At 44.4% G+C, this 72,089-nt stretch overlaps 2 protein-coding genes and 1 pseudogene across 2 annotated transcripts; all 3 read left to right on the forward strand.

The window, feature by feature from the left end:
* Positions 1-11,622: 11,622 nt before the first annotated feature.
* LOC139416893 (keratin, type I cytoskeletal 18) lies at positions 11,623-18,658 on the forward strand. Its single transcript, XM_071166053.1, has 7 exons — positions 11,623-12,156; positions 15,550-15,632; positions 16,341-16,497; positions 16,869-17,033; positions 17,158-17,283; positions 17,645-17,865; positions 18,150-18,658. Exons 1-7 carry the CDS (start codon positions 11,713-11,715, stop codon positions 18,268-18,270), a joined length of 1,317 nt encoding a protein of 438 aa, XP_071022154.1. The 5' UTR covers positions 11,623-11,712; the 3' UTR covers positions 18,271-18,658.
* Positions 18,659-20,035: 1,377 nt separating this feature from the next.
* LOC139417388 (keratin, type I cytoskeletal 18-like) lies at positions 20,036-22,919 on the forward strand. The gene is made up of 7 exons (XM_071166659.1): positions 20,036-20,523; positions 21,265-21,347; positions 21,472-21,628; positions 21,742-21,906; positions 21,989-22,114; positions 22,216-22,433; positions 22,747-22,919. The coding sequence occupies exons 1-7, from the start codon at positions 20,110-20,112 to the stop codon at positions 22,895-22,897; spliced, it is 1,314 nt and encodes a 437-aa protein (XP_071022760.1). The 5' UTR covers positions 20,036-20,109; the 3' UTR covers positions 22,898-22,919.
* Positions 22,920-28,556: 5,637 nt separating this feature from the next.
* Positions 28,557-60,689, forward strand: LOC139417612 (eukaryotic translation initiation factor 4B-like; annotated as a pseudogene).
* The last annotated feature ends 11,400 nt before the right edge of the window (positions 60,690-72,089 follow it).

Here is a 72,089-nt window from a genome sequence, read left to right on the forward strand (position 1 = left end):
GAGGATTCGTGGTGGTAATTACTAAGAGGGAGAATGTGTGTGGTGTGGAAGAGGGGGAGACAGAGAGACGGAGTGGGAATGAGCATGCAAGAAGGAGAGAAAGACAGAGAAGGAGAAATCATTTCTGCGTGAATAAAAAGAGTCAGGAAAACAAGGAGAAAGACAGAGAGGGGATTGTATGTTTGTATGTGTCCTTGTCCTTTAAGTTTGTCCTTTAGGGCTTTCACTCTCCATCATCACCCTAACCCTATCACAGAGAGCTAACTCTATAGCCCTCACCCAATCCCTTATTACCTCCCTTCTACAGCTTCCCTCCACCTTACAGAACTCACACCACCCCATACCAGAGACCCACCCTCCAGACCAGAACAATAGCTGCTGTAAAATGACTTACAGGAATCCAGGAGTCATCTTTAGAGTCAGCCAGCAAGCTGATGTATTGAACACACCACCAGGAAACCGGAAAGAAGAACAACACCCCCACCCCCACCCCCCCGCACACACACACACACACACACACACACACACACACACACACACACACACACACACACACACACACACACACACACACACACACACTCCCCTGTGATGTCAGGTGGGTCAGACTAGATGGCTGATGTGATGTCTGTGGTGCACCACTCACCCTGTTAGGAATGCTGAGAACACCTGATAATTGTTTGCACCTGACTGGTACATTACTGGTGACAGGCACTTATGTTTTCAGCTTTTCAAAAAAGACATCAACATGAGACAGCCTGCTGTAGCCAGTTTATCTGAGACAGCCTATTTTAGCTAGTCAATTTGAGACAGCCTGTTGTAGCTAATAGATCTAAGGGGCCTGTTGTAGCTAGGTTTCACCGAATTGTGGCTGAACGACAACACGGATACAGCGGGATATATGCTGCATCGGTAAGATAGAACAGCACACTCCGGTAAGACGAGGGGGGGGGGGGGGGGGGGGGGGGGGTCTGTGCATATTTGTAAACAACAGCTGGTGCACGAAATCTAAGGAAGTCTCTATATTTTGCTCGCCTGAAGTTGAGTATATTGTGATAAATTACAGGCCACACTACTTGCCTAGAGAGTTTTCAGCTATACTTTTCGTGGCTGCTTATTGTGCTCCTAGTGGCCCGGAGACTTTAATGCAGGGAAACTTAAATCAGTTCTACCAAATTTCCATCAACATCTTAAATGTGCAACCAGAGGGAAAAAAATTCTAGATCACCTGTACTCCACCAACAGAAACGCATACAAAGCTCTTCCTCGCCCTCCATTTGGTAAATCCGACCACAACTATCCTCCTGATTGCTGCATACAAGCAAAAATTGAAGCAGGAAGCACCTGCTCGGTCTATAAACAAGTGGTCAGATGAAGCAGATGCTAAACTACAGGACTGTTTTGCTATCATAGACTGGAACATGTTCCGGGATTCTTCCGAATGCATTGAGGAGTACACCACATCAGTCACTGGCTTTATCAATAAGTGCATTGAGGACGTCGTCCCCACAGTGACTGTACGTACATACCCCAACCAGAAGCAATGGATTGCAGGCAACATTCGCACTGAGCTAAAGGGTAGAGCTGCCGCTTTCAAAGTGCGGGACTCTAACCCGGAAGCTTACAAGAAATCCCACTATGCCCTGTGACAAACCATCAAACAGGCAAAGCGTCAATACAGGACTAAGATTGAATCATACTACACCTTCTCCGACGCTCGTCTTATGTGGCAGGGATTGCAAACTATTACAGACTACAAAGGGAATCACAGCTGCGAGCTGCCCAGTGACACGAGCCTACCAGACGAGCTAAATCACTTCTATGCTCGCTTTGAGGCAAGCAACACTGAGACATGCATGAGAGCATCAGCTCTTCCGGACGACTGTGATCAAGCTCTCTGTAGCCGACGTGAGTAAGACCTTTAAACAGGTCAACATACACAAGGCTGCGGGCCCAGACAGATTACCAGGACGAGTGCCCTGGGCATGTGCTGACCAACTGGCAGGTGTTTTCACTGACATTCTCAACAATTCCCTGATTGAGTTTGTAAAACCAATATGTTTCAAGCAGATCCCCATAGTCCCTGTGCCCAAGAACACAAAGGCAACCTGACTAAATGACTACAGACCCGTAGCACTCACGTCCGTGGCAATGAAGTGCTTTGAAAGGTTGGTAATGGCTCCCATCAACACCTTCATCCCAGAAACCCCAGACCCACTCCAATTTGCATACCACCCAAACAGATCCACAGATGATGCAATCTCTGTTGCACTCCACACTGCCCTTTCCCACCTGGACAAAAGGAACACTTATGTGAGAACGCTATTCATTGACTACAGCTCAGCATTCAACACCATAGTACCCTCAAAGCTCATCACTAAGCTAAGGATCCTGGGACTAAACATCTCCCTCTGCAACTGGATCCTGGACTTCCTGAGGGGCCTGTTTTAGCTAGTCGATCTGAGTGGCCTTTTGTAGCTAGTGGAGCTGAGACAGCCTGTTGTAGCTAGTCGATTTGAGAAAGCCTGTTGAACATAGTCAATCTAAGGGGCCTGTTGTAGCTAGTCATTCTGAAGTGCCTGTTGTAGATAGTCGATCTGAGACAGCCTGTTGTATTTAGTCGATCTGAGACAACCTATTGTAGCTAGTCGATCTGAGACAGCTTATTGTAGCTTGTCAATCTAAGGGGCCTGTTGAAGCTAGTCATTCTAAAGTGCCTGTTGTATCAAGTCGATCTGAGACAGCCTGTTGTATCTAGTAGAGCTGAGACAGCCTGTTGTTGCTAGTTAACCTGAGACAGCCTATTGTAGCTAGTCGATCTGAGACATCCTGTTGTAGCCAGTTGATCTGAGACAGCATGCCTGTTGTACCTAAACGATCCGAAATATTATGCCTGTTGTAGCTAGTCGATCTGAGACAGCCTGTTGCAGCTAGTCGATCTGACACAGCCTGTTGTGGCTAGTCAATCTGAGCGGCCTGTTTTAGCTAGTCGAGCTGAGTAGCCTTTCGTAGATAGTAGATTTGAGACAGCCTGTTGTAGCTAGTCGATCTGAGACAGCCTGTTGTATCTAGTAGAGCTGAGACAGCCTGTTGTAGCTTGTCAATCTCAGACACCCTGTTGTAACTAGTCGAGCTGAGACAGCCCGTTGTTATTAATAGTTCATCTGAGACAGTCTATTGTATTTTGTCAATCAGAGACAGCCCGTGGTAGCTTGTCGATCTGAGACAGCCTGTTGTTGATAGTCTATCTGAGGGGCCTGTTGCATTTAGTCGATCTGAGACAACCTGTTGTAGCTAGTCGATCTGAGACAGCCTGTTGTAGCTAGTCGATCTGAGACAGCCTTTTGTATCTAGTAGAGCTGAGACAGCCTATTGTAGCTAGTCGATCTGATCAGTGGCCGGGTTTAGATACAAGGCCCTCTGTGGGTGTTCCTTGACACTGGGGGTGGACATAAATCGGACGGGCATGGCTGGAACAAGAGCCTTACGTCTAACAGACCTCATGCGTCTAACAGACCTGTGCAGTCAGATCCCTGGCTAAGAGGAAAATCATTATTACTCTAGTGAAAAGGGTATCTTCTGAAGATGGGCCAAGTCCAGAGGTCAAAAGTCAATGGAGCCAACCCAGGCCAGAGTTCAATGGGGTCAACCCAGTCAGAGGCCCATCTGAGGACAATCCAAATAACTCTTCCAAAGGCTTTAAATGTTAAAGTGTAACCCGGTAAACCCACTCCTCCCTTTAATGTAACAATGACTCAATCACATTGTGATTCCTAGAGCCAGGGTGAATGATCAATCTATGGAGTCAGTATTATCTCAGAGTGCTGATAAGGCTGGGCAAAGTAAACATACCTACTGAGACCAGGCTACAGGCTCACACCTGTTTCATTGGTTTGTGTTTGATACCTAGCTTTCTACATCATGTCATGCTGAACGGTCCCGTCTGATTAGTGGGTGATGTAGAGCTTTGAGACTAGGCCAACACTTGTGAGGCGTGTGATGTCATTGCAACCTACTATACACCTGCTTGCCAAAAGCTTTGCCACAGGTATGATTCATTCATAATGTGAAACCTCTCGATATGATGCCATAGTACAGTCAAGTTATCCTACATTTATATCACGTATTATTGATCATTTAGCAGGCACACTTATCCAGAGTGACTTACAGTCACTTACAGTTACCCTTTAGGCTTCCCAGGAACCATTAAGTCACACTCTTGTACAACCTGTTCATGAAGGACCACATAGTATCATTTATTTGCTGATACCAGGTACGTAATAGTGAGTTATACATACCTTTGAGGAACATCTTTCCGATTGAGAATGGCAATAACACTAGGCTTGCGTTACCTTTCTCCCAAGTCTACATCAATCAAAACAGAGGCCTGGATTTCATCTGGACTGCATTAGATCCACGAAATAGCGTGCTTCACATTTAAAGGTAATATCCAATTGAGAAGAAATCTGCAGCATTTACCTTGCACGCGATCTCAGCAAACGTGGTCACATTGCCTTTAAAAACTGCACTGTCTACAAGGGTGATCGGATTGAATCCTGGCCTAAGATAACATCCAGGATTGTAAAAAATTGGACTCATTTCAAGGGTTACGGGGGTGAATTGCTTATGAGATGGAACACAGCAGACAAGACAGACAAGCTCCAACAGGATGGGCCATGAAGCCAGTTATCCCCTATCTGCATCAGTCTTCTACCCCCCATCAATATCTCTGTTTCCCAAGCAGGTGTGGCACCAGGGAGGATCAGGCGAGACTCGGCAGGCCTTTCAACTTGATGAGCCTAGAATATTAACATTAGCCATAAAAAAATATCATATGAGGTCTGGTGGGCTATGCCTTTGGTAAATATAGCCCACATTATGTCTCTTACCATTTGGATGAACATTCTATTATGTTATATCCACCACAGCATAAGGGAATATCTACTGTACATAGAGTAGCACACTTTCTCTCAGACTGTCTAAGACAGAGTTTCTCATGGTTCTAACCAGAGATATATACAGTACTAGTCAAACGTTTGGACACACCTACCCATACAAGGGTTTTAAGTCATTTTTACTATTTTCTACATTGAAATATAAAGTGAAGACATCAAAAAAGGAAATTACACATATGGAATCTTTTAGTAGTAACCCAAAAAGTGTTAAACAAATCAACATGTGTTTTATATTTTAGCCATCCTTTGCCTTGATGACAGCTTTGCAAACTCTTGGCATTCTCTCAACCAGCTTCATGAGGTAGTCACCTGGAATGCATTTCAATTAAGATGTTGTGCCTTAAAAGTACATTTGTGGAATTTCTTTCCTTCTTAATGTGTTTGAGCCAATCAATTGTGTAGTGACAAGGTAGGAGTGGTATACAGAAGATAGCCCTATTTGGTAAAAGACCAAGTCCATATTATGGCTAGAACAGCTCAATTAAGCAAAGAGAAACGACAGTCCATCATTACTTTAAGACATGAAGGTCAGTCAAAACTTCTTCAAGTGCAGTCGCAAAACCATCAAGCGCTAGGATGAACTGGTTCTCATGAAGACTACCACAGGAAAGGAATACCCAGAGTTACCTCTGCTGCAGAGGATACATTCTTTAAAGTTGACTGCACCTCATATTGCAACCCTAAGAAATTAACAAGCACATCTCAACATCAATTGTTCAGAGGAGAATGGTTGAATCAGGCCTTCAAGGTCAAATTGCTGCAAAGAAACCATTATTAAAGAACACCAATCAGAAGAATAGACTTGCTTCGGGCCAAGAAACACAAGCAATGGACATTAGACCAGTGGAAATTTGTCCTTTGGTCTGATGAGTCCAAAATGTGAGATTTATGGTTAAAACAGCCGTGTCTATGTAAGATGCAGAGTAGATGAACTGATGATCTCTGCATGTGTGGTTCCCACCGTGAAGCATGGAGGAGGAGGTGTGATGGTGTGGGCGTGCTTTGCTAATGTCAGGGATTTATTTAGAATTCAAGGAACACTTAATCAGCATGGCTACCACAGCATTCTGCAGCGAAACGCTATCTCATCTGGTAAGTGCTTAGTGGGACTATCATTTGTTTTTCAACAGGACAATGACCCAAAACACGCCTCCAGGCTGTATAAGGGATTTTTGACCAAGCAGGAGAGTGATGGAGTGCTGCATCAGATGACCTGGCCTCCACAATCACCTGACCTCAACCAAATTGAGATGGTTTAGGATGAGTTGGACCACAGAGTGAAGGAAAAGCAGCCAACAAGTGCTCAACATATGTGGGAACTCCTTCAAGACTGTTGGAAAAGCATTCCAGGTGAAGCTGGTTGAGAGAATGCCAAGAGTTTGCAAAGCTGTCATCAAGGCAAAGGGTGGCTACTTTGAAGAATTGTATTTGTTTAACACTTTTTCGGTTACTACATGGTTCCATATGTGTTATTTCATAGTTTTGATGTCTTCACTATTATTCTACAATGTAGAAAATTTTCAAAATAAACAAAAACCCTTGAATGAGTAGGTGTGTCCAAACTTTTGACTGGTAATGTATATCGGAACTGTTAAACAGAAACCACATTAGCCCAACTCTATATAGTCTATAACTCTGGTATATCTATGGCCTCCAAGAGAGGCTAAGTTAGTTGTTTTAAATTTGTACAGAATTCTTTCTTGACTTAATTTCCTGCCTCATGCTCCTTCCTGATTCCCTGGGACACATAAACCTTCTACAGCATTAGAGGAGACAATAATACTGCCGGCAGAAATGAGACAGTGATCTTTATTTTATTGGCTTTGTAGGACAGGCTTGTTAGTTCATGGCCTCTTATATTAGGTCTATCCAAACACTGGTGGTACAAATTGTAACTAGGTGACTGTGTGTATACTGCTAACACTAACATTGCTTTATCAGTGTAATACTGTGAGTTGGGTGGACTTCAGAAGGACAAGAAATTGAACCATTGTTCACTCAACAAACTCGTCTCACAGTGGGATTAATGTATAAAAACTTGTTGAGTCGAGGTACAAATTCATATTTGCCTTTTGAATGCAACACTGTATGTAGGTTCAGCTATATTCCCAAATGTTGAGCAAACTCACAATCCTATTGCAGCTGGCTGCCTCACAATTGTATGTTGAATCACTTTCTTTTTACAGTGCATTTACTAGATTCATAGAGAAAGAGAGAGGGAGAGAGGGAGAGAGGGAAAGATAGAGGGAGGGAGAGATAAAGATAGGGATAGAGGGAGAAGGAGGGAGAGAGAGGGGGAGGGAGAAATAGAGAGAGAGAGAGAGTGTGAGAGAGAGAGGACGAGAGGGAGAGGGAGGGAGAGATATAGAGAGAGGGAGAGATGGAGAGGGAGAGAGAGAGAGAGGGAGAGGGAGAGAAAGATATAGGGAGAGAGAGAGGGAGAGAGGGAGGGAGAGAGAGCAGGAAAGATAGAGGGAGGGAGAGGAAGATTGCTAGGTGGATGACCCTTAACTACTTTTCTCCTTCCCCCTTCTGACAACCAGCTGGTGACTCGCATCTCTGCATGACTGGCAGACATCTCAGCTTAGATGTCGGCCCCCCACCTCGACAAGACGGAGCTGCTCCACCGTGTCCCTCTCCCAGAGTGCAAAGAACCTTGGAGGGACCCTGGACAACACCCTGTCATTCTCTGCAAACATCAAAGCAGTGACTTGCTTCTGCAGGTTCATGCTCTACAACATCTGTAGAGTACGATCCTCCCTCACACAGAATGTGGTGCAGGTCGTAATCCAGGCACTTGTCATATGCCGTCTGGACTACTGCAACTCGCTGTTGGCCGTTGCCATCAAAACCCTGCAACTTATTCAGAACGCTGCAGCACGCCTGGTGTTCAACCGTCCTAAGTTCTCCCATGTCACCCCATTCTTCCGCACACTCCACCTGCTTCCAGTCTAAAAAAAAAGCATGGTGCTTGCCTACGGAGCAGCAAGAGGCACTGCCCCTCGCTACCTTCAGGCTATGCTCAAAACCTACACCCCAATTTGAACACTCCGTTTTGCCACCTCTGGTCTCTTGGCCCTCCCACCCCTATGGGAGGGCAGCTCCCGCTCAGCCCAGTCAAAGCTCTTCTCTGTCCTGGCACCCCAATGGTGGAACCTAGATTCCCCCTGAAACTAGTACAGCAGAATCCCTGCTCATCTTCGGAAAACATCTGAAAACCTTCCTCTTCAAAGATTCTTAAATAATCTCGCAGCACCCCCCTCACACCCCTTCCTCACCCCATGGAAAGAGATAGAGCGAGACAGAGAGAGTAATGTTTACTGTTCAATTTATATTGTTTATTTCACCTTTGTTTATTGTCTTTTTCACTTGCTTTGGCAATGTAAAGATATGTTTCCCACACCATTAAAGCCCTTTGAATTTGAGAGAGAGAGAGAGAGAGAGAGAGAGAGAGATAGAGAGAGAGAGAGAGAGAGAGCGAGAGAGAGAGAGAGAGAGAGAGAGAGAAAATAAGAAAATCAATTAACTGCCAAGAGAATGACATCTGAGAAAACAGCCTGTAAGAATTTTCCCTTGTTGGGAGCCAGCAGCTTTATTGTACATATCTCATTGGGTGAAATTCCAGGGTTTTTTCCCATTGATATATTTACAAGATTAGAGTTGTCTTTGTTCCTGCATGTCTACCCAGGGGCTAGGCTAATTTTTATTTTGTTTAGCTTGTCTGAAACTCAGATCCTCAGATAGGTGGAGGACAATCAAATCAAATGAAAAATGTAATCAAATGTTATTTGTCACATGCTTGGTAAACAACATGTGTAGACTTGCAGTGAAATGCTTACTTAAGGGGCATTCCCAACAACACCGAGAGAAAGACAACAGAGAAATAATAGAAAATTAATGACACATAATAATAAAAGTCATAATAAATACACAATGAGTAACGATAACTTGGCTATTTAACAGGGTACCAGTACTGAGTCGATGTGCAGGGGTACAAAGTCATTGAGGTAGATATGTACATATAACTAGGAATAAAGTGACTAGGCACCAGGATAGATAATAAACAATAGCAGCAGCGTATGTGATGAGTCCAAAAAAGTTAGTGCAGAAAGGGTGGATACAGGTAGTCCGGGTAGCTATTTGGTTAACTATTTCACTAACTATTTAGCAGTCTTATGGCTTGGGGAAGAAACTGTTCAGGTTCCTGTTGGTTCCAGACTTGGTGCATTGGTATCGCTTGCCGTGTGGTAGAAGAGAGAAGTATGACTTGGGTGGCTGAAGTCTGACAATTTGTATGGCATTCCTCTGACACCGCCTGGTATAGAGGTCCTGGATGGCAGAGAGCTCAGCCCCAGTGATGTCTTGCAGACAGATGCCAAGCAGTTGCCAAACCAAGTGGGAATGCAGCCAGTCAAGATGCTCTCAATGGTTCAGCTATTGAACATTTTGAGGATCTGAGCGACCATGCCACATCTTTTCAGCCTGCTGAGGGGAAAGAGGAGTTGTTGTGCCTTCTTCAAGAGTCTGTTGGTGTATTTGGACCATGTTAATTCCTTTGTGATGTGGAGAACGAGGAACTTGAAGCTCTCAACCCACTCCACTACAGCCCCATCGATGTGGATGGGGGCGTGCTCAACCCTCCGTTTCCTGTTGTCCACGATCAGCTCCTTTGTATTGCTGACGTTAAGGGGGAGGTTGTTGTCCTGGCACCACACTGCCAGGTCACTCACCTCCTCCCTATAGGCTGTCTCATTGTCGCCGCGTCGCAACGGTTTGTGTTAAGAACTGCAACACTGCTGGATTTTTCATACTCAACAGTTTCCCGTGTGTATCAAGAATGGTCCACCACCCAAAGGTAATCCAGCCAATTTGACACAACTATGCGAAGCACTGGAGTCAACATGGGCCAGCATACCTGTGGAATTCTTTCTCCACTTAGTAAAGTCCATGCCCAGATGAATTGAGGTTGTTCTGAGGGCAAAAGAGGTGGGGTGTGCAACTTAATGTTAGGAATGTGTTCCTAATGTTTGGTATACTCAGTGTATATTATGATGACATTTTATGACATTTTGTCAGTTTTTCTTCTTTTTAAGTTTTTAACCTCTACAGGATTGGTGTGTCCCCCACGAGATGGTTGAGCTTATCGTAGGCTAATGTGATTAGCATGAGGTTTTAAGTAACAAAAAACATTTTCCAGGGCATAGACCTATCTGATATGGGCAGAAATCTTAAATTCTTGTTAATATAACTGCGCTGTCCAACTTACAGTAGCGATTACAGTGAAAGAATACCATGCTATTGTTTGAGAGTGCACAGTTATGAACTTGAAAATGTATCAATAAACCAATTAGGCACGTTTGGGCAGTCTTGATACAAAATTTTGAACAGAAATACAATGGTTCATTGGATCAGCCTAAAACCTTGCACATACACACTGGAGTTGTCACAACTTGAAATAAAAAGTTTTATGTGATTTCAGGTGTTCTCAGGAACATGACTAACCCCTGCTCACTATCCGTCATTTCTCAAGAAGAATGTATGCCGGTCAGGAAATTGAGAAACACCTTGTCTAAGGAGTGGAACACAATCGGAATTGCGCCTATCCTGGAATAATACAGTGTGGCCTTTCTCTTGCATTTCAAAGATGATTTAAAAAAATTAAAAAAACAAGTTTCTTTCTTTGTATTATCTCTTACCAGATCTAATGTGTTATATTCTCCTTCATTCATTTCACATTTCCACAAACTTCAAAGTGTTTCCTTTCAAATGGTATCAAGAATATGGATATCCTTGCTTCAGGTGCTGAGCTGCAGGCAGTTAGATTTGGTTATGTCATTTTAGGTGAACATTTTAAAAAAGGGCCCGATCCTTAAGAGGTTTTAAGAAGCTTATATTTTGGGATTCTGATAGGGTACGACAGTTGATCTAAACTCATGAGACATTTATGAGATACATTCTTCAAGATTCCATGGCATTAGCCTATATAATTTAATCTATATAAGTCCAAAAATGCGTTTACCAATTCTGGATTGCGCCTTTTTACACCTGTGTGATTTGCGATGCAAACTGGCAGGGACATGAGTTGTCACAACTTGAAATAAAAAGTTTTATGTGATTTCAGGTGTTCTCAGGAACATGACTAACCCCTGCTCACTATCCGTCATTTCTCAGGAAGAATGTATACCGGTCAGGAAATTGAGAAACACCTTGTCTAGGTGTCTAGGGAGTGGAACACAAATACATTAATAACACATTACAGTTCACACATGTGGTTCATATAAAAAATGACCATATTTGGGTCCAGAATTAATAGTATATACAATCAGAAAATATTTCTGATTACCATCACTCTGTTGTACCAGTCCATAATTAATATACATTGATTACTTACTTTGTGACATTATAACTAAAGAGATGAAAATCTCAAATTACCGATGGACTTTGACATGGAATAGTTACAAACTGAGGCAAACAAAAATTCACATTTTAAATTACAGTATATTGTAGAGTTTCAAGTTTGAGAGTGCAAAGCCAAACAAAGGATTCTATAAAAAAAAGTGCTTTTGGTGCACAGAGGAGAGAGGGAGGGAACCTGGAAAGAGAGGAGTGTTTAGGGGGAGGGACTGTGGGGGCCAGCAGGGTTATAAAGTTTGAGCGGCTTCCTCTCTTCCCATGCTCTGTGTGTCTGTGTGCTCCTGTTTCTGCCGGCCCACTCTCAACTCTCTGTGCCTTTCTCAATCTCACTCCATCTAACAAAATGAGTGTCAAACGAAGCAGCGTCAGGGGACCTGGCAGTGGGTACGGCTACTCCATCACTCACAACTCTACTGCTCCCACCTACCGGGCCGCCAGCACCTATGGTGGTGCTGGGGGTCAGGGGACCCGAATCTCTTCTGTGTCCTATTCGGGTGTGCGAAGCGGGATGGGAGGGATGGGGGTTGGGATGGGAGGCTCCGGGGGCTCCATGTCCAGCAGCATCCAGGTGAGCGCCAGCGGGGACACTGCTCACATCATGGGCAATGAGAAGTTTGCCATGCAGAACCTCAACGACCGTCTGGCATCCTACCTAGAGATGGTGAGGAACCTGGAGCAGGCCAACGGCAAACTGGAGCTGAAGATCAGGGAGGCCATGGAGAAGAGAGGCCCAGACGTCAACGACTACAGCCGCTACAACGCCATCTTGGATGACCTGAGGAAGAAGGTGAGAGGCCAGGGGGAGGAAGGAGTACTGGCTAGTATGAGATGCTGGACAAACCCTACACCATTGAGCTTTAGGGAAGTAATATATATTTCAAATGCAAGTTCACTGTCCTAGAATGGCTGACCCGACAGAAGAGAGTAACAGAGTGACAGAGGAAACACAGTGGCCCTACTATATCCTTGTCAGGTTATTGACCTGGGTAGTAAAGACCCAGTGTAGCTGGTTCGTTCGTTAGAACCCTGCTGATTAGTGATGGCAAGGTGCCGGCATCCCCAGGCAGAAGGTCAAGGGGCAGACAGAAAGCAATAAGAAGGGGAATTCCAAGGGGTTCTGCTAGCTGACCTTCGACATGGCCAGAGTTCCAGGTCCAGCTAGCATTTTCAGGGGTCATGGATGTGTTTATTTAACTTCCTGCTATCAGTTAACTGTCTAGCACAAAGATTGTTAGCAATGAAACCACGATACTGTAGCATTTCAAATGATTATCTGCATTATAACCAGCAAGAGTTTTGCACAAATTTAACCATGCAAACTGGGAGAGTCGTTACAGCTGTAGGTAAAGTTAAAAAGGTTATTTTGATATTTTCTCTCAGCTGTGGTAAGTGTGTAGCAGTAAATTAAATGAGAAAACTCCACCATAGACTATAGATGAGAGAAAGTTGAACTCCTTACACAAGGCTACTACCCACTGGGCACAGACGTCAATTCAACGTCTATTCCACGTTGGTTAAATGTAATTTCATTGAAATTAAGTTGGTTAACAACGTGGATTCAACCAGTGTGTGGTCTGTGGATCTTTTATGGTGTGGTTCTTACTCACAACTTACACAAGGCTACTATTTCATGGTGTGGTCCTTACTTTGATGGTGGAGCATGGTAAATGAGTTTGGGAGTCAATGTACTGTGTCATTAAGAAGTAGTCCGTCTAACCACGTCATTCCATTCTCATTTCTCTGATAGTGTTCCATGTATATATATATAACAGTACTGAATGATTGACATATGGGTTTATAATGCTTTATGTGTGTATACTGTTGGGCGAACAAGGATATTCTGAGTCATTCAACTGGAAATGTTCAGAGCTGCTGATACTTCGGAAAAATACTGTTAGACATCTAGTAAACAGTCATTAATATAGGTCTCTTGCATCTGCAACAAGTTACTCGTGTACTTTAAAGCATGCAGTAAATACTGCCTGATACTATATTATATTATTTATTAAAATATAAAAAAACATATCCGAAAAGCTCTTTCCATTGGATTCTGGAACATTCCAGTCATGCTTCTGTGGTTTTGCTGTGTAGACCTTGCTGGAGCAACGTGCCAAAGTCAAACCACCCAAAGTGACAAGAATAATAACTATGCAAAATATGGAGATTAGATGCAAGATACCAATAGCGAGAGACAAAATGCAAATATATCACAAGACTATCATTACAGAATTTATATTGCTAGCTAACTGAGCTCCGCTCCATTGTGAATTAAGTTCCTGATGAACTCCACCAACAGAGTGGAGCAGAGACCAGGCTTTGTGGAATTCAGCTCCGACTACATCGATTCGCCCATGGTCAATACTTTAACAACATTGTATTATAAAATGCTTACCTTGTACCTATGTCCGTCCTCTGTAAATGTGTGCCTTTCTTGGTTTGCTGAAATCCATACTTTTTCAATAATGCACATGTGCCAATTGAATCTCAACAAGGAAACAGTCAGTGGTTGTATTTGATTAGCTTTTAGTGAAAAAGTATGGATTTCAGCAAACAAAGAAAAAGAGGACAAACATAGATACAAGGTAAGCGTTTCATAATTATAATTTTTTTAAGTATTGACCTTGGGCGAATCGATGTAGTCGGAGCTGAATTCCACAAAACCTGGTCTCTGATCCACTCAGTTGGTGGAGTTCATCAGAAACTTCCTTCACCGTGGAGTGGAGTTCAGTCCGCTTCCTTCACTGCAGAGTGGTTTAGTCGCTTCCTTCACTGCAGAGTGGAGTTTAGTCTGCTTCCTTCACTGCAGAGTGGAGTTCAGTCCGCTTCCTTCACTGCAGAGTGGAGTTTAGTCGCTTCCTTCACTGCAGAGTGGAGTTCAGTCCGCTTCCTTCACTGCAGAGTGGAGTTCAGTCCGCTTCCTTCACTGCAGAGTGGAGTTTAGTCGCTTCCTTCACTGCAGAGTGGAGTTCAGTCACTTCCTTCACCGTGGAGTGGAGTTCAGTCACTTCCTTCACTGCAGAGTGGAGTTCAGTCACTTCCTTCACCGTGGAGGGGAGTTCAGTCACTTCCTTCACTGCAGAGTGGAGTTCAGTCACTTCCTTCACTGCAGAGTGGAGTTTAGTCGCTTCCTTCACTGCAGAGTGGAGTTCAGTCACTTCCTTCACCGTGGAGTGGAGTTCAGTCACTTCCTTCACTGCAGAGTGGAGTTCAGTCACTTCCTTCACCGTGGAGTGGAGTTTAGTCACTTCCTTCACCGTGGAGTGTTCAGTCCGCTATCTTATTTCTTCTCTTTGTCCCTTTGAAAAAAATTCCAAACAAGGACATTGAACTTAACCTTGAAAATTAGAAAAACCAATGGTAAACTGAACATGAGCTGTGTAAATATGTGTTAAAATATTTGCTTAGTCTGCTGCTCTTGTTATGGTTGTCATTATGAAGCCTTACATAAAAGGTCAGGGGGGGAATGCCTAGGGAGTTAAGCTGGTGTTTGCCAACATGGATGTGGTGGCTTTACCAACTGCCCATGGCACGTAATCAACCCCCAACGCATAGATCACAATGGGTTTATTTTTCTTTGTCGTGATACCAGGATGTGACCGCTAGTTCAAATATTCCTCCTTTACAAAAACAAGGCTTCTCACGACAGGAACAACAGGAAACCCAACCCAGTAACCACCCCCTCCCCATCACACACACCAACCTCCCACACACACACACACACACACCAACCTCACACACACACACACACACACACACACACACACACACACACACACACACACACACACACACACACACACACACACACACACACACACACACACACACACACACACACACACACACACACACACACACACACACCAACCTCCCGCCTGATGCAAATCACCTGCCTCCATCCTGACATGTATTCCACTGCACTTTCAGCTTGGCTGTTTGTTAATGATTGCCTCCCGAACTTTGTAACCTGCATCCATCCATCGCCAGCCTTATCTACTATACCATGGAGAGCAAACACTGCGGCTGTGGGGCAGCTGGCCTCCGCTGCTCCTGGCTGCCACTGTCATCAGCCTTGTCACTTTCATACTCGTTACACAATAGTACAGCATTGAAACTGCTGTGAAAGAAATGAAATGAAAAGTATGTTGACGTTAACTTATTTTCTCCTTGTCAATGGCAGGTGTTTGATGCCACAACAGACAACGCCCGTATGTGTCTTCAGATCGACAATGCCCGCTTAGCTGCTGATGACTTCAGGGTGAAGTAAGTCAAGCTAGGCAAAGCAGACAGTTGCACACGCACCTTAATTAACGGTGTAAAATAAGCAGACATTTGCTGACACGCCTTAATTAACGGTGACTAAACAAGCAGACGGTTGCTGACACACCTTAATTAACAGTAACTTGTGACACATTAACTGCATACCCTCCATACTCTACAGTCTATGCTTTAACTGTCCAACGCAGCCGTTTTTTATCGCAATATCCAAATATTTAAATACCTTACTGTGATTGTTTTCAATTAAAATGGTCAAACTGACACAGAAATGGCTTCTTAGCAAAGACACATTTCTCAATAAATAATTTAGCTAGGATTTTCTGGAAGTGTTCTTCGTGGGGAGTGGAAAACTGAAAACTAGGTGTTATTGGCAGAGAGGTTTGGAACTCTCTTTCTAATTGGTCTACTAACCAAATGATCGCCTGGTGATGTCATCAGGCAGGCCAAAACTCCTTCCCACCAAAACAGGCTGAAATTTCAGGATGTCTTTTCAAACAGCTCTTACACTAATTGGGCATTATCATAATTTTAACACTTTCACAGTATTATTCAAATCTCATATTATGGAAGTATATACAAAACACAGGAAAATTATGTTTTGACCTCACTGGGCCTTTAAACGGACACTTTTGAGAATATTTCACCGTAGCGCTCCAGGGCATTGTATCTGATGCTGTTTGCTGTGTGTTGCAGGTTTGAGTCTGAGCTGTCCATACGCCAGTCTGTGGAGGCTGACATCGTTGGCCTGAGGAAGGTCATAGATGACACCAACATGGGCCGCATGAACCTGGAGAGTGAGATCGAAGCTCTGAAGGAGGAGCTCATCTTCCTGAAGAAGAACCACGACAACGTAAGTTCACCATGGCCCAACCCCAACCCCCCCCCCCTTTCAACCACCAAACCAATATGGTACACAACCCCACCCCTCTTGCACCACCAAACAAATGTTTACCATCTCCCTTGTCATCACAATGGCTTAAATAGAGCAAGACCTAGCATGCCACCATCGGAGACAGTCAACCATACTGTAAAAACAGGGGTTGTTTCGTGTGAGATCTTTGGGATTTAGCGGGGGTGTGGTGGGTGCGGCACACACATAGGACGCACCCAGGGGGGGCACGTTGAGTACCCAAACGAACAGCCTAAATACGGACGCTGACTTCACTCTTGAAAACATATTGCTTAATGAATTTTAACGTTGTTGTCCTTCTACCCCAACAGGAAGTGATGGAGATGCGTAACATGATCTCCCAGTCTGGAGTGCAGGTGGACGTGGATGCTCCTAAGGGCCAGGACCTGGCCGCCATCATGGCTGAGGTCCGGGCCAAGTACGAGAAAGAGGCCCTGAAGAACCAAGAGGAGCTCAAAGCATGGCATGAAACACGGGTAACACCTACCAGCTTATTAATTTACCACACACTGATGACTTCACAGTGAAACCGTCACAGAAACTCCTACTTAACCAATGATTTTTAAACTGACATCTGTATCACCTCTATGTCCCTTCCAGATCACAGAGGTGCAGTCTGTGGTGTCACAGAACACAGAGGCCCTCCAAGGCGCACACACAGAGATCAACGACCTCCGTAGACAGCTACAGACACTGGAGATCGAGCTGGACTCACAAAAGAGCTTGGTAAGATCCCTCAACAATACTATATTCACACAGCCAGTGTGTACAAAAGTCATCATGGCATCAATGCTATTGGTTAAAGGAAAACTCAATCTTTTGGTATTTCTTTAATTAGTCTATTGTTGATATTGTCCCAGGTTTTACATGTCAGCCACATTTCTATATTTTAAAAGTTATATATCTTGAAAACTGGATTGCTGACATGCACCACATTTTGGGACTATATCAACAATGGACTTATGAAACAAACACCAAATGATAGTTTTTTGGGGTGGAGTTTTTCTTTTAAGTTTTATGCTAATTTACAAGTTACAATCACCTGTACTGACTGTCTTTACTCTTCCTCTCTCTCTCTGTCTAACAGAAAGGATCTCTGGAGGGGACGTTGCGAGACACGGAGATGCGCTACAACATGGAGATGGAATCCTTGAACAAGATCCTCGTGGGTCTGGAGTCTGAGCTGACTAACCTCCGCTCCAACATCCAGCAGCAGACGCAGGAGTACGAGCACCTGCTCAACATCAAGATGAAGCTGGAGGCGGAGATCGCCACATACAGGAGACTGCTGGACGGAGGAGACTTCAAGTGAGTAAGACAGAGGGAGAGAAATCCTTAATTGGTGTTGCATGCATAATTCCTATAATTAAGCAGACTTGAGAAAGGGAATGAACATTAAGTTTGTTGCCGGCCAAGAGCCTACTGTGGTAAATAGTCATCCAATGGCCATTTTCTGTCTTGGAGGCAAAAATAACCATTGCATAAATATTTTTATGTTGACTGATAGTTGTGAATGTCTCTCTCTCTCTCTCTCTCTCTCTCTCTCTCTCTCTCTCTCTCTCCCTCTCTCTCTCTCTCCCTCTCTCTCTCAGGCTCCAGGATGCTCTGGAGGACCAGCGGACAGTGAAGACCAAGGTGATGACCGTCACACAGACCCTGGTGGACGGGAAGGTTGTCTCCTCCAGCACAGAGACAAAGGAGAGGAACCTGTGAGACTACATCCATCATTCCACATCGTCCTGATTGTACAACACCATCCAACACACCATAGACATAAGATAACATCTAGCTGGATAAGAAGAAAATGATCTCCACTTTATTTATTTCATCATGTTTCTTTTGCTTTTGAGTCTTAAGTGTTTTTTAACTTACGCATTTAGGCGTATATACATTTACAGTACAAGTTCAGAACTGAGTAATTTGGGATGAAATTGGCTTTAACCAATATGATTTTACCTTTAAAACTAGCAATTGGATTAAGTAAAATATCTGTAAATCTGTCAAATGTATTTTTCTACCCTTGTCATCTTAGTTTTCTTTCTGTCCAGTTGAATTTGCCTGGTGTGATGTACTTTCATTGTCCAATAAAACATTGGTCAGACTCTTGGCTCTTCTCTTTTAATGGCTATGCACTTGCTGTGTAACTCAACAATCAGGTTTTATAGGTTATCACTTCTCATAGATTGTGGTAAATGTCATCATGGCAACTTTAATACAACAAATTGACACAAATAATTAACACACATTGAACAGAGAAGTTAATAATTTGCACAGATCTGAAATATGGAAATCGTTTTTTTTTAAACCTTTTTATTTAACTAGACAAGTCAGTTAAGAACTAATTCTTATTTTGAATGATAGCCTAGGAACAGTGGGTTTACTGCCTTGTTCAGGGACAGAATGACAGATTTGTACCTAGTCAGCACACAGGGATTTGATCTTGCAACCTTTCGGTTACTAGTCCAACACTCTAACCACTAGGCTACCCTGCCACACCAGTATGTTTTATAGTTAGTGTTATGTTACCTACTAATAGTGCTTTACAAATGATCAAACATGATATTTTAGTCATTTAACAGACGCTCTAATCCAGAGCAATTTACAGCAGTGAGTCCATACAGTTTCATGCTTTTTCGATACAGGTCCCCTGTGGGAATTGAACCAAAAACCCTGCCATTGCAAGCGCCATGCTCTACCAGCTGAGCCACATGATGAAATAAATGTTTGCTTTATTGGTTAGCTTTGATTCAGAGGGGTTGGGTTATCTACGGAAGACACATTTCAAATCAAATGATATTTGTATTTGTCACATGTGCCGAATACAACACAATACTGTACACATGTGCCGAATACAACACAATACTGTACACATGTGCCGAATACAACACAATACTGTACACATGTGCCGTGTATGTGTACAGTAGAGCCCTTAAACCCTTAACCAACAATGCTTTAAGAAGTTAAGAAAATAAATAAAAATAAGTGTTAAGCAAAAAAATAGAATAGTCAAAAATGTAAAATAAAAGTAACAAATAATTAAACAGCAGCAGTAAAACAACACTGTGAGGCTATCTCCTACGGCTATCTCTTCGGTTGAAGACATTCAGTTGTGCAACTGACTTGGTATTCCCTTTCCTGTTCCTTCCTTAGCTATTGATATTAGATTACAATAGAACAGCAGTTGGCTTTCAATATTGATTCTGAATGACTTCCGAATAAGAGTCAATAACTGCTATTTTAAATTCAGTACATTTGCTATCTACGGTTCAATCTTACATAAGTGGCATAGACTACACTTTCCCCTTCCTCATTGACCATAATTACCAAACCACAGTCACAATGGGGGGTGGAGAGGTGGAGAGGACAGAGTCTATGTAGGAGACTAAAGGTTAGAAAGTGATAGTGATCGTAGGGAGTGGCGCGTCAGAATTTACACTGGTATATAAAAACTTTAACATCCATCCTCCTCGCGCTCGGTAGAATCAATCTGTGCCAGTGTCAGGTGGTTCTCTGTTTCTCCTTCTCTTCTTCTTGGATTTCCTCTCTGAAGACATGGAGTCTGTACGTATCAGTACGCATCCTGGATTTACTTGTCATCGTGCTGAAAGTGGCAGTGGAGGCCTACACGCAAAGCCATGGAGCTCACAGAGTGCCCATGGCGGTGGCGGGGTACACGGGACCAGAATCTCCTCCGTCCACACCAGCAGGCTCGGGGGCTTCAGAGGAGGGGCAGAGCACCAGGTGTACACAGGTGTTACAGCTGATGGTGGCTTCACTATGGGTAATGAGAAGCTCAACATGCAGCTCCTGAATGACCGTCTGGCCACCTACCTGGAGTCAGTAAAGAACCTGGAGCAGGTCAACGACAAGCTGGAGCTACAGATCAGGGAGGTACTGGAGAAGAAAGGGCCTGCTGGGGCAGACTACAGCCGCTACGAAGCCACGCTGGAGGACCTGAGGAAGAAGGTGAGGCCCTCAAATAATGACATTAAATTCAAGTGTGATTCATACAAAGTATTATGTGTGTGGAACCATATCCTGTTCAGGGTAAATTCTATTTCAAATCAAGTCAATTCAGAAAGTAAACCAAATTCCAATTCCATTTTTTTTTCTTTGAAGATCACTGTTTTTTGGGGTACTTCCAGAATTGACTGGAATTTAAATGGAATTGACCCCAACCCTGATCCTGACTGCTCCAAACCACCCCTACTGTATGGTTAATTAAGTCTCCCCACTCATTAATTTCACAATATTTAAAGCCAATATTTGCAGTTCTTAAATACCCCCAAAAGTACACATTTTTACTGTAACCCCGGACAAGCACTCCTGATTCAACTCGTCAACTAATCATCAAGCCATTGATGAGTTAAATGAGGTGTGTTTGTCTGGGGCTACAACAAAATAATCTATACTGCTGGGAGTACTGGAGGAAAAGAGTTGGGAAATACTGTCTCAAGCCTTTTATTATGCGAGGTTTCACAGAACCACCCCGCAGTAAACTGATGTGATTTACAGCACATCTTATCAGAGGTGGCTAAACCATGTTGACGCTGTATAGATATTTAAGTGAGTGTCACTTTGTTTCTACCTGCACAAAGATGGAGTGACGGGTTTCACCCAGGGACATGTTTATGTTGCTCCACCCTGTAGAACAGATCCACAGATATACCCAGAATCATCCCTCTCCTACCTCTAATATTCCCTCAGATATTGGAGATGACAGTGGGCAATGCACAGATTGCTATCCGAGTTGAGGGTGCCGGCCTAGCCGCAGAGGACTTCAAGGTCAAGTGAGTGCTTATAAACAAAGAAACGTGTCACTTGCTATCATCTGTTGGCATGAATCTATAGGGCCAACATTCTTTCATTATGGCTATGTCCACGTCTTTACATTCTTAATGTTGTTGTCAATAGGCATGAAAGTGAGATTGGGACGCGCCAGACTGTCGAGAGTGATGTCGCAAATCTGAGGAGAACACTTGATGACACCATCGTGCTCCAGCTGCATCTGGAGAACGATATCGAGTTTCTGACAGAGGAACTGATCAACCTGAAGAAGAACCATGCAGAGGTAAGGAACGGTTCCTGTCAACTGACAAATTTTCAAATAGGTTACATAGCTAGGTTACTACCATAAACGCCATGTCATTAATTTAATGGATTTCCTTGTTTCCTTTGTGTCAGGATGTGCTGGAGCTACGCACCCAGATTTCCATGGCTGGCGTGCAGGTGGAGGTGGATGCTTCTAAGGGACACGACCTGGGAAAGATCATGGAGGAGATGAGGGCCAAGTACGAGAAGATGGCCTTGAAGAGCCAGGAGGAGCTCAAAGAGTGGCATGAATCCAAAGTACGACTCCTTCCTAACACTTTTCAATGTTCTGCACTGTATTACTGTGGGTTAACATGTTGGTGTGTGTGTGTGTGTCCAGATCACAGAGGTGCAGGTCCAGGTGACTGAGAATACAGAGGCCCTGAAGGAGGCACACACCACATTCAGTGAAAGCAGGAGGAGCATTCAGTCCCTGCAGATTGAGCTTCAGTCCCAGATCAGCCTGGTAAGAACGATTATTTTATACAATAGCTACCAAACCATTTCAAAATGAACTCAATCTTGGTGGATCCATCCTACGACCGCGTACTTGCCACCCAACCACAGAATGCGTCTCTGGAGGGGAACCTTCATGACATTGAGATGCGCTACAACATGGAGTTGCAGAAATACAACGCCGTCCTCCTGAGGCTGGAGGCTGAGCTGACCCACATCCGCTCCGACATCCAACATCAGACACAGGACTACCATATCCTGTTCAACATCAAGATACAGTTGGAGGCTGAGATCGCCGAGTACAGGAGGCTGCTGGACGGAGACTTGAAGTGAGTAAAACAAGGAGAGATGACAGCTGGAGCTACATGTCCTGCTTGGTATGGGTGGTGTAACAACTACAATACCTGAAGTATGTTGAGATGATAAAACTATCAAGTTACTGGAGCGATACAGCTGTACTAGTAGCTTATCATTAAACGGCTGGCCTTGTTCTATTGTTTGCTTGTTATTCTATGAGGCATGGGAATATTTGCAAATTAGATTCAAACTAGCTTCATGCGACTATGCACAAGGGCTCAGGTCTGATATGGAAATGACTGTGTTGTAGTTATGGTATCTGTCTTTTCATCTGTGTCTCTCTAGAGTTGAGGTTGCTGTCGAGAAGAAACCAACTAAAGCTTTCCGAACAAAGACGCTGGTTGTCACCCAGACACTAGTGGATGGCAAAGTAGTGTCTGAAGGAGTGACTGAGGATGTCAAATCTGAAGGAGGGATTGAAGCTGTCCAAGGATAACCACCCAGTCAAGAAACATCTTCTCTCTCATCATCATCATCACCATTTTCATCATCACCAACATCATCATCATCACCATTATGACACACCACAACACTGCCAGAATAACAGTTCATTGTTCACAAAATGACGAATGAAACAATCACAATAAATGAAGTCAAACACTTAATGTAATGGTTGTATGTGTATGTCTCTGTTTTCATCTACTGTAACCAATCAGGACAAATCAGTTGGTTTCCTCTCTAAATGCATACAGGAAATAAATGCTAAATTGGGGCTCTATTGAATCTGTATTACTGATAGTAATGTCTTATTGAGCCGACATCTGCAGCATTTATCAAGTCAAGTCAAGCTTTATTTATATAGCACATTTCAGACATGAATGCAACGCAAAGCGCTTCACAGGAAAAAACATAAATAAAAATGTAAATATATAAATATTTACTACACAACAAACATAAGATAAAAACAAAAGAATAACAATACAAACTAAGAGATTAAAAAGCACCCTAAGGAAAAGCAAAGCTAAAAGAAGGTTTGCTTTAGGATCTGTTTTAAATATGTACACAGTTTAGGCCCCCCTCAGGTTCTCTGGCAGGCTATTCCAGAGGCCTCTGCTAACACAGAGACATTTCCTTTACATTTAAATCACACTGTAACTCTGAATTTCCATGATACGGATAAAATAGAGCTCTTGATGTGACGTGGAAAGCAACATCACTCAAGCAACAACAACGTAAAACCCAGACACAGATATACAGCTTTAAAGAATTGGCACACCCCATCCAGCTCTGTTCCCAGTCTAGTCAGATACGTACATGTCTATGAAGTTCTCTGGAATTCTGGGTTCATTCTGCATTTTGACCCAACATTCCCTCTCTACCCCCTTACTGATGGACTGGGCCTCCATTCCAATGCTATTTCATTACTCACAGTCCACTCTTTTCCTGCACATTAGCTAGTCTGCACTTTATTTGATGCACTTTTTTGGTCTCTATGGTGATCCACTTGCATCCTTTATGACGATCAGACATCCGGTTCAATACGTTAATATCAACAGGTTGTTATTGGTTAGTTCAAAGTTAAAAACTAGACCACACACAGATATATGTTGTTAGAGCCAGAGATCCCCAGCCGCCTTGCATTAGAGGGATGGAAGCAGAGCAGCGAGTGTATCGGGGAGACTGAGCATGCCAGGCTAATTCCAGAGACAGTGTGCATAATCTCTATACTGCATACCTGCCATTCCTCTGCATCACTGGGCTCCACTGGACTCTCCTGCCAAGAGATTACTATTCAAAGGAATACACAGGAATGTCCATGTGGATGGAATGGAGTTTTTCCATGGAGGAAGTGCTGTCAGCCTATTATAATAATTTAATTGTGCCATATAGTAATATATTATTAGACAGTCGGAGGGAGGTGTCATACAGTCATATATTACAGTAGGAGGGAGGTGTCATACAGTAATATATTACAGTAGAAGGGAGGTGTCATACAGTCATATATTACAGTAGGAGGGAGGTGTCATACAGTAATATATTACAGTAGGAGGGAGGATTCATACAGTAATATATTACAGTGGGAGGGAGGTGTCATACAGTCATATATTACAGTAGGAAGGAGGTGTCATACAGTAATATATTACAGTAGGAGGGAGGATTCATACAGTAATATATTACAGTAGGAGGGAGGTGTCGTACAGTAATATATTACAGTAGGAGGGAGGTGTCATACAGTCATATATTAGACAGTATGAGGGAGGTGTCGTACAGTAATATATTACAGTAGGAGGGAGGTGTCATACAGTAATATGTTACAGTAGGAGGGAGGTGTCATACAGTAATATATTACAGTAGGAGGGAGGTGTCGTACAGTAATATATTACAGTAGGAGGGAGGTGTCATACAGTAATATATTACAGTAGGAGGGAGGTGTCATACAGTAATATATTACAGTAGGAGGGAGGTGTCGTACAGTAATATATTACAGTAGGAGGGAGGTGTCATACAGTAATATATTACAGTAGAAGGGAGGTGTCATACAGTAATATATTACAGTAGGAGAGAGGTGTCATACAGTAATATATTACAGTAGGAGGGAGGTGTCATACAGTCATATACTGTATTAGACAGTATGAGGGAGGTAGTGCCGTCTCGTCTACTGTCTTTTCTTAGTCGTATATTTGACTTTGCTCTGGGCTGTTTGAGGCCATTCATGGTCAGTGTTTCAACAAGACTGGAATGAGATTTAGAACCAGTAAAGTGCTCTAAAATGGAATGGAATTAAATAGATTATGTGCAATGAAGAGACAGCCAAAGACAGCACAGTAAAGCACTTAGTAGAAAGCATATCCGCCAGTTCAAAGGTTATCTCAGCCTTATTTCAAACCTCATTCAAAAGTAAAGAAAAACCCTGCAGCACTAGATAATGAACTTCAAAATAACTGACTTGTAGCAGGCAGGGGGTTGTGTGGGAGGAGTGAGAAGGCCGGGGGAGGCAAGGGGAAGGAGAGGGGTGGATTAAGTAAGAATATAAGTGTGAAAGAGGCCACTGTTCACCTAGCTTTCGGGCTCTCCCTCCTTTTCATTTTCCATTTCTGGTGCCTGGGTAGAAGGTTGGACATTTCAGGCGAACCGCACAAAAGACGTATTTTGGCTGTTCCGGTGGTGCATGAGTCACTGGTCTGGTCCCAGTGGTCTGGTACAGTGGTCTAGTCCCATTGGTCTGTCCAAGTGGTCTGGTCCCATTGGTCTGTCCCAGTGGAAACTCTAACCAGAGAACTGAACAACCAGTCACAGAGAGCCACACAGTATAGTATGACTACTTTCGGCTAAAAATACAGCTCCCTGGTGTGCAGAAGTAAGCAAACGTCTACTTCTTGATGTAAGATTTCACAGTGTGCCATTAATTCTTACAGTATATCTGTGAGGAGTTACCATGAAAACACATTTGGGAGTAAAATGAGTTTTAAAATAATTCACCCACTATTATGAAATCAAACTAAAGGAACAGGAACTTATTATTCTATGCCTGTACCAAACGTAAGCTCATCTAAAACCTAACCTTGGCATTCTTGGAATGAGTAACTAACTCAAACTCCACAATTGAAGTTAAATGATTAGAACAAGTAGTAATGGTGTCTGACTAGAGAAACTCAGGATCTTTTAGTTCATTGTGTACAAAGACCACTGTACTTTGCTATGTGAATACTGTGTAGAGAAAGGAATGTTATAGCAGGAAGGGAGAGTCAACATTTATAGTGAACAAAGGATGAAATGACCCCCCCCCCCCAATTAAAACAACCCACCCACAAACCTGCTGAGTTCATCAACAGGTCTTTCCTCCAACATGAAACGCCAATAGACACGTCAGGTTCACTTTGTCAACCTGTTCTGGACAAGACCTTGGAAAACAAGATCCAGATAGTTTTCTGTTTACCGTTATGAGTGGAAAATATGGTCAGGGTAGTCCTGTCCACCCCATTCACATTCCTTTGTATCTGGGCACTGATACAAAGGGCAAGACAGGCGTATCTGACCAGAGGAATGTAGGGAGTGGAGAGTGGAGGAGAAGGCATGGGATTAAATGTTAAGTCCCCTAAATGGGAGAGTTTGAGCAGTTCTGGACCGGCTCCAAAGGACATTTCTGTGAGCTTCTTTATAGCGCCAGAAAGACCGATCTGTCTGCTCTCTGTTTCCACTCTTTCAGCAGAGCTGACTTGAAGTGTCAGATTTCAGACCCCACATTTGTATAGGGAGACCCATGTCACATTTTCTGGCCTATTCAGAAAAATAATCAATGTTCTTCTTTCTCTGAGTGACGGAGTTGCATTCATTAACCAGTCTGCACACATTTAAATGGTGTCTCTGTGCCGCTCAGTGGACGTTTAGAGATAAATGATCTGTCGTCAGTTATATGAAATGGTGCACTAATTATGATGATAATTATCTTACAGTTATAAAAAAGGTGAAATCTTATAGTAAGTCATTTATATTTGATTGTTACTAAATTTAGAAAAATCATTTCAGTCATTTCAAGCCTTATTTGTTGAATAGGGAAAATATCATACCACATTTTTCAGATTTTCATTGTATGTTTACTTGAGCTTGTGTCCTTTGCAATTTTGAACTATTTTTTTTCCAGACCTTTGTAAAACAATGCAACATTACCAGTTATTGTTTATGGCCATCTCATGAAAAATAATAACGTTTGGGTAAGTCTATTTGGGCTGAAATATACATGTTGCCCTATCATTCCAGTTAACAATGCTGCCATTTGATGATTAGATCAGACATTCCCTCAGAGCCCCATCCACAGCCCTGTCCAAGTGTTAATGATCTGGGAATCCATTTTAGGGTGCGTTCGTAAGTTCACTCCGGCTATCTACTATGATTTCAGAGCACTCTCGTCTGAGCGTGCCAGAGAGCAGAATAACTGATGAATTTACGAACGCTCAACACCCGTTGAATAAACGTTGGCAAAAAAGCGTAATTAAATTGTTGCCAGCAGCACAGTTACAGGTCACCAAAGCTCTGGATAACATGAAAACAGCCTAACCAGCTCTGCTAGGGTGAGTAAAATGTGAGGTGTTCTCTCATTTGTGTCTGGAAGTAGCTAGCCAACGTTAGCCAGTTAGCTTGGGTGCTTGACTGCCGTTGTGAGGTCAGAACGCTTGGATCAACACTACTCCTCGGCACTCCAGTGTGCACTCTGAGCGCTCCGAGAGTAAAACGCTCTGAACTCACGAATGGACAATCTGACAACACTCTGAGCGCACTCTGCCACTCCAGATAGAATTTATGAACACACCCTGAGAGACATCTCTCCCACCCTATACTGGAGGGTGTCCACCTTGGTCTATTTGTTGTGAAGGTCCTTCGTTGCCAAGGTCCAAAGTCTTCAGGACATTGTGTCAATCCTCTGACTTAACTTGGCATCTCTTTAGTCACACATTGGATGTTTTGTGTAAAGCCCTTCTTTCATGACATTTGTTTCCTAGACTATGTTGAGAGGAGAGGTTTGTGTAATTCATGCAAGCAGCATACCACCCTGCATCCCACTACAGTCTTGCTACAGAAGCTAAGCAGGGTTGGTCCTGGTTGGTCCCTGGATGGGAGACCAGGTGGTGTTGGAGTGCCAGTAGGAGGCATTCTTTTTCTCTGGTCTTAAAAATATTCCAATTCCCCAGGGCAGTGATTGGGGACACTGCTCTGTGTAGGGTGCTGTCTTTTGGACAGGATTTTAAACGGGTGTCCTGACTCTCTGAGGTCATTAAAGATCCCATGGCACTTATTGTAAGAGTAGCAGTGTTAACTGGCTAAATTCTCAATCTGGCCCTCAAACCATCATGGCCACCTAATCATCCCCAGTTTACAATTGGCTCATTCATCCCCCTCCTCTCCCCTGTAACTATTCCCCAGGTCGTTGCTGTAAATGAGAATGTGTTCTCAGTCAACTTACCTGGTAAAAAAAAATTAAGGAATAAGAATCCTTGTTTGCCCAGTTGTTCTGGCAACATATACATCAACGTTTTCAGTGAATGTTGCCAGAGCAACAGTGGCAAACACACTAACGGCCTCTGAGTAAACCATCTTTATACTATAAAATAGATTAGAAAGTAGCATTTTACATGAGTAATATTCTCTATCTGTGAGAAATGATTGGTCTGCCTGGACTGGACACATGTCATCAGGGAGTGTATGACTGTGACCGCAAAGCTGTAAAAGGGGCCACAGTGGCTGTGACCACGCGGCTGTAACAGTTACCACAGTGACAACAGGGTCATCAGGAGACTGTCACCACCATCACACCCCTCTACTGGCCATGCCCCAGGCACGGCTGGTCGCAGAACCTCTACTGGCCAGGCCCCAGGCACGGCTGGTCGCAGAACCTCTACTGGCCAGGCCCCAGGCACGGCGGGTCACATAACCTCTACTGGCCAAGCCCCAGGCACGGCTGGTCACAGAACCTCTACTGGCCAGGCCCCAGGCACGGCTGGTCACAGAACCTCAACTGGCCAGGCCCCAGGCACGGCGGGTCACATAACCTCTACTGGCCAGGCCCCAGGCACGGCTGGTCACAGAACCTCTACTGGCCAGGCCCCAGGCACGGCTGGTCACAGAACCTCTACTGGCCAGGCTCCAATCACGGCGGGTCACAGACCCTCTACTGGCCAGGCCCCAGTCACGTCTGGTCACAGCAGTCATGCAGAACTTCTGCTTTACTCCTCGTGACTTCCTGCTCCTCTGGAGAAGATGTTGACCAACATGGGATCCCACTTTTCCAATGACTAATCCACAATCCTATTGCTATAGGAATGCATTGGCTTGTATGCTAGTTATACTATCAGATCACTTCCAGTATTTACAGATAACAGCCATTGAGAATACGACAGAAAAAAAAGTTGTAATTATATATAATTACCAGCAGGCTATGTATGACCCTAATTTCATGCATACTAACTTGTCTTATCTGAGTATTTCATCTGAAAATTCTCCTGGCATGACAGCTCTGACTGTGAAACTACACAGCAGCAGTCCAGGCCTTAGACGCAATCATGCAGCTTTGCTAAGTCTTCCTCCCTTTGGACTACTTGGCATTTGGCCTGTCATTCCAGTCAGATAAGACCAAAAAAGGAACTTTCTGCTACTGCTGGGAGTCAGGCACTATCTCTCCCCTAGACAGAAGTGGAAAAAAACTCTGCAGTTGTTGGGCAGAAGGGAGAAATGTTGTAAACCGCTACTTGGCTTTAGCACTAATACTCATAAAAGACTATGCCAAGGGTCTTATAGAACCCAGAGATGAGTTACCTGTAAGACTGTAAGACACTTTCTATCTGAGAGTGACATCATCATATCTTGTTACACTGTATTATCGGCTTGATCATTGTGCAGTTTGAGTGGGCAGAATACCGTAGTGTCAAAAGCAACTCACATAGGAGCTTTGGGACTGAGGTTCCAACAGGACACATATTCATAGCTCTGTCTGATGTTATAAGCTCTACGGTCATCTGGGGTGGGAGTGGTTGAGTCTAGGGGGGGGAGTGGTGGAGTCTAGGGGGGGGAGTGGTGGAGTCTAGGGGGGGAGTGGTGGAGTCTAGGGGGGGGAGTGGTGGAGTCTAGGGGGGGAGTGGTGGAGTCTAGGGGGGAGTGGTGGAGTCTAGGGGGGGGAGTGGTGGAGTCTAGGGGGGGAGTGGTGGAGTCTAGGGGGGGAGTGGTGGAGTCTAGGGGTAGGGTTAGGAGTGGTGGAGTCTAGGGGGGGAGTGGTGGAGTCTAAGGGGGAGTGGTGGAGTCTAGGGGGGGAGTGGTGGAGTCTAGGGGTAGGGGTAGGAGTGGTGGAGTCTAGGGGGGAGTGGTGGAGTCTAGGGGTAGGGGTGGTAGAGTCTAGGGGTAGGAGTGGTGGAGTCTAGGGGGGAGTGGTGAAGTCTAGGGGGGAGAGTGGTGGAGTCTAGGGGTAGAAGTGGTGGAGTCTAGGGGTAGTGGTAGGAGTGGTGGAGTCTAGGGGGGAGTGGTGGAGTCTAGGGGTAGGGGTGGTAGTGGTGGAGTCTAGGGGTAGGGGTGGTAGTGGTGGAGTCTAGGGGGGAGTGGTAGAGTCTAGGGGTAGGGGTAGGAGTGGTGGAGTCTAGGGGTAGGGGTAGGAGTGGTGGAGTCTAGGGGTAGTGGTAGGAGTGGTGGAGTCTAGGGGGGAGTGGTAGAGTCTAGGGGTAGGGGTGGTAGTGGTGGAGTCTAGGGGTAGGGGTGGTAGTGGTGGAGTGTAGGGTAGGAGTGGTGGAGTCTAGGGGTAGGGGTGGTAGTGGTGGTAGTGGTGGAGTCTAGGGGTAGGGGTAGGAAAGGTGGAGTCTAGGGGTAGGGGTAGTAGTAGTGGAGTCTAGGGGTAGGGGTAGGAGTGGTGGAGTCTAGGGGGAGTGGTGGAGTCTAGGGGTAGGGGTGGTAGAGTCTAGGGGTAGGGGTAGGAGTGGTGTAGTCTAGGGGTAGGGGTGGTAGTGGTGGAGTCTAGGGGTAGGGGTGGTAGTGGTGGAGTCTAGGGGTAGGGGTAGGAGTGGTGGAGTCTAGGGGGGAGTGGTGGAGTCTAGGGGTAGGGGTGGTAGAGTCTAGGGGTAGGGGTAGGAGTGGTGGAGTCTAGGGGTAGGGGTGGTAGAGTCTAGGGGTTGGAGTGGTAGAGTCTAGGGGGGGAGTGGTGGAGTCTAGGGGGGGAGTGGTGGAGTCTAGGGGGGGAGTGGTGGAGTCTAGGGGTAGGGGTGGTAGTGGTGGAGTCTAGGGGTAGGGGTGGTGGAGTCTAGGGGGGGAGTGGTGGAGTCTAGGGGTAGGGGTGGTAGAGTCTAGGGGGGGAGTGGTGGAGTCTAGGGGGGGAGTGGTGGAGTCTAGGGGGGGAGTGGTGGAGTCTAGGGGGGGAGTGGTGGAGTCTAGGGGTAGGGGTGGTAGTGGTGGAGTCTAGGGGTAGGGGTGGTGGAGTCTAGGGGGGGAGTGGTGGAGTCTAGGGGTAGGGGTGGTAGAGTCTAGGGGGGGAGTGGTGGAGTCTAGGGGGGGAGTGGTGGAGTCTAGGGGGGGAGTGGTGGAGTCTAGGGGGGGAGTGGTGGAGTCTAGGGGTAGGGGTGGTAGTGGTGGAGTCTAGGGGTAGGGGTGGTGGAGTCTAGGGGGGGAGTGGTGGAGTCTAGGGGTAGGGGTGGTAGTGGTGGAGTCTAGGGGTAGGAGTGGTGGAGTCTAGGGTAGGAGTGGTGGAGTCTAGGGGTAGGGGTGGTAGTGGTGGAGTCTAGGGGTAGGGGTAGGAGTGGTGGAGTCTAGGGGTAGGGGTAGGAGTGGTGGAGTCTAGGGGGGGAGTGGTGGAGTCTAGGGGTAGGGGTAGGAGTGGTGGAGTCTAGGGGGGAGTGGTGGAGTCTAGGGGTATTGGTGGTAGAGTCTAGGGGGGGAGTGGTGGAGTCTAACGGTAGGGGTGGTAGTGGTGGAGTCTAGGGGGGAGTGGTGGAGTCTAGGGGTATTGGTGGTAGAGTCTAGGGGGGGAGTGGTGGAGTCTAGGGGTAGGGGTAGGAGAGGTGGAGTCTAGGGGTAGGGGTAGGAGTGGTGGAGTCTAGGGGGGAGTGGTGGAGTCTAGGGGTATTGGTGGTAGAGTCTAGGGGGGGAGTGGTGGAGTCTAGGGGTAGGGGTGGTAGTGGTGGAGTCTAGGGGTAGGGGTAGGAGTGGTGGAGTCTAGGGGGGAGTGGTGGAGTCTAGGGGTAGGGGTGGTAGTGGTGGAGTCTAGGGGTAGGGGTGGTAGTGGTGGAGTCTAGGGGTAGGGGTAGGAGTGGTGGAGTCTAGGGGGGAGTGGTGGAGTCTAGGGGGGGAGTGGTAGTGGTGGAGTCTAGGGGTAGGGTAAGCCTGATGGAGTCTATTGGGGCAGTGGTGGAGTCTAGGGGTAGAGGGGGTAGTGGTGGAGTCTAGGGGTAGGGGTGGTAGTGGTGGAGTCTAGGGTAGGAGTGGTGGAGTCTAGGGGTAGGGGTGGTAGTGGTGGTAGTGGTGGAGTCCAGGGGTAGGGGTAGTAGTAGTGGAGTCTAGGGGTAGGGGTAGGAGTGGTGGAGTCTAGGGGGGAGTGGTGGAGTCTAGGGGTAGGGGTAGGAGTGGTGGAGTCTAGGGGGGGAGTGGTGGAGTCAAGGGGGGGAGTGGTGGAGTCTAGGGGGGAGTGGTGGAGTCTAGGGGGGAGTGGTGGAGTCTAGGGGGGAGTGGTGGAGTCTAGGGTAGGAGTGGTGGAGTCTAGGGGGGGAGTGGTAGTGGTGGAGTCTAGGGGTAGGGGTAAGCGTGATGGTGTCTATTAGGGGAGTGGTGGAGTCTAGGGGTATAGGGGGTAGTGGTGGAGTCTAGGGGTGGTAGTGGTGGAGTCTAGGGTGATGGAGTCTATTGGGGGAGTGGTGGAGTCTAGGGGTAGGGGGTAGTGGTGGAGTCTAGTCGAGGGGTAGGGGTAGGAGTGGTGTAGTCTAGGGGTAGGGGTGGTAGTGGTGGAGTCTAGGGGTAGGGGTAGGAGTGGTGGAGTCTAGGGGGGAGTGGTGGAGTCTAGGGGTAGGAGTGGTGGAGTCTATGGGTAGGGGTAGGAGTGGTGGAGTCTAGGGGGGAGTGGTGGAGTCTAGGGGTAGGGGTGGTAGAGTCTAGGGGTAGGGGTAGGAGTGGTGTAGTCTAGGGGTAGGGGTGGTAGAGTCTAGGGGTAGGGGTAGGAGTGGTGGAGTCTAGGGGGGAGTGGTAGAGTCTAGGGGTAGGGGTAGGGGTGGTAGAGTCTAGGGGTAGGGGTAGGAGTGGTGGAGTCTAGGGGTAGGAGTGGTAGAGTCTAGGGGGGGAGTGGTGGAGTCTAGGGGGGGAGTGGTGGAGTCTAGGGGGGAGTGGTGGAGTCTAGGGGGGGAGTGGTGGAGTCTAGGGGGGAGTGGTGGAGTCTAGGGTAGGAGTGGTGGAGTCTAGGGGGGGAGTGGTAGTGGTGGAGTCTAGGGGTAGGGGTAAGCGTGATGGTGTCTATTAGGGGAGTGGTGGAGTCTAGGGGTAGAGGGGGTAGTGGTGGAGTCTAGGGGTGGTAGTGGTGGAGTCTAGGGTGATGGAGTCTATTGGGGGAGTGGTGGAGTCTAGGGGTAGGGGGTAGTGGTGGAGTCTAGTCGAGGGGTAGGGGTAGGAGTGGTGGAGTCTAGGGGTAGGGGGGAGTGGTGGCGTCTAGGGGTAGGGGTAGGAGTGGTGGAGTCTAGGGGGGAGTGGTGGAGTCTAGGGGGGGAGTGGTGGAGTCTAGGGGTAGGGGTAGGAGTGGTGGAGTCTAGGGGGGGAGTGGTGGCGTCTAGGGGTAGGGGTAGGAGTGGTGGAGTCTAGGAGTAGGGGTAGGAGTGGTGGAGTCTAGGGGGGAGTGGTGGAGTCTAGGGGGGGAGTGGTGGAGTCTAGGGGTAGGGGTAGGAGTGGTGGAGTCTAGGGGGGGAGTGGTGGAGTCCTGGGGGTAGGAGTGGTAGAGTGTTGGAGTCTAAGGATAGGGGTGGGAGTATTGGAGTCTAGGGGTGGGGGTGGTAGTGGTGGAGTCTAGGGGTGGAACTGGTAGAGTCTAGGGATAGGGGTGGGAGTGGTGGAGTCTAGGGATAGGAGTCTAGGGATAACATTTGTGTTTTGGGAGTCCTTTAGATTAGAGGCCATAGGGATGACCAGGGATGTTATCTTGTGTGAATATAAGTGTGTGAATTGGACCATCTTCCTGTCCTGCTAAACATTCAAAAATGTAGTGAGTACTTTTGGGTGTCAGGGAAAATGTATGGAGTAAAAAGTACATTATTTTCTTTAGTAATGTAGTGTAGTAAAAGTCAAAGTTGTCAAAATATAAAAAAGTAAAGTACAGATACAACAAATAACTACTTAAGTAGTACTTTAAAGTGTTTGCACTTAAATACTGTGTTTTGTCATAGGTACGGCTGAATAAAAAGAGACAGTACACACACCAACATGACAGCTGGGCTTTCTCCCACTCACAAATACTGTACATACTCCTGCATTCATATGGGAATGTTATCTAAGGTTTAAACCTGGACAATGTATGCCAGAGATCTGTGTCTGCTGCAGTGTTGAGAAAGCTACTCTGAAAATATAGTTTACCAAGCTACCAATTACTTCACAATGGAAGTACATCACTGGTTCTAGAGGAGATCTGCATGGAGGAATGGGCCAAAATACCAGCAACAGTGTGTGAAAACCTTGTGAAGACTTACAGAAAACGTTTGACCAACAAAGGGTATATAACAAAGTATTGAGATAAACTTTTGTTATTGACCAAATACTTATTTTCCACCATAATTTGCAAATAAATTCCTAAAAAATCCTACAATGTGATTTTCTGGAGAAAAAAAATTCTCATTTTGTCTGTCATAGTTGAAGTGTACCTATGATGAAAATTACAGGCCTCTCTCATCTTTTTAAGTGGGAGAACTTGCACAATTGGTGGCTGACTAAATACTTTTTTGCCCCACTGTACATGTAGGTACAGTAATTAAAGTGACTATGCATAGATGAATACTTAGAGTAGCAGCAGCATAGAAGAGGGGGGGTGGCACTGCAAATAGCAAATAGTCTGGGAAGCCATTTGATTAGCTGTTCAGGAGTCTTATGGCTTCGGGGTAGCTGTTTTAGAAGCCTTTTGGACCTAGACTTGACGCTCCGGTACCGCTTGCCGTGTGGTAGCAGAGAGAACAGTCTATGACTAGGGTGGCTGGAGTCTTTGGCAATGTTTAGGGCCTTCCTCTGACACTGCCTGGTATAGATGTCCTGGATGGAAGGAAACTTGGCCCCGGTGATGTACTGGGCCGTATGCACTACCCTCTGTAGTGCCTTGTGGTCGGAGCCTGAGCAGTTGCCGTACCAGGCAGTGATTCAACCCGTCAGGATGCTCTCGAAGGTGCAGCAGTAGAACCTTTTGAGGATCTGAGGACCCATGCCAAATCTTTTCAGTCTCCTGAGGGGGAATAGGTTTTGTCATGCCCTCTTCACGACTGTCTTGGTGTGCTTGGACCATGTCAGTTTGTTGGTGATGTGGATGCCAAGAAACTTGAAGCTCTCAACCAGCTCCACTACAGCCCCGTCGATGAGAATGGGGGCGAGCTCAATCCTCCTTTTCCTGTAGTCCACAATCATCTTTTTTTGTCTTGATCAAGTTGAGGGAGAGGTTGTTGTCCTTGCACCACACGGTCAGGTCTCTGACCTCCTCCCTATAGGCTGTCTTGTCGTTGTCGGTGATCAGGCCTACCACTGTTGTGTCATCAGCAAACTTAATGATGGTGTTGGAGTCATACCTGGCCCTGCAGTCATGATTGAACAGGGAATACAGGAGGGGACTGAGCACGCCCCCCTGAGGGGCCCACATGTTGAGGATCAGCGTGGCGGATGTCTTGTTACCTACCCTCACCACCTGGGGGCGGCCCGTCAGGACGTCCAGGATCCAGTTGCAGAGTGAGGTGTTTAAGTCCCAGGGTCCTTAGCTTAGTGATGAGCTTTGAGGGCACTATGGTGTTGAATGCTGAGCTGCAGTCAATGAATAGCATTCTCACATAGGTATTACTTTTGTCCATGTGGGAAAGGGCAGTGTGGAGTGCAATAGAGATTGCATCATCTGTGGATCTGTTGGTGCAGTATGCAAATTGGAGTGGGTCTAGGGTTTCTAGGATAATGGTATTGATGTGAGCCATGACCAGCCTTTCAAAGCATTTCATGGCTACAGATGTGAGTGCTAGTCGGTAGTCATTTAGGCAGGTTACCTTAGTGTTCTTGGGCTCAGGAACTATGGTTGTCTGCTTGAAATATGTTGATATTACAGACTCAGACAGGGAGAGGTTGAAAATGTCAGTGAAGACACTTGTCAGTTGGTCAGCTCATGCTCGCAGTACATGTCCTGGTAATCCATCTGGCCCTGCGGCCTTGTGAATGTTTACCTGCTTAAAGGTCTTATTCACATTGGCTGTGAAGGGCGTGATCACAGTTGTCTGGAACAGCTGATGCTCTCATGCATGTTTCAGTGTTATTTGCCTCGAAGCGAGCACAGAAGTTATTTAGCTCGTCTGGTAGGCTCGTGTCATTGGGCAGCTCTCGGCTGTGCTTCCCTTTGTAGTCTGTAAGGGTTTGCAATCCCTGCCATACCCGACGAGTTTCAGAGCCGGTGTAGTATGATTCAATCTTAGTCCTGTATTGACGCTTTGCCTGTTTGATGGTTCGTCGGAGGGCATAGCGGGATTTCTTATAAGCTTCCGGGTTAGAGTCCCGCGCCTTGAAAGCGGCAGCTCTACCCTTTAGCTCACTGCGAATGTTGCCTGTAATCCATGGCTTTTACTCCAATCGTCATATTAGAGTAAAAGCAATAGAAAATAGAAAATTAAAAGTGAAAGTCACCCAGTAAAATACTACTTCAGTAAAAGTCTAAAAGTATTTGGTTTTAAATATACATTAAGTATCAAAAGTAAATGTAATTGCTAAAATATACTTAAAAAGTAAAAGTATAAATAATTTCACCTTGCTTATATAAAGCAAACCCGATGGCACGATTTCCTTGTTTTTTAAATTGACAGATAGCCCGGGGCAGACTCCAACACTCAGACTTAATTTACAAAATATTTGTGTTTAGTGAGTCCACCAGATCAGAGGCAGTAGGGATGACCAGGGATGTTCTCTTGATAAGTGTGTGAATTGGACCATTTTCCTGTCCTGCTAAGCATTCAAAATGTATGGAGTAAAAAGTACATTATTTTCTTCAGGAATGTAGTGAAGTAAAAGTAAAAATTGTCAAAAAGTAAAGTACTAAAGTAGTAAAAATATACTTAAGTAGTACTTTAAAGTAGTTTTACTTAAGTACAGCAATGGAATTTAGTTCAACTACCACCAAGCTACTGCAAAATGTACATGTAGTCCACTACTCCCCAACAATGGTCAGCTGACACAGTCGGAATTCAACGATACCATTTGAGTTGCACTTTCATGGATCATTTAGAATTGACCTCAAAATTCCACATTTAGCCAGTTATCCCTGGTGTTACTTAACAGGACTAGATGTTCTGCCCTCTTCCCAGGGTTTTCTGTCAGCCTGTTGTGTGGAGTGAGCTGTAAACTGGACACAAAGGGGTGGGATAAGTCAGAGAGGATAATGGCTGAAGTATAATGAAAGTTATTTGTTGGAAAAATCTCCACCAAGTTGACCCGAAACAGTTTCACTGACATTACAAAATCTGGCTTTTCTGCAGAGGAGTTGTCTCACCTTCTGTACACCATTGGCTGTTTATCCTCCCTGTGCAAATAAACCAGCTTATTTATCAAATGCCAGCCCAGCCAAACGCTCCTTATTAAAACAGGAAAAACAGAATTATCTCTATTTGAGTGAGGAGATTGGTAGGATCAGGATGTTCAGATCACGTCATATTTATACAAAACATGCCCATGGGAACACAAACAGGTCTTTTTTTTGTAAAGCAGACTCATAAAGCTACACAATCAAATGCACAACAATAATACAAACTGTTATTATTTTGTTTATTTTCTTCATTTTCCCTTCATTTCTATGAGAATCAGAGAGATTCCTAGATATCACAAGGGTGAAATTATGACCTCAAGTGGGCTCTTTATTTGAAGCATGCTATGTATCTGGCACCACGTGTCCATAGTTGGCCCATATTATCTCCTGACTGTAGACATTACAGCTGAGATCACACACTAATCATCAAGGCCCAGACAGATCAGACAGACACACTGAGAAATACTAGCTATCTTGAGCTGAACGTTGAAATAATTTCTGTACCCATACACACAGACTAATGGGAAATCTCAAGGATTGAGATAATTAAGAGAACTGACTTATAAACTTCCAAAGCTGACAAAACTGCTGACAACAAGTAGATGTAGAAACGTCTGTTTTGAATGAATCTAGATCACCACTCCCTCCTGTGGTAGGATATTGCTGAGGATATCAACCATCAACACTCTCTCACTCCCTGGACAAAATAATACTTAATCTAGCCTTTTGGGGGCCCAAAGGAATTCTACTGTTTTTGCCATGGGGCTAGACTAATTTACAAATCTAACAATTGTTAGCTGACATGGGCTAATTGAGTGACTGTCAGTGACTGACATACTGTAACAAGAGAGAAACTGCTGATGCACAACCAAATGTCAAACTTGCACCTTTTAAGTTATACAATTCTAACTCAACAGTAAAACATGTTTTTTGCAGTTTTAAAGTGTGTTTTTTTCCCCCATCAAAATCTGTCAGTTTAAGCTAGAGATACCAGATTTTTTGCGTGGGCTCAATCCACTGCATCCGCCCATGTCTGCCTTCCGCATGTGACTCTCTGGAAAGGGGAGACTCTCACGAACACAATGGTGTTCTCCGTTTTTCTCTATGACCACAACAAGCGTCACGGGACTCGTCTGAATGTAACCCATACAAACAAATGGAAGTACAGTATGGAGGTAGTTTTGCGCCCCCAAAACTATGGGGTTTAAATATGTGTAAAAAAAAAAAAAACGTCCTAGATATAGGACAAACATTTTAAAACCTTATTCCTTATGATTTATTTTATTTTTCTATATTTCTTGCAATTTATGAATGTGTTATTCAATTAGTTTATATGGGCTATAGCAGTAAATGCCAAATTCAACATTTATCTGATTATTTTATATCATTTTTTGGGATACCTAAAGGGCTCATACACATTTTGCCATGGGGCAGAGATTTTTGTTGTTGCAGTTTTACAGTTCATTTCTTACAATTCCACAGATTTTTCTGTGATTTATGCCATGTTAATGATATCTGAGTGAGAGTGACTGCCCTCTGGGCACGTGCCCTGCGTGAGCGGTCAGTATTCTGCCATTATTACTGGTTAGATAGCTGGCCAGGCTAACGTACTTATCTAAAAAGTGTTGGCTGACATGGCTAATTGAGTGACTGACATAACAATAAACAATTTGGTGATGCACAACTTGCACCTTGTGTACTCTACTATTCTAACTCGAAACAATAAGTTCAGACCTGACTGAGTTACTGCAAAAAAAAATTTAATATATATTTTTATTTTTGGTCTGGGGTCCCCTAGCGTCCTGGGGCCCTAAGTGACCACTTAGTGACCACTTTATGCCTGGAGCCAGTCCAAACTTCATAAAAGGGATGTCAATGTTATTGTTCATGAAATCATCTCTCATCCATGGTAAAATCAAACCCAGGTCAGTTAACAAAGTTCTGTATCTTAGATTCCCAACCTAGATTCCTCTGTCTCCGCTTAGTCTCTCCTCATCAGTGCTCTTCAGTAAGGATGAGGAGAGCTGACATTTTTGTGATGCAGGCATCTGTAGAACCTCAGGAGACTAGTTTGCCTGCCAAGAGAGAGAAGGGAGGGTGTCATTAAAATGGGGCTTTAGCATTGTAATTTAATGCCACCCCTGCACTCTTTACTGCCACTGCTGCACACACTTGAATAGTTTCAGATGGAGCGTGATCCACAGCAAACATCCCCCTTATCGCTATAAAATCATATTAAACTAATTTACCAGCCCTTTTCTCAGCTCTGCTGTTTGCAAATCAAGGAGTGTAAGAGAACAGATCTTTAATCAATCACGCAGTTCGCCTGCATACCTTCTGCAATGTTGACAGACCTGCCTTTTGGGGAGCTCACACATAGATGTCAATGCAAATAACACAATCCATGTGGAATTTAGTGCAGCTGGACAGCCACTGCAGGTATGGCTTTACCAACCTCCCCCTGCAAGTTTAAACACATTTTCTGACCTATTCAATGTCTTTCTACAGGTTACTCTGACATCTTTGTTCATTGTTCTCAAGACAGATCAAACACAGCTTGAAAAGCTTGAAAACGTGTTTATGTGATTTCATTGCTAACAATTAAATAGTATAATTAAGAATAGTGTTTTCTTCCAAACTTCTAATTGCAGTAATTCTCTGAGCATGGTTTGGACTATATACAATGATTAAAGCATTTGGTTAAAGGACTTCGTCCCAGCATGGTCAGTGTGGTTCTTTCTAAAAGAGACAGTGTGTGGTCAAGTCTTATGATCGTGTACGTAATGAGCTTGAGCCAGTATTCCTTCTGCTTTCTGTGTCGAAAAATCGAATAAATGATCCTGCCAGTAACCACAGAATAGTCTTGGGTGGACCTGGTTACGCTGTTCCCAAGGGAGATCATCTTGGCTTTTTAAGCCTTTTAGTGTAATTCATTTGTTTTGGTTATTACATGCCAGTTACACATTTAGAGTGAAACACAGCTTGCTTTGCGAATAGTTGATTCTACAGGCTATATTATAATACCATCTGAAAACAGATAAAGTGAGAACTATAACAAGTGAGCTGGAGGTGTTGCACTGTGAAGCCACAATCTGTAGATGTCAAAATGAGGCCATGTCAGTGTGAATAGGGGCACACATGTCACCCATGGAATGTAATAAATATCATAACATAATATCATTGGTTAAGAGCATCAGAACTACACAGAAAACATATCTGTCAGGAGAGCTTTAGATCATATGTCGGTGGAACTTGCAGTGAAATGAGACATCGGTTCTAATGACAGATCTAAGGAACTGTGCACTCATTACTTGATGAGATTTTAAAATGTATTTTTAAATGTAACCTTTATTTAACTAGGCAAGTCAGTTTAGAACAAATTATTATTTACAATGACAGCCTACTGGGGAAACAATGGGTTTACTGCCTTGTTCAGGGGCAGAACAATAGATTTAAACCTTGTCGGCTCAGGGAATTGATCTAACAACCTTTCAGTTACTAGCCCAACGCTCTAACCACTAGGCTACCATGCCACCTGAGATGTCCTTGATCAAGTCCAATTTGTTATTATTAATCCATTGAGAAATGTTCTATGAGTGTTATGAGATGCTGTTGAAAGGGTACTTACAGTACAGTAGTCGATTGGCAGGTGCTGACTGATGCTTTTCGGGGGAACCAAGAGTACATTCCAAAAGCAAAAGGACAAGAACTCACTTAGTGACAAAAATCTTTAAAAATATATATATACTTTCCCAACAATAAAAAAACATCTGAAACACTGAATAATTCTCTATCATTCCATGTATTCTGTGAAAATGGTACCCATATGTTTTGTGGATATACACTGTACTGCTGGTATTGTACAAAAACAGATCTGTCATCAATTAACCCCCTGCACACACACACACACACACACACACACACACACACACACACACACACACACACACACACACACACACACACACACACACACACACACACACACACACACACACATCAACCATGATTTCCAGTAAGACATGTCAGCACCAGTAAAACTCTCTGTAAAGGAGCAGGGAACCCGCAAGTTGAGCCGAGTCCAACCAACCAGACTGGCATCCACAGCCTTGTGCTGTAACAAGGACCCTGTGATGGTTATGGAAGAGAGAGATGGAAGAGAGAGCATACACTTGGCTCACTGGGTTTTCCATTCTGTCATCTACCAGCAGCTTCTAGCTTAGCAACATACAATGGCGCAGTCTTATAAGTCTATTAAACCAAATCTGACTCAAAATAAGTCAGACCACACAAAGATGTATTGTGTCCAATGTAAATTGTAACAGTGTTCGTTAAATTAATTTGACTTGATCTATGATCTAATAAGCAACACTCGCAAAGACAAAAAAAACTCTATAGACACACACACACACACACACACACACATACACACACACACACACACACAAAATCAGGCCAGGCTCCAGACCGGAATAACTAATTTCCTGCCTAGTCATTGAGCAGAAACTCTGACGTTCAACGGTGCTTTCCATCATCATGAGGGTTAGCCTAAGGCAAAAACGAATGGAAAATATGTGTACAGTATATCAAATGAAGGACTACAATATGTAGAAAAAAAGAGGCAGGGAAGTGCTGCTTAGGTACACAATAGTAGATTTTGGTAGACAGAGGGTGCTCTTTGGTAAAAGGGGTAAATTGATCATCGTAAAGAAAGGAGGACCAAGGCACTCTTCGTATAATTAACAAAAATACCATTATTTGTATGGAATTGTCACGCCTATTCCTGTTCCCTCCTGATACTTTGCCATTGGACAAACAGATAACAATCAGGGACAAACATGTACAATAAAATGGTTTCGCAAGTGAGCAGTCAAAATGTCCTTCAGTATAACAGCAGTATCTTTTCACTCAACAGATAGAAATGACCTTATGACATATTTGTCAAGCACAACCGAATATTATCCAACTAGCAGGTTAAGTCAAACCAAATAAGATAGAAGTGGAAGACCAAGGTTTTCATTACAAAGTTGTATCACAGTGACATTGTACTTCCAAGTCTAAGTCTACAGGCTACTGTGTGGAATGCATGTGGATTCCTGTTGTCAAAACACTGATTGAAGTGTTTTGGAGTAACTAAGTATTTCAGATCTTGGTTTCGGTAGCCAAGGAAATGAGTGAGGGAGTTAAGATCTCCCCTTGGCCCTAACCTCTGACTTGTGTGATACGCCACATCCGCATGCAGCCACACACACAATAAACCCATCCAAAATACTGGCTTTGTTCTTCAAAAGTTATAAGGCATGGGGAAGCTGTTGCCACAGTAGCTCCAAAGTTTAGGGCAAAACATACAATGCAAAAAGGGGAAGTTTTGAGCAGACAGTCATACTGTAGCCAACACGTGCATAGTTATTACAATATATGCTTGAACCAAGTAATATTTCCACTTACCTTATTGCTTAATAATGCTTCCATATTTTGCAATACTCATCTCACATGTATATTTGTTTATTTTATTTATTTAACTTTATTTAACTTTATTCTGTCCTATTCTCCTGTATCTTAGTCTATGCCGCTCTTACATTGCTCGTCCAAATATTTATATATTCTTTATTCCAGTCCTTTACTTTAGATTGTGTGTATTGTTAGATATTACTTGTTAGATATTACTGCACTGTTGGAGATAGAAACACAAGCATTTTGTTACACCTGCAATAACATCTGCTAAACATGTGTATGTGACCAATAACATCTGCTAAACATGTGTATGTGACCAATAACATCTGCTAAACATGTGTATGTGACCAATAACATCTGCTAAACATGTGTACGTGACCAATAACATCTGCTAAACATGTGTATGTGACCAATAACATCTGCTAAACATGTGTACGTGACCAATAACATCTGCTAAACATGTGTATGTGACCAATAACATCTGCTAAACATGTGTATGTGACCAATAACATCTGCTAAACATGTGTATGTGACCAATAACATCTGCTAAACATGTGTACGTGACCAATAACATCTGCTAAACATGTGTACGTGACCAATAACATCTGCTAAACATGTGTACGTGACCAATAACATCTGCTAAACATGTGTACGTGACCAATAACATCTGCTAAACATGTGTATGTGACCAATTACTTCTGCTAAACACGTGTACGTGACCAATAACATCTGCTAAACATGTGTACGTGACCAATAACATCTGCTAAACATGTGTATGTGACCAATTACATCTGCTAAACATGTGTACGTGACCAATAACATCTGCTAAACATGTGTACGTGACCAATAACATCTGCTAAACATGTGTATGTGACCAATTACATCTGCTAAACACGTGTATGTGACCAATAACATCTGCTAAACATGTGTATGTGACCAATTACATCTGCTAAACATGTGTATGTGACCAATTACATCTGCTAAACATGTGTATGTGACCAATAACATCTGCTAAACATGTGTACGTGACCAATAACATCTGCTAAACATGTGTATGTGACCAATTACATCTGCTAAACATGTGTACGTGACCAATAACATCTGCTAAACATGTGTATGTGACCAATTACATCTGCTAAACACGTGTATATAACAAATAACATTTGATTTGGATGGATATTCTCCACTCAGAACAGACCAAACACCTTTTCTACCACAGATTTTGCATCACACAAGCATAACATTGCCTTTATCCTCATTGGGACGTGGGAAATGTCCGTATGAGGGAGAATCTGTCTAGTTTTACTATCATTGTTGGGACTTTTGAAGATTGAAGAACCAACAAACACAATAAACCCCTCCACTCAGAATGAAACAAACACATTTACACCTTTATTTACCAAATACAGTAAATGGCATCATATTAAGGTCATCATGTAATGGGATTAGCATAGTGAATATAGGCATACGTTCACTGTGCTAATCCAATTCTACTGTATTTTAGTCTATGCTCTTACATTGCTCATCCAAATATTTATATATTCTTAATTCCATTCCTTGACGTTGAATGTGTGTATTGTTACTTGTTCGATATTACTGCACTGTTGGAGATAGAAACGCAAGCATTTTGTTACACCCTCATTAATAACTTTTGAAAAACTCTCATTCCGTCAATTAGGCCTAGCCTGCTCTCCAGTGGTGATGGAGTGATCTACACCACAGTGATAGAGTGATCTACACCACTGCAAATCACGAAAACACGATGCGAAGCATGCCCGCGGATACTTGTGTGCCCGCGTCTCCATCCAGGATCCTGGCAGTTGTTCTCCAACATGGCGACGTCAGGTGAGAATTATGTTAGCTAAATTCTGCATGGGCCGGGTGTTTTTAGAAAGGGATGGATTCACCGTTTTGAAATGCATATTTTGAAGTGTGTCGACTTCACATGCTTTGTGTCAGGAGGGGCTGTATCGTGGCGGACGCTGTAGGGAGGGAGTGCGCATGGAACCATGTAAACATCGCACTTTACAGGGTAAAGTTATTTTTCTCCGAAGACCAGCTGGTCATTGTGCACAGGAATGATCATGCGCCATCATAGATAGTATGCAACTGTCGCAGTCCCAAACAAACTATGTCAAAACAATGAGTTATATCTGCAGGGTTTTAGAAATATGTACCCAAAGTTATATAGACACTTGACCTGACATCTATGTAAACAAAGAGTAGACAGCTGGCTAGCCTACGTTGACAGTGTTTGGGGCATGCGTAGTAGACCAGGGTGGGGGGTAGTTTATGTTTTTGTGGTGCGTCAACATCTGATGGAGGAGGGAATGGTGATGGCCTCATTTCATGCTCTTCTGCAAGTCTGTAAAGTAAACATCCACATTACACACGGTTCTGTGACCCATGTGGCGGGCTTGGAATGACCCTTAAATATCGGGCTCTGTTAGTCTCTTTGCAGGGATATTATTTTCCGTCACTGACTCACTGCTAAGTGCAACATACCCAAACACTTTTGCCTGATTCAATCCCTTTGGCCCAAAAGCAAGCCACGCTGAGTTGTACACTACTGGGATGGCCAGGTTACCCGTCCACCCTTATTGCTGTGTAACGACCCTGGGTTTATAAGCGCTGTGCTTTTGCGGCACGGTCGATAGCGTGCCGGACCTCGGGCTCGAATGTCGAGGGTTCGAGACCTGCTGTTTCATTACAATATTGTAAAGGACAGTGTAAAAATAAAAAATAAAAATAAATGATCCAAGCCAGCACAATAAGGCCAAAGACAGTATGAAGATATGTTACTTGCAATGTGTAAAAAGAAAAACGTCATGGCGATGTTGGCTAGCTAAACTAATGCGTGGAATCACGTAATCGTGTTTAGCGCCGAACTGCGCATTTGCAACTCAAAGGCCCTCCTTCAATATAAAGTTGTTTTTGACAACAACAAAAAATGAAAAAGTCACTTTCACTGGGTAGGAGTAATAACATGTTCAACTATTTAAGACATTGGCTCGAATCTAGGTTGTGCCTTTAGATTTCGAGGAAAATTCTTCCATAGAGGTTATTCACTTCTCAGACCCCTGTTTGGTCTGTTTCACAAGGTGGGTGCAGCAGCACTACCATTTTCCTGTCACAGTGAGTCTTGTCAGATACTTGCCAAAGAGCTGTTTGACCATGATAAAATGTCACCCTCTCCTCACAGCAGCTAAGAAGAAGGGGAATAAGACCCTGACTAACTTCCTGGCAGAGGACAAGGGGGGTAATGCACCCCCAAGTTACCCCCCCACCAAGCCCACTAGCAGCTGGGCCGACGAGACAGATGACCTAGACACAGAGGGTGAGATTCTTCAGAAAAAGGATGCAGCATCAGAGTTATTTGTTCTCTTTTCTCCAATATGTTGAGTGTTCCCAACCAGGATAAATGTTGTTAAGATTTGGCTACTGTAACTCATGTAGGCCCAATCCTGTTCTGTGACATTCATCTCTGGTCAGTACACCTGTGTTTTGGTATTCATAGTCAACGTGTCAGAACAGCATCTGACCCATCTTATCGTGAGGATCCGTACATACCAAGGCAGCATGATCTTAAAAGGGAAATCTGCAGTTTAAACAATTACAAAAATTGCGACCCTGGCACTGTTTTTGGTAACTATCTGAGGATTGGGGCTGGAGAAATGTAACCACTCTCAAATTCATAGACAGAGCTATGCATGCAATGACACATCATCCATGAGATCAAAATGATACTTTCAACCATGTTTTGAGGCTATAACGTGTTTGTGTACAATTACATTGTGAAAGTGAAAACTGTAACTAGGCCACTCAGGAACATTCAATGCTGACCTGGTAAGCAACTCCAGTGTATATTTGGCCTTGTGCTTTAGGTTATGGTGCTGCTGAAAGGTGAATTTGTCTCCCAGTGTCTGTTGGAAAGTAGACTGAACCAGGTTTTCCTCTAGGATTTTGCCTGTGCTTAGCTCTATTCCATTTATTTTTATCCCCCCCAAAAACTCGCTAGTCTTTGTCAATTACAAGCATACCCATAACATGATGCAGCCACCATCATACTTGAACATTTGAAAAGTGGTGCTCAGTTATGTGTTGTGTTGCATTTGCACCAAACATAACACTTTGTATTCAGAACATTAAGTTAATTTCTTTGCCACATTTTTTGCAGTTTTACTTTAGTGCCTTATTGCAAAAATGCATGTTTTGGAATATTTGTATTATGCACAGGCTTTGTTCTTTTCACTCCTTTTACTCTAGGTTAGTATTGTGGAGTAACTGCAATGCTGTTGACCCATCCTCAGTTTTCTCCTATCACAGCCATTAAACTCTGCAACTGTTTTAAAGTCACCATTGGCCTCATGGTGAAATCCCTGAGCGCTTTCCATTAAGGTGTATTGTGTGTGGGCGAGAGACACAAAATCTGAATTGAATACATTTTAAATTCAGACTGTAACACAACACAAAGTCAAGGGGTGTGAATACTTTCTGAAGGCACTGTATATTATTAATTTGAAAGTTAAAAAAAATCATGTCCAATCATAGATTGGCCCTTTAACCTCCAATCCCTCTATATTTCTCCCTTCTCCCTCCAGTATCCACCTCCTGGCATACAGAGGAGGATATTTCCCGGGCCCCAGCCATCGACCGCTCCATCCTGCCCACAGCACCCCGTTCAGCCTGGGAGCCAAACGTTGGCCGCTCTTGTATTCCTCGCGGTCCCCCTTACACCGCCTTCCTGGGCAACCTGCCCTACGACGTGACTGAGGACTCCATCATGGACTTCTTCAGGGGCGTGGGGGTAAGTGCATTTCAAATTTAGCACATGTTTGGCCCTACCCAAAGCATAACATTTAAGCCTAAATCAGTTAATTCCTTTGTGGGTCCTCTGTAGCTCAGTTGGTAGGGCATTGCACTTGTAATGCCAGGATAGTGGGTTCGATTCCCAGGTCCACCCGTATGTAATATGTATGCAGGCATGACTGTAAGTCTCTTTGGATAAAAGCATCTGCTGAATGGCATACATTATTATAAGCCCTCGAAATGAAATCTGGACCTTGAAGGCAGTTCCACTGCTTTTTTTTTTCTTTCATTCTATCCCTCTAATCAGGGACTGATTTAGACCTGGGACACCAGGTGGGTGCAATTAATTATCAGGCAGAACAGAAAAGCAACAGTAGTCCGGACCTCGTAGAGTAAGATTTAAATACCCCTGTTATAAAGTATTTGCCAACTTGCTGCTAGTATTTGTTCATTTAAACCCAGACATACTATATCTTTGTTTGACTCTGTCTGTCTGTCTGTCTGTCTGTCTGTCTGTCTGTGTGTCTGTAGATCAGTGCAGTACATCTTCCTAGAGAACCCAGTAACCAAGACCGCTCAAAGGGGTTTGGCTATGCTGAGTTTGATGATGTGGAATCTCTCCTGAGTGCCTTGAGTCTAAACAAAGAGGTTAGTCCAATATACAAAGTGAGCTTCAAGGAAAATAGTCCATAGGTTTAGCCACTAGCTGGTGAAACGGCAGTCAATAGGTTTGGCCACTAGATGGCACATGTCATCCATTACTTTTTTAATGTTGTTTGCTCTTCCTCCTCTTCCTCCATGCAGAACTTCGGAAACAGAAGGATCCTTGTGGACATTGCAGATTGGTCTTGTTGGATTTGACATTTTGAACATTGAGATAATAAAGACATGATAGATCAGACGCATAGTATATTAAGGAGTGAGATCTGTAGAAAGAGAGTGGCTGTGGAATGTGCTGTGTGGACGGGAGGAGCTCAACGGATTGCTATTGGGGAGACGGATGGACATCTGTGGACTAGAAGGAGGAGGGGTTGAGGTCAGGAGGTGAGGTCAGATCCCCTGAAGGTAAAGGTTACTAAAGGTTTACTACCCTTTTCCTGTGGAACCATAAAATTTAAGGATTGGAGAGAAGGAGGAGTGTCTTAAGGGGGATGTATATAACTGTGATGGTGAGAAATGTTGGTCTGTCTGACCCTTTGAGCAGAATTACATTTGGTTAAAGCTTCTCTAGAGTCCGTGAGTTATTTACTCTGAAAGATAAGAACCTAACAGTCGAAGGACAAAGGTGTGAATCTTATGTTTGTGTAGCTACAGTACAAAAGCTGAAGAACATACATACGCACATCTAGGTACTTTTTTGCAGGTGATGGAGTTATAGGCGAACTCATGAAAAAGGAAAACGCCACACGATGCTGTTCATGCTCCCAGGTGATTTTGTTGCAACGTTTCGACCCTTCATCCCTTAGGTCTTCATCCCTTAGGTCTTCATCCCTTAGGTCTTCATCCCTGAGGTCTTATCCCAAGATGGCTTAGCAGTCCGACGTCCTTTGTCCTCGTCTTGGTGTATATATTTACACCTTTCTTCACATATCTTTTATATATTTTATTCTCCAAAAACACTCTCCTGCAACCGGCCTCACCAATTTAAAAAAAAAAGTTATTATTTACCTCAAATCTGAAATCCACAATAGAAGCTAGCCAGTTTACTGGCTAACGTTAGTATTCAGCTAACCACGGTTTGTGGTCATCAGCTATCCTTTAGCTCGAAAATCTATCGCCAGTTTTGTACATCGCGACTCAGACCAGAACATACCGGACCTATTTTTCTTTCCATATCCCCGGATTTCAACCCCAAGCTCTGGACATTTACACCTGGATCTCGCAGCTAGCTAGCTGCTATCCGTGTGACTATTGGCTTACATCGATCCCGGAGCAAACATCAATTATTCCGGAGCTAGCCAGCTGAAGAGTTCCATCAGCCACTCCTGGGCTACAATCACCTATCCGGACCCGTTTTACTGCCGATGCGGAGCTCCACTGGACCTTCACGACTGGACTACCGACGTTATCTGCCCGAGGGAGTTATCCAACTGGTCCCATTACCTGAACGCCCATCTAGCTAATCGTTAGCTGTCTTATCGGCTGCTATCTGAATAGGTCTATCGGACAATTTTTCTTGGGTCACTATAACTATATATCTATTTTGCCAATTGGATTGATCCCCTCTACCACACGGAACCCCACTAATCTACCAACGGAAACGCACGAGGTGGCTAAAAACAGACCTCCATCCTATGCTAGCTTGTTACCGATGGCACAGCTAGCTGTCTGAATCGCCGTGACCCCAACCAACCTCACTACTCACTGGACCCTTATGATCACTCGGCTAAGCATGCCTCTCCTTAATGTCAATATGCCTTGTCCATTGCTGTTCTGGTTAGTGTTTATTGGCTTATTTCACTGTAGAGCCTCTAGTTCTGCTCACTATACCTTATCCAACCTATTAGTTCCAACACCCACACATGCGATGACATCACCTGGTTTCAATGATGTTTCTCGAGACAATATCTCTCTCATCATCACTCAATACCTAGGTTTACCTCCACCCTATTCACATCCTACCATACCTTTCTCTGTACATTATACTTTGAAACTATTTTATCGCCCCTAGAAACCTCCTTTTACTCTCTGTTCCAGACGTTCTAGATGACCAATTCTCATAGCTTTTAGCCATACCCTTATCCTACTCCTCCTCTGTTCCTCTGGTGATGTAGAGGTGAATCCAGGCCCTGCAGTGCCTAGCTCCACTCCTATTCCCCAGGCGCTCTCTTTTGATAACTTCTGTAACCGTAATAGCCTTGGTTTCATGCATGTTAACATTAGAAGCCTCCTCCCTAAGTTTGTTTTATTCACTGCTTTAGCACACTCTGCCAACCCGGATGTTCTAGCCGTGTCTGAATCCAGGCTTAGGGAGACCACCAAAAATTCTGAAATTTTCATCCCTAACTACAACATTTTCAGACAAGATAGAACGGCCAAAGGGGGTGGTGTTGCAATCTACTGCAAAGAGAGCCTGCAGAGTTCTGTCCTACTATCCAGGTCTGTACCCAAACAATTTGAACTTCTACTTTTAAAAATACACCTCTCTAAAAATAAGTCTCCCACCGTTGCCGCCTGCTATAGACCACCCTCTGCCTCAAGCTGTGCTCTGGACACCATATGTGAACTGATTGCCCCCCCCCCCCCCCCCCATCTATCTTCAGAGCTCGTGCTACTAGGCGACCTAAACTGGAACATGCTTAACACCCCAGCTATCCTACAATCTAAGCTTGATGCACTCAATCTCACAAAAATGATCAATGAACCTACCAGGTACCACTACAAAGCCGTAAACACGGGCACCCTCATAGATATCATCCTAACCAACTTGCCCTCTAAATACACCTCTGCTGTTTCCAACCAAGATCTCAGCGATCACTTCCTCATTGCCTGCATCTGTAATGGGTCAGTGGTCAAACGACCTCCACTCATCACTGTCAAACGCTCCCTGAAACACTTCAGCGAGCAGGCCTTTCTAATTGACCTGGTTGGGTATCCTGGAAGGATATTGATCTCATCCCGTCAGTAGAGGATGCCTGGTTATTTTTTAAGAATGCCTTCCTCACCATCTTAAAAAAGCATGCCCCATTCAAGAAATTTAGAACCAGGAACAGATATGGCCCTTGGTTCTCTCCAGAGCTGACTGCCCTTAACCAACACAAAAACATCCTATGGCGTTCTGCATTAGCATCGAACAGCCCCCGTGATATGCCACTTTTCAGGGAAGCTAGAAACCAATATACACAGGCAGTTAGAAAAGCCAGGGCTAGCTTTTTCAAGCAGAAATTTGCTTCCTGCAACACAAACTCAAAAAAGTTCTGGGACACTGTAAAGTCCATGGAGAATAAGAACACCTCCTCCCAGCTGCCCTCTGCACTGAGAATAGGAAACGCTGTCACCACTATAATCACTATAATTGAGAATTTCAATAAGCATTTTTCTACGGCTGGCCATGCTTTCCACCTGGCTACCCCTACCCCGGTCAACAGCACTGCACCCCCCGCAGCAACTCGCCCAAGCCTTCCCCATTTCTCCTTCTCCCAAATTCAGTCAGCTGATGTTCTGAAAGAGCTGCAAAATCTGGACCCCTACAGATCAGCCGGGCTAGACAATCTGGACCCTTTCTTTTGTTGCCACCCTTATTACTAGCCTGTTCAACCTGTCTTTCGTGTCGTCTGAGATTCCCAAAGATTGGAAAGCAGCTGTGGTCATCCCCCTCTTCAAAGGGGGGGACACTCTTGACCCAAACTGCTACAGACCTATATCTATCCTACTCTGCCTTTCTAAGGTCTTCGAAAGCCAAGTCAACAAACAGATTACCGACCATTTCGAATCCCACCGCTATGCAATCTGGTTTCAGAGCTGGTCATGGGTGCACCTCAGCCACGCTCAAGGTCCCAAACGATATCTTAACCGCCATCGATAAGAAACAATACTGTGCAGCCATATTCATTGACCTTGCCAAGGCTTTTGACTCTGTCAATCACCACATCCACATCCTCATCGGCAGACTCGACAGCCTTGGTTTCTTAAATGATTGCCTCGCCTGGTTCACCAACTACTTCTCTGATAGAGTTCAGTGTGTCAAATCGGAGGGTCTGTTGTCCGGGCCTCTGGCAGTCTCTATGGGGGTGCCACAAGGTTCAATTCTTGGACCGACTCTCTTTTCTGTATACATCAATGATGTCGCTCTTGCTGCTGGTGAGTCTCTGATCCACCTCTACGCAGACGACACCATTCTGTATACTTTGGGCCCTTCTTTGGACACTGTGTTAACAACCCTCCAGGCGAGCTTCAATACCATACAACTCTCCTTCCGTGGCCTCCAAGTGCTCTTAAATACAAGTAAAACTAAATACATGCTCTTCAACCGATCGCTGCCTGCACCTGCCCCACTTTCCAAAATCACTACTCTGGACGGCTCTGACTTAGAATATGTGGACAACTACAAACTACAAATACCTAGGTGTCTGGTTAGAATGTTAACTCTCCTTCCAGACTCACATCATCATCTCCAATCCAAAGTTAAATCTAGAATTGGCTTCCTATTTCGCAACAAAGCATCCTTCGCTCATGCTGCCAAACATACCCTTGTAAAACTGACCATCCTACCAATCCTCGACTTCGGCGATGTCATTTACAAAAATAGCCTCCAATACCCTACTCAATGAATTGGATGCAGTCTATCACAGTGCCATCCATTTTGTCACCAAAGCCCCATATACTACCCACTACTGCAACCTGTACGCTCTCGTTGGCTGGCCCTCGCTTCATACTCGTTGCCAAACCCACTGGCTCCAGGTCATCTACAAGACCCTGGTAGGTAAAGTCCCCCCTTATCTCAGCTCGCTGGTCACCATAGCAGCACCCACCTGTAGCACGCGCTCCAGCAGGTATATCTCTCTGGTCACCCCCAAAACCAATTCTTCCTTTGGCCGCCTCTCCTTCCAGTTCTCTGCTGCCAATGACTGGAACGAACTACAAAAATCTCTGAAACTGGAAACACTTATCTCCCTCTCTAGCTTTAAGCACCAGATTACTGAGCAGCTCACATATTACTGCACCTGTACATAGCCTATCTATAATTTAGCCCAAACAACTACCTCTTTCCCTACTGTATTTATTTATTTATTTTGCTCCTTTACACCCCATTATTTCTATCTCTACTTTGCACATTCTTCCACTGCAAATCAACCATTCCAGTGTTTTACTTGCTATATTGTATTTACTTCGCCACCATGGCCTTTTTTTGCCTTTACCACCCTTATCTTACCTCATTTGCTCACATCGTATATAGACTTATTTTTCTACTGTATTATTGACTGTATGTTTGTTTTACTCCATGTGTAACTCTGTGTTGTTGTATGTGTCGAACTGCTTTGCTTTATGTTGGCCAGGTCGCAATTGTAAATGAGAACTTGTTCTCAATTTGCCTACCTGTTTAAATAAAGGTGAAATAAATAAAATAAAAAATCAGGAATGCATGTCCTAGGTTGGGGTGGAAGGACCTACAGTTGAAGTTGGAAGCTTACATACACCTTAGCCAAATATATTTAAACTCAGTTTTTCACAATTCCTGACATTTAATCCAAGTAAAAATTTCCTGTTTTAGGTCAGTTAGGATCACCACTTTATTTTAAGAATGTGAAATGTCAGAATAATAGTAGAGAGGGATTTATTTAAGCATTTATTTCATTCATCACATTCCCAGTGGGTCAGAAGTTTACATACACTCAATTAGTATTTGGTAGCATTGCCTTTAAATTGTTTAACTTGGTTTAAACATTTCGGGTAGCCTTACCACAATACGTTGGGTGAATTTTGGCCCATTCCTGGTGTAACTGAGTCAGGTTTGTAGGCCTCCTTGCTCTCACACGTGTTTTCAGTTCTGCCCACACATTTTTTATGGGATTGAGGTCAGGGCTTTGTGATGGCCACTCCAATACCTTGACTTTGTTGTCCTTAAGCCATTTTGCCACAACTTTGGAAGTATGCTTGGGGTCATTGTCCATTTGGAAGACCCATTTGCGACCAAGCTTTAACTTCCTGACTGATGTCTTGAGATGTTGCTTCAATATATCCACGTAATTGTCCCTCCTCATGATGCCATATATTTTGTGAAGTGCACCAGTCCCCCCTGCAGCAAAGCACCCCCACAACATGATGCTGCCACCCACGTGCTTCATGGTTGGGATGGTGTTCTTCGGCTTGCGAGCATCCCCCTTTTTCCTCCAAACATAACGATGGTCATTATGGCTAAACAGTTCTATTTTTGTTTCATCAGACCAGAGGACATTTCTCCAAAAACTACGATCTTTGTCCACATGTGCAGTTGCAAACCGTAGTCTGGCTTTTTTATGGCAGTTTTGGAGCAGTGGCTTCTTCCTTGCTGAGCGGCCTTTCAGGTTATGACGATATAGGACTCGTTTTACTGTGGATATAGATACTTTTGTACCTGTTTCCTCCAGCATTTTCACAAGGTCCTTTGCTGTTGTTCTGGGATTGATTTGCACTTTTTGCACCAAAGTAGGTTCATCTCTAGGAGACAGAACGCCTCTCCTTTCTGAGCGGTATGACGGCTGCATGGTCCCATGGTGTTTATACTTGCGTACTATTGTTTGTACAGATGAACGTGGTATCTTCAGGCGTTTGGATATTCCTCCCAAGGATGAACCACACTTGTGGAGGTCTACAATTTGTTTTCTGAGGTCTTGACTGATTTCTTTTGATTTTCCCATGATGTCAAGCAAAGAGGAACTGAGTTTGAAGGCAGGCCTTGAAATACATCCACAGGTACACCTCCAATTGACTCAAATGATGCCAATAAGCCTATCAGAAGCTTCTAAAACCATGACATAATTTTCTGGAATTTTCCAAGCTGTTTAAAGGCACAATCTTCTGACCCTCTGGAATTGTGATACAGTGAAATAATCTGTAAACAATTGTTGGATAAATTACTTGTCTTGCACATAGTAGATGTCCTAACCGAGTTGCCAGAACTATAGTTTGTTAACAAGAAATTTGTGGAGTGGTTGAAAAAACAAGTTTTAATGACCACAACCTAAGTGTATGTAAACTTCCGACTTCAACCGTATTTCTGAGGTTGGTGAATGTATTCCATGCCCTGCTAATTTCAATTCCATCCAACTTTTTTAATAAAATAAATGGCCTGCTCTCCAACTTTATTTGGAATGGAAATACCTCAAGATTCAAATGGACTGTTTTACACTTGCTACATTCCCGACAGAATGCACACAGAAATGTCACATCTCTGTTGGAGATGCAAAGAGCACAACGGAACCCTATTACATGTGCTGGTCATGTGACTAACATCTTTTGGGGATAATGTCTGAGCTAGCATTTCATTGTGTCTAGGAATTTACATCCATCCATCTCCACGATTTACAGTGCCTTGCGAAATTATTCGGCCCCCTTGAACTTTGCGACCTTTTGCCACATTTCAGGCTTCAAACATAAAGATATAAAACTGTATTTTTTTGTGAAGAATCAACAACAAGTGGGACACAATCATGAAGTGGAACGACATTTATTGGATATTTCAAACTTTTTTAACAAATCAAAAACTGAAAAATTGGGCGTGCAAAATTATTCAGCCCCCTTAAGTTAATACTTTGTAGCGCCACCTTTTGCTGCGATTACAGCTGTAAGTCGCTTGGGGTATGTCTCTATCAGTTTTGCACATCGAGAGACTGACATTTTTTCCCATTCCTCCTTGCAAAACAGCTCGAGCTCAGTGAGGTTGGATGGAGAGCATTTGTGAACAGCAGTTTTCAGTTCTTTCCACAGATTCTCGATTGGATTCAGGTCTGGACTTTGACTTGGCCATTCTAACACCTGGATATGTTTATTTTTGAACCATTCCATTGTAGATTTTGCTTTATGTTTTGGATCATTGTCTTGTTGGAAGACAAATCTCCGTCCCAGTCTCAGGTCTTTTGCAGACTCCATCAGGTTTTCTTCCAGAATGGTCCTGTATTTGGCTCCATCCATCTTCCCATCAATTTTAACCATCTTCTCTGTCCCTGCTGAAGAAAAGCAGGCCCAAACCATGATGCTGCCACCACCATGTTTGACAGTGGGGATGGTGTGTTCAGCTGTGTTGCTTTTACGCCAAACATAACGTTTTGCATTGTTGCCAAAAAGTTAAATTTTGGTTTCATCTGACCAGCGCACCTTCTTCCACATGTTTGGTGTGTCTCCCAGGTGGCTTGTGGCAAACTTTAAACAACACTTTTTATGGACATCTTTAAGAAATGGCTTTCTTCTTGCCACTCTTCCATAAAGGCCAGATTTGTGCAATATACGACTGACTGATTGTTGTCCTATGGACAGAGTCTCCCACCTCAGCTGTAGATCTCTGCAGTTCATCCAGAGTGATCATGGGCCTCTTGGCTGCATCTCTGATCAGTCTTCTTGTATGAGCTGAAAGTTTAGAGGGACGGCCAGGTCTTGGTAGATTTGCAGTGGTCTGACACTCCTTCCATTTCAATATTATCGCTTGCACAGTGCTCCTTGGGATGTTTAAAGCTTGGGAAATCTTTTTGTATCCAAATCCGGCTAAAAACTTCTTCACAACAGTATCTCGGACCTGCCTGGTGTGTTCCTTGTTCTTCATGATGCTCTCTGCGCTTTTAACGGACCTCTGAGACTATCACAGTGCAGGTGCATTTATACGGAGACTTGATTACACACAGGTGGATTGTATTTATCATCATTAGTCATTTAGGTCAACATTGGATCATTCAGAGATCCTCACTGAACTTCTGGAGAGAGTTTGCTGCACTGAAAGTAAAGGGGCTGAATAATTTTGCACGCCCAATTTTTCAGTTTTTGATTTGTTAAAAAAGTTTGAAATATCCAATAAATGTCGTTCCACTTCATGATTGTGTCCCACTTGTTGCTGATTCTTCACAAAAAAATACAGTTTTATATCTTTATGTTTGAAGCCTGAAATGTGGCAAAAGGTCGCAAAGTTCAAGGGGGCCGAATACTTTCGCAAGGCACTGTATGTCTGTTGGGAAATGTAAATATTGGTGATCGATGTTAGAGTAATTTTTTAAATCTAGGTCTAATTGCTGCAAAACAATGTATACTCATCGATTGGAAAGCCTCATGCTCACCGTCAATACCAAACTGGAGGGTTGACAATCTAGTAACCTCCCTTTAGATTCTGTATATTATAAAGTTAAACAAAAACTGAAAATATTTGACAAACTTTGGAAAATATATGATGATCACATTCGAGTTTTGTATAGTGGGTGTTGTGTTTTTGTTATGTTGTTTGTGAAGTCTTGTAGTATGACTAATATTGTATTTTTGCCGCTTCCCTCGGGTAGTTTTGACTGTCGCGCCGGTGGTGGTGGTGGGGGTCGCAGGGCATTTGGCACTGGTTACAGGCGTGATGAGGGAGGACAGGATAGCTACCGGCAAGATGGCTACCGACAGGATAGCTACTGACAGGATGACACCAGGGTAGTGGGGATCGCTATGGTGACCGTGGTGGTGACCAATACGAAAGATGGGAGGAAAGCCGTTGTGACCGAGGTGAGAAAGGTTTAAATAAAATTGTCATTCTTAATGTGCACTGGCCCAGTCACACAGTACCAGGGTGTACATTAAAACCTCTCCTTTTTTTGTCCTCTATGGTCATACCCAGGTGCTGTGGAAAGGCCTAAGTTGATACTGAAACCCCGTAGCCTACCTAAAGAGGTGGAGCAGAGCAGCGCCCTGTCTGCCCCCTCGGACAGGGCTGCCTCCATCTTCGGTGGGGCCAAGCCAGTGGACACGGCTGCCAAGGAGAGAGAGGTGGAGGAGAGGCTAAAGAGGGAACAAGAAAAACTGCAGCGAGAGCTAGAAGACAGAATCACAGACCACAATCCCAGAGAGAAGTATGTTACGAAAGGGAAGAAGATCATAGGCTAACATGAGGAAATGGAGTATGTTTGTAGAATAAACTTCAATTATACTGTGTTATGTTATCTTTGACTCATTGATCCTGACCATCCCTCAGGCACCCCAGCTGGCGCAGTGAGGACCAACCTGCAGGACGCTCTCAGACTGGCAGTGAGTCTTCCCAAACCAGGCAGCCGTGGCCAATCCTGCAGAGGTGAGCAATTTACTGGTTATGATGGGTAATTGAGTCAGGGACGATATCAGTACTCTATTCACTTAGACACCTTCAGACGGTAATGTTGTGGTTCAAGCAGGCTCCTTTCCCAGGGTTGGTATAAAAGCAGGACACTCATTTCCTGTTGGACATTTGTTGACATGGGACAACAGTCATATATTGTTTTTCTTTTATTCTTCCTCTCCGATTCCCAGCCTCCAAGCGCAGGGAGAGCGAGCGCTCGGTGGACAGTGGGCGTGAAGAGGAGCCCTCCTCCCCTGTGGCCGAGCCCTCCCAGACAAGACAGTCCGCCTCGCTCCACCTCCCAAGGAGAACGCCTGGGCCAAGAGGACCACGCCCGTTGGGGGCTCCAGTGAGGGCGAGGCCCAGCCACCGTCTCCCCCGCAATGACACACCCCCACAGCTCACCAGGTTAGAGGTCAACCCGTAGATTAATTCTATGGTACACCTCACCCTACAATCCACAGTCCCCTAACACCTAGAACAGGAATGCCCAACCCTATTTGTTTGTTATTCTAGCAATCCACCTAACTGAAGGTAGTTTTATTGCACCTAACTGAAGGTAGTTTTATTGCCCCTAACTGAAGGTAGTTTTATTGCACCTAACTGAAGGTAGTTTTATTGCACCTAACTGAAGGTAGTTTTATTGCACCTAACTGAAGGTAGTTTTATTGCACCTAACTGAAGGTAGTTTTATTGCACCTAACTGAAGGTAGTTTTATTGCACCTAACTGAAGGTAGTTTTATTGCACCTAACTGAAGGTAGTTTTATTGCACCTAACTGAAGGTAGTTTTATTGCACCTAACTGAAGGTAGTTTTATTGCACCTAACTGAAGGTAGTTTTATTGACATCTGTCCTTTTTGTATTTTCTTGCTCCTCTAGCTTACCTGATGATGAAGTGCCTCAGGCAGATAAAGAAGGTAAGCATTGATTGCTGACAAACTGAATGTAACTGCTATATTCAGGTTTGAGGGATTTTCAAACGTTTCAATTGAAAAACTGATCTACTCCCCCCCCCCCCCCCCCCCCCCAATGCTCTTCAGAGGTCGATCGCAGCGAATAGATACAGTATGCAGCCTTGACATAATGGACGCAGACCCACATGACAATATGGAGGACAATGCATAGGGAGGGTGAATGAAAGAAGTGAAGAAGATGGAAGATGCAAAGAATGAGGTCTGCCCAGCAACCTGGCTGGAGCAGCTCTACAGCTCCCTTCCTGCTAACCTGCTTAAAGAGAAACCCAACCCACTGCCAGCTGGATGCACCTTCAAGATTGGACCTAAACATAGAGAAATACTAGTCTGGGTACCAGTCTTTTTAGCTAACATTCCACTTCTTGTCACTCCTGACAATTTGCCAAATCTTTGGCAAGGAGTGGTATGTAATATATCAAAACAGAGACAGCGACCAGGCTAGAGAAATGCTGGACGGGTTTTTAATAAGGTTGAATTTGTCATTATAAATTAAATGTAAAAGGTGGGGTTGAGAGATGTGTAGCTACATGCGTCTTCACCACCCGCCAGTCTAGATGCTGGACTATGTAGGTTCTCTGAGCTCTAAACCTGGTTATACTAATGCTGGAGGGTCTACCTCAGAGGGACAGACTGGAGTTTTAAATCAAAGAAAAGACAGGAAAGTCCCCTGTTTTAAGGGGCTTTTGCTGACATACATTAACAAAAAAAATGTACTGTGGGGGATGCGATGTTTGTGTTTCTCTGATCATCATCTGTAGCCGTCATTAACTGGATCTTTTCAGCCACCGTCCCAATATACCGCCAATGGCTTCCTCTCCAGAAAGGAAACGCTTCCTTCCTTACGCCTCATCCGGACCTGCCTGAAAATCTCCTGGCAACCATGTCATGAAAGAAATTGTGTGAACTGTCCTAAACGTATTGGAGGCATGATCTTCACTCACTCTTATCCATGGGCTATGTGTTGAATGGAATTGAATGCAGAGGGTGTTTTTAACATTGTATGTACTGTATGTAACACCACTATCCCAAGTGAAGAAGCACATCTCATTGGATGTTTGTTTCTCTATGTAACGTGCATGACTGTGGAAACAGACTCATGTGGTTCTTTAAGCCATGGGAATGTTGAGATGGATTTAATCAACTCCATGTGGGTAGGTCACAGAGTGGGAGAGATTTACCAAAGTGGATGTAAGGAATGTATTTTATGGTATACCACTACTAAATTATGCAGTTGTGATTTTCTGAATCTAACCCCTCACTTCAGAGCTTGAAGCATTATTCACCCATTTTTTCAGTTTCTTCTGTTGAACTGGGCTATAAGTTTCTCTGTCACATTTTAGGTTCTCTCGTTCACTTCAAATAGATGAAAATACAATATCTGACTATTGATCTTGTAATATCCTGTATATCCTAACCACCCCTTCCACCACACCCCTGACCCCTGTGACCTTAAGCTGGGTTTTGGCCCAGGTTGTGACCTCTGACATTCAGTTCTCCACTTCAGAACGCTGATGAGAAACAGGCATTGCTGTGTAACTGAGGAGAGAGGGAGCGATGGGAGTAAGCTGTGGTCTGAGGAGGGCGTGGGTCCTGAGGCATATACTGTAGTCTGAGGAGGAGGGGGGGTTCCTTAGGAGTGTGCTGTAGTCAGAGGAGGAGGGGGGGTTCCTTAGGAGTGTGCTGTAGTCAGAGGAGGAGGGGGGGGTTCCTTAGGAGTGTGCTGTAGTCAGAGGAGGAGGGGGGGTTCCTTAGGAGTGTGCTGTAGTCAGAGGGGGGATCCTGAGGAGTATACTGTAGTCTGTGGGGGGGGGTGGGGTCCTGAGGAGTCTACTGTAGTCTGGGGGGGGGGGGTCCTGAGGAGTCTACTGTAGTCTGGGGGGGGTCCTGAGGCATATACTGTGGTCTGAGGATGGCGTGGGTCCTGAGGCATATACTGTAGTCTGAGGATGGCGTGGGTCCTGAGGCATGTACTGTAGTCTGAGGAGGGCGTGGGTCCTGAGGCATATACTGTAGTCTGAGGATGGCGTGGGTCCTGAGGCATGTACTGTAGTCTGAGGATGGCGTGGGTCCTGAGGCATGTACTGTAGTCTGAGGATGGCGTGGGTCCTGAGGCATATACTGTAGTCTTAGGAGGGCGTGGGTCCTGAGGCATGTACTGTAGTCTGAGGATGGCGTGGGTCCTGAGGCATGTACTGTAGTCTGAGGATGGCGTGGGTCCTGAGGCATATACTGTAGTCTGAGGATGGCGTGGGTCCTGAGGCATGTACTGTAGTCTGAGGATGGCGTGGGTCCTGAGACATATACTGTAGTCTGAGGATGGCGTGGGTCCTGAGGCATATACTGTAGTCTGAGGAGGGCGTGGGTCCTGAGGCATATACTGTAGTCTGAGGATGGCGTGGGTCCTGAGGCATGTACTGTAGTCTGAGGATGGCGTGGGTCCTGAGGCATATACTGTAGTCTGAGGAGGGCGTGGGTCCTGAGGCATATACTGTAGTCTGAGGATGGCGTGGGTCCTGAGGCATATACTGTAGTCTGAGGATGGCGTGGGTCCTGAGGCATATACTGTAGTCTGAGGATGGCGTGGGTCCTGAGGCATATACTGTAGTCTGAGGAGGGCGTGGGTCCTGAGGCATGTACTGTAGTCTGAGGAGGGCGTGGGTCCTGAGGCATGTACTGTAGTCTGAGGATGGCGTGGGTCCTGAGGCATGTACTGTAGTCTGAGGATGGCGTGGGTCCTGAGGCATGTACTGTAGTCTGAGGATGGCGTGGGTCCTGAGGCATGTACTGTAGTCTGAGGATGGCGTGGGTCCTGAGGCATGTACTGTAGTCTGAGGATGGCGTGGGTCCTGAGGCATATACTGTAGTCTGAGGATGGCGTGGGTCCTGAGGCATGTACTGTAGTCTGAGGATGGCGTGGGTCCTGAGGCATATACTGTAGTCTGGGGGGGGTCTTGAGGCATATACTGTAGTCTGGGGGGGGTCCTGAGGCATATACTGTAGTCTGGGGGGGGTCCTGAGGCATATACTGTAGTCTGGGGGGGGTCCTGAGGCATATACTGTAGTCTGAGGATGGCGTGGGTCCTGAGGCATGTACTGTAGTCTGAGGATGGCGTGGGTCCTGAGGCATGTACTGTAGTCTGAGGATGGCGTGGGTCCTGAGGCATGTACTGTAGTCTGAGGATGGCGTGGGTCCTGAGGCATATACTGTAGTCTGGGGGGGGTCCTGAGGCATATACTGTAGTCTGGGGGGGGTCCTGAGGCATATACTGTAGTCTGGGGGGGGTCCTGATGCATATACTGTAGTCTGGGGGGGGTCCTGAGGCATATACTGTAGTCTGGGGGGGGTCCTGAGGCATATACTGTAGTCTGAGGATGGCGTGGGTCCTGAGGCATATACTGTAGTCTGAGGAGGGCGTGGGTCCTGAGGCATATACTGTAGTCTGAGGATGGCGTGGGTCCTGAGGCATGTACTGTAGTCTGAGGATGGCGTGGGTCCTGAGGCATATACTGTAGTCTGAGGAGGGCGTGGGTCCTGAGGCATATACTGTAGTCTGGGGGGGGTCCTGAGGCATATACTGTAGTCTGAGGATGGCGTGGGTCCTGAGGCATGTACTGTAGTCTGAGGATGGCGTGGGTCCTGAGGCATGTACTGTAGTCTGAGGATGGCGTGGGTCCTGAGGCATGTACTGTAGTCTGAGGATGGCGTGGGTCCTGAGGCATATACTGTAGTCTGAGGATGGCGTGGGTCCTGAGGCATGTACTGTAGTCTGAGGATGGCGTGGGTCCTGAGGCATGTACTGTAGTCTGAGGATGGCGTGGGTCCTGAGGCATGTACTGTAGTCTGAGGATGGCGTGGGTCCTGAGGCATATACTGTAATCTGAGGAGGAGGGGGGGTTCCTTAGGAGTGTGCTGTAGTCAGAGGAGGAGGGGGGGGGTCCTTAGGAGTGTGCTGTAGTCAGAGGAGGAGGGGGGGTTCCTTAGGAGTGTGCTGTAGTCAGAGGGGGGGGGTAACTTAGGAGTCTACTGTAGTCTGTGGGGGGGTCCTGAGGAGTATACTGTAGTCTGTGGGGGGGGGGATGGGGTCCTGAGGAGTCTACTGTAGTCTGGGGGGGTCCTGAGGAGTCTACTGTAGTCTGGGGGGGGGGGGTCCTGAGGAGTCTACTGTAGTCTGGGGGGGTCCTGAAGAGTATACTGTAGTCTGGGGGGGGGGGGTCCTGAGGAGTGTACTGTAGTCTGGGGGGGGGGTCCTGAGGAGTGTACTGTAGTCTGGGGGGGGTCCTGAAGAGTATACTGTAGTCTGTGGGGGGGTCCTGAGGAGTGTACTGTAGTCTGTGGGGGGGGGGGGGGGGGATGGGGTCCTGAGGAGTCTACTGTATTCTGGGGGGGTCCTCAGGAGTCTACTGTAGTCTGGGGGGGGGGGGGTCCTGAGGAGTCTACTGTAGTCTGGGGGGGGTCCTGAAGAGTATACTGTAGTCTGGGGGGGGGGGGGGGGGGGGGGTCCTGAGGAGTATGCTGTAGTCTGGGGGGGGGGGGGTCCTGAGGAGTATGCTGTAGTCTGGGGGGGGGTCCTGAAGAGTATGCTGTAGTCTGGGGGGGGGGGGGTCCTAAGGAGTGCACTGTAGTCTGGGGGGTGGGGTCCTGAGGCGTATAATACAGTCTGCGGAGGGGGGTGACAATCTGAGGCTGGAACAGCTGCATGTCCTCTGAGTAACTGTTGAACTTGACATTTTCCCAGCATCTCTTCCTGCTTGTCTCCCATATGGTCTATTCCTGTACACGGAGGCAGGCAAGCTCCTCTGCCCCCGGGGGAAATCTACATTTCCTATCCAGGGGGGAGATGAACTCCCGGGCTGTGTTCAGTCAAGGTTAAGTGTGGTCAGTAATGGCCTCAGATCTGAATTCAAGGGTCAATTGAATGAATTTTACAAGGTAATAAGCTCACCACAGCTGTGAGGAGTCACAGTTTAACTTTATTCCCACACAATCAACTTTAATTATATTTTTTGAATGTGACACTATCCAATCTCCCACCTCTATAACAGCCAATGATTTGGGATTCACATACACACATACACACACACACACACACACACACACACATACACACACACACATACACACACACACACACACACACAAAAACTCTTGATAGGTATGTTTTGTCTTTGAAGTTTCCTATTTAACACTTTCCATCGCCTGTTCTGTTCCTATTTCCTCTTGTGTTTTCCATGACCTTTTGACGCTGTGTTTTATGTCCGGCCTTTGTATCTGGGGGCATAGAATTGTCCAAAGTAACCAACTGACGACAATCTTACATTTGAGGATTGATTGATACATTACATGGCCAAAAGTATTTGGACACCTGCTCATCGAACATCTCATTCCAAAATGATGGGCATTAATATGGAGTTGGATTCCCCTTTACTGCTATAACAGCCTCCATTCTTCTGGGAAGGCTTTCCACCAGACGTTAGAACATAGCTGATTAACTGATTCTTAGTCATTAAATGGATAGTTCACCCAAGTGACACATTGAAAAAATGTTTTCCTTACTTTGTAAGCAGTTTATGGACAAGGTATCACAGCAATCCATGCTTTGGTTGTGTTTACATGGCCGACTGTTTAAAATGCTAACTTTTTAGCATTTGTGTCCCAAATCCAATGCCAGTCAATGGTACCTATATTAGCATTTTCACGCGTAATGTCTAAATCATCCATAATGAACTTCTTTGAGTTACACGGTACATTTGCAGATACTTTAGGATGATTTGGACATGACATGCATAATTCCTTTAAATATAACCAGCTTTCACATAGCCTTTTACTAGGAGCAACCTTCCTAAAGTGAAGAGGTTGGTAAGCCCCAAATATTGTACTTGAATATACAGCACATTTTGTTTGTGATTAGCTTATTACTTTGGTCTTGTGGTCTGTGATATGGACCATGTTTTTGTTCTTCCTGTTTAGGGATCATGCCCACACTTGGTGCAAATCTGTCCTTGCCCATAGAGATAGATAGATGGCTCTAGTGCCCAAAAGCCTGTTTTAGCATGGGCAGCGCCATTGAGGATTTTTACCATTTTGAAGTCGTCAGCTTAGCGGGACTTCCTATGGGTTAAGGAAGAATCACATAATTCTATCCAGGTCACAAGGAGGGATCTGCCAATACATTATACTCATGAGAAAATGTTTCATGACTGCAGGTTGCAGTCTCCAACCTTGGCTTTATACCTGTTCAAACAACACCCTCTAGGTGGCAGTATGCACCCTTTCAGTTTGTTTATCGACTCATAGAAGTAGTAGAAGAAGAAAATGGTCTACATCAAAATGGAAAATGGCCTCAATTGGTGCTGCCTGTGCTCTCACAGACGCCATAATGGGGCAGATACAATGATGTGATGTTTATCTAAGTCTATGGGTTTATCATATACAGAAAATAGTGTTCTATTTGAATTGATGCTTAAATGTATGTTTGGAAATAGAAAGCCACCAACAAGTGGTAGGCTATGGGAGGGGCCCCTTAACAGAATAATCACTTTTCTAGCTTTGAGAATGTGGCTAATTTATTTACATAAACTCATAAAGACAAAGGAAGTCAAATACAGTTAATATTAATAAATCATATACATTGTAGTGAAAATAAATCTAGATTACTCAATGTCTTCTATAAAAATGGGAAAAGTAGTGAAAATAAATCTGTATCCCCATAGTTCTGTGACCTCTGACATCATCACAATAAATGTATGGTATATTTCTAGGACAAAAAGCACATGTTCAGCGTAATAAAAACACATTCTCCCAGCTAAAAAAAAGGACTATATTAAGTGCCACAAAAAAGAACAGGGTTAACTGGAACAGGATAACAGTTTTCTTCTTAAATCAGCCATAAATCCCCTTGTGACAGAGGGAATGGGAGCTTGATGTGTGCAACAGAGAGTGGCAAGTGAATCCATAGCAGCACCCACCTGTAGCACGCGCTCCAGCAGTTATATCTCTCTGGTCAACCCCAAACCAATTCTTCCTTTGGCCGCCTCTCCTTCCAGTTCTCTGCTGCCAATGACTGGAACGAACTACAAAAATCTCTGAAACTGGAAACACTTATTTCCCTCACTAGCTTTAAGCACCAGATTACGGAGCAGCTCACAGATTACTGCACCTGTACATAGCCCATCTATAAACAACTACCTCTGCCCCCACTGTATTTATTTATTTTGCTCCTTTGCACCCCATTATTTTTATTTCTACTTTTTACATTCTTCCACTGCAAATCTACCATTCCAGTGTTTTACTTGCTATATTGTATTTACTTCGCCACCATGGCCTTTTTTTGCCTTTACCTCCCTTATCTCACCTCATTTGCTCACATTGTATATAGACTTATTTTTGTACTGTATTATTGACTGTATGTTTGTTTATTCCATGTGTAACTCTGTGTTGTTGTATGTGTCGAACTGCTTTGCTTTATCTTGGCCAGTTCGCAATTGTAAATGAGAGCTTGTTCTCAACTTGCCTACCTGGTTAAATAAAGGTGTTCTCAACTTGCCTACCTGGTTAAATAAATAAATAAATAATGTTCCATGTGTCTATAATGAGTGTACAAAAACATTAAGAAACCTGCTTTTTCCATGGCATAGACTGACCAGGTGAATCCAGGTGAAAGCTATGATCCTAATGTGTTGCACCTGATGTCACAGGAAGGCCAAAAAGATAATCAAGCACACCAACCACTCGAGCCACTGTCTGTTCACCTCACTATCATCCAGAAGGCGAGGCCAGTACAGGTGCATCAAAGCTGTGACTGAAAAACAGCTTCTGTCTCAAGGACATCAGACTGTTAAACAGTCATCACTAGCACAGTGAGGCTGCTGCCTATAGACATACATTTGCAAGAAAAAGTTTGTGAACCCTTTGGAATTACCTGGATTTCTGCATTGATTACTCATAAAATGTGGTCTGATCTTCATCTAAGTCACAATAATTGACAAACACAATCTGACTAAACTAAGAACACACAAACAGTTGTACTTTTCCCATTTTTATTGAAGACATTGAGTAATCATTCACAGTGCAGGCTGGAAAAAGTAAGTGAACCCTTGAATTTAGTAACTTGTAGATCTTCCTTTAGCAGCAACAACCTCCACAGAACGTTTCCTGTAGCTGCTTAGAAGACTTGCACAACGTTGAGGAGGAATTTTTAACCATTCCTCCCTACGAATCTGTTTCAGTTCATCAATATTTCTGAGTTGTCTTGATTGCACAGCCCTCTTCAGGTCATGCCACAGCATCTCAATTGAGTTAAGGTCAGGACTCTGACTTGTCCATTCCAAAACACAAATCTTCTTCCTTTTCAACCATTCTTTAGTTGATTTACTTGTATGCTTTGGGTCATTGTCTTGTTGCATCATCCAACCTCTCTTAAGCTTGAGGTCATACACTGCTGGCCTGTCATTCTCCTGTAAAATGTCTTGAAACACTTTTGAATTCATTGTTCCCTCAATGTTTGCAAGGCGTCCAGGCCCTGAGGCAGCAAAGCAGCCCCAAACCATGATGCTCCCTCCACCATGCTTCACAGTTGGGATGAGGTTTTGGTGTTGGTGTGCAGTGCCCTTTTTCCTCCATAAGGCATTGTGCATTTTTCCCAAAAAGTTAAACTTTTGTCTCATCTGTCCACAGCAACATTTTCCTAGAAGCGTTGTGGAACATCCAGGTGGTCTTGGGCAAACTTGAGACGTGCCGCAATGTTGTTTTTTTTAGACAGCAGGGGTTTCCTTCATGGTGTCCTTCCATAAACACCATAGTTGCTCAGTGTTTTTCTGATAGTGGACACCTGAACACAGACTTTCGTTGTTTGTAGAGTTTTCTGGAGGTATTTTGTTGTTACCCTTGGGTTCTTTCTCACCTCGTTCAGGATTACGCATTGTACTCTTGTGGTGATCTTTGCAGGACGCCCACTCCTAGGGAGAGTAGCTACAGTCCTGAATCGTCTCCATTTGTAGACAATTTGTCTCACCGTGGATAAACACCAAGGTCTTTAGCAATGCTTTTGTAACCTTTTCCAGCTTCGTGCGTCTCTATAATGTGTCTCTATAATGTGTCTCTATAATGCATCTCTAAAATGTGTCTCTAAAATGTGTCTCTATAATGTGTCTCTATAATGTGTCTCTATAATGCGTCTTCTAAGGTCCTGTGAAAGTTGTTGGGATCGAGGCATGGTTCACACTAACCAATCTTTCTGGAGAAGAACAGATTTGTCAGTAACCAGGCTTCGTGTGCCTTTATTTAAAGGGCAGGGCACCTGTGCAACCCACACCTCCAATCTCATCTCCTTAATTGAAACACATGACTCCATATAGCTTTTGGAGGAGTCGTTAACACAGAGGTTCACATACTTTTTTCCAGCCTGCACTGTGAATGATTACTCAATGTCTTCAATAAAAATGGGAAAAGTACAACTGTTTGTGTGTTCTTAGTTTAGTCAGATTGTGTTCGTCTATTATTGTGACTTAGATGAAGATCAGACCACATTTTATGAGTAATCAATGCAGAAATCCAGGTAATTTCAAAGGGTTCGCAAACTTTCTTGCAACTGTAGACTTAACTGGCCACTTTAACAACTGGAACACTAGTCACTTTAATAATGTTTACATATCTTGCTTTACTCATCTCATGTACAGTATATACTGTATCCTATACTATTCTACTGTATCTTAGTCTATGCCGCTCTGACATTGCTCGTCCATATATTACATACTCTTAATTCCATTCCTTTACTTAGATTTGTGTGTATTGGGTATATTTTGTGAAATGGTTAAATATTACTTGTTAGATGTTACTGAACTGTCGGAGCTAGAAACACAAGAATTTCGCTACACCCGCAATAACATCTGCTAAACACGTGTATGTGACCAATAACATCTGCTGAACACGTGTATGTGACCAATACAATTCGATTTAATTTGATTTACACTCTGCGTATATTAAAGGGCACTTCGTTTAATTTAGCAAGCAGGCTTTTAAAATTCAATATTCCACTTAAAATATCAAAGGTACACAAAATGTGCTCTTTTAGTGTCACTGTATCTGATCTGATATTGAAATGAATGCAGTATTCTGGCTTCAATGACCTCTGTTAACTTTGGTATACTTTGATAACCAGTACTACGTGTCTGGAAGCCCAGCTCTAGATCCTCAGGCTTTATCCAAACATTCTCCCTGTGATCAGTCTGCTCCACACAGGATCTAAGGACTAAGTTGATTAACATGAGTTCATTTTACTGTGGTTAAAGCAGGAGGGGTTCAGTTGAAAACACACAAATGGGGATCTGGAAACAACTGGAGGGGTGGGAAGAGGGGGTTAGGGCAAGAGAGTTGGGGGTAGGTGGGGGTTAGGGAAAGAAAGTTGGGGTGGGGGGATTAGGGAAAGAGAGTTGGGGTAGGGGAGGGGGAGGGGGTAAGAGGAGGCGAGAGAGAGAGGAAAGGGGAGTGGAGTGAGGGAGTGAGAGGGGGTTTTGGAGGCACATCAAGAGTTGGCCTTTTAAAGGGATACTTTGGGATTTTGTCAATGGGGCCCTTTATCTACTTCCCAGGAGTCAGATGAACTCGTGTATACCATTTGTATGGTACCCACAAGTTCATCTGACTCTGGGAAGTAGAAAAAGGGCCTCAGTGCCAAAATACTGAAGTATCCCTTTAAGGGGTATGATATCAAATCCCTGCAAGCTCACATGCAGCAGCCAACACACTCTGAACAGGAGAAACAAACAACAGCAAAAAGACAGGAGAAACAAACAACAACAAGACAGGAGAATCAAACAACAACAAAAAGACAGGAGAAACAAACAACAACAAGACAGGAGAATCAAACAACAACAAAAAGACAGGAGAATCAAACAACAACAAAAAGACAGGAGAAACAAACAACAAAAAGACAGGAGAAACAAACAACAACAAAAAGACAGGAGAAACAAACAACAACAAAAAGACAGGAGAAACAAACAACAACAAAAAGACAGGGGAAACAAACAACAACAAAAAGACAGGAGAAACAAACAACAACAAAAAGACAGGAGAAACAAACAACAACAAAAAGACAGGAGAAACAAACAACAACAAAAAGACAGGAGAAACAAACAACAACAAAAAGACAGGGGAATCAAACAACAACAAAAAGACAAGAGAAACAAACAACAACAAAAAGACAGGAGAAACAAACAACAACAAAAAGACAGGAGAAACAAACAACAACAAAAAGACAGGGGAAACAAACAACAACAACAAGAAGACAGGAGAAACAAACAACAACAAAAAGACAGGAGAAACAAACAACAACAAGACAGGAGAAACAAACAACAACAAGACAGGAGAATCAAACAACAACAAAAAGACAGGAGAAACAAACAACAACAAGACAGGATAAACAAACAACAACAAAAAGTTAGGAGAAACAAACAAAAACAAAAAGACAGGAGAAACAAACAACAACAAAAGACAGGATAAACAAACAACAACAAAAAGACAGGAGAAACAAACAAAAACAAAAAGACAGGAGAAACAAACAACAACAAAAGACAGGAGAAACAAACAACAACAAAACGACAGAAGAAACAAACAACAACAAAAAGACAGGAGAAACAAACAACAAAAAGACAGGAGAAACAAACAACAACAAGAAGACAGGAGAAACAAACAACAACAAAAAGACAGGAGAAGGGCCTCCCGGGTGGCACAGTGGTTAAGGGCGCTGTACTGCAGCGCCAGCTGTGCCATCAGAGTCCCTGGGTTCGCACACAGGCTCTGTTGTAACCGGCCGCGACCGGGAGGTCCGTGGGGCGACGCACAATTGGCCTAGCGTCGTCCGGGTTAGGGAGGGATTGGTCGGTAGGGATCTCCTTGTCTCATCGCGCACCAGCGACTCCTGTGGCGGGCCGGGCGCAGTGCGCGCTAGCCAAGGTTGCCAGGTGCACGGTGTAGCCTAGCTTCCGGGTTGGATGCGCGCTGTGTTAAGAAGCAGTACGGCTGGTTGGGTTGTGTATCGGAGGACGCATGACATTCAGCCTTCGTCTCTCCCGAGCCCGTACGGGAGTTGTAGCAATGAGACAAGATAGTAGCTACTACAACAATTGGATACCATGAAATTGGGGAGAAAAAGGGGTAAAATTCAACAACAAAAAAAAAGACAGGAGAAACAAACAACAACTAAAGACAGGAGAAACAAACAACAACAAAAAGACAGGAGAAACAAACAACAACAAGAAGACAGGAGAAACAAACAACAACAAGAAGCCAGGAGAAACAAACAAAAAGACAGGAGAAACAAACAACAACAAAAAGACAGGGGAAACAAACAAAAAGACAGGGGAAACAAACAACAACAAAAAGACAGGAGAAACAAACAACAACAAGAAGACAGGAGAAACAAACAACAACAAGAAGCCAGGAGAAACAAACAAAAAGA

This window comes from Oncorhynchus clarkii, chromosome 9, assembly GCF_045791955.1.
Source record: "Oncorhynchus clarkii lewisi isolate Uvic-CL-2024 chromosome 9, UVic_Ocla_1.0, whole genome shotgun sequence".
Taxonomy (NCBI): Eukaryota; Metazoa; Chordata; class Actinopteri; order Salmoniformes; family Salmonidae; genus Oncorhynchus; species Oncorhynchus clarkii.

Bases quoted from the DNA above. Each gene is read 5' to 3' on its own strand.
- LOC139416893 (XM_071166053.1), top strand. From the start codon at position 11,713: ATGAGTGTCAAACGAAGCAGCGTCAGGGGACCTGGCAGTGGGTACGGC. The intron at 15,633-16,340 runs GTAAGTCAAGCT...TGTGTGTTGCAG, and splicing joins GCTGATGACTTCAGGGTGAA to GTTTGAGTCTGAGCTGTCCA. The intron at 17,866-18,149 runs GTGAGTAAGACA...TCTCTCTCTCAG, and splicing joins CTGGACGGAGGAGACTTCAA to GCTCCAGGATGCTCTGGAGG.
- LOC139417388 (XM_071166659.1), top strand. From the start codon at position 20,110: ATGGAGTCTGTACGTATCAGTACGCATCCTGGATTTACTTGTCATCGT. The intron at 21,629-21,741 runs GTAAGGAACGGT...CCTTTGTGTCAG, and splicing joins TGAAGAAGAACCATGCAGAG to GATGTGCTGGAGCTACGCAC. The intron at 21,907-21,988 runs GTACGACTCCTT...GTGTGTGTCCAG, and splicing joins AAGAGTGGCATGAATCCAAA to ATCACAGAGGTGCAGGTCCA.